Source organism: Oncorhynchus mykiss, chromosome 13 (assembly GCF_013265735.2).
Source record: "Oncorhynchus mykiss isolate Arlee chromosome 13, USDA_OmykA_1.1, whole genome shotgun sequence".
NCBI classification, from domain to species: Eukaryota; Metazoa; Chordata; class Actinopteri; order Salmoniformes; family Salmonidae; genus Oncorhynchus; species Oncorhynchus mykiss.
In genome coordinates this window covers 71,350,681-71,421,796 of record NC_048577.1, presented here as the reverse complement: position 1 = coordinate 71,421,796, position 71,116 = coordinate 71,350,681, and the positions used below count along the sequence as shown (strand labels likewise).

General features: G+C 47.0%; 5 protein-coding genes and 1 pseudogene across 12 annotated transcripts in view; 2 read left to right on the top strand and 4 right to left on the bottom strand.

Moving 5' to 3' along the window:
- LOC110487145 (xylosyltransferase 1) overlaps window positions 1-10,778 on the top strand; it is a 76,228-nt gene extending 65,450 nt beyond the window's left edge. The window contains exons 10-12 of the mRNA XM_036942087.1: window positions 6,824-7,019; window positions 9,441-9,774; window positions 10,251-10,778. Coding sequence (XP_036797982.1) covers window positions 6,824-7,019; window positions 9,441-9,774; window positions 10,251-10,573 — 853 coding nt within the window. The 3' untranslated portion in view covers window positions 10,574-10,778. The remainder of the gene's footprint in view (window positions 1-6,823; window positions 7,020-9,440; window positions 9,775-10,250) is intronic.
- Window positions 10,779-13,033: 2,255 nt separating this feature from the next.
- On the bottom strand, window positions 13,034-16,549 carry LOC110485335 (annotated as a pseudogene).
- Window positions 16,550-28,203: 11,654 nt separating this feature from the next.
- On the bottom strand, window positions 28,204-35,116 carry LOC118938372 (oocyte zinc finger protein XlCOF6-like). 3 transcript variants are annotated; one of them, XM_036942085.1, is made up of 3 exons: window positions 34,803-35,116; window positions 29,477-30,590; window positions 28,204-29,392 (listed from the first exon to the last, which is right to left on the bottom strand). In XM_036942085.1, exons 1-3 carry the CDS (start codon window positions 35,026-35,028, stop codon window positions 28,273-28,275), a joined length of 2,460 nt encoding a protein of 819 aa, XP_036797980.1. In that variant the 5' UTR covers window positions 35,029-35,116; the 3' UTR covers window positions 28,204-28,272. The 3 variants fall into 3 exon arrangements, with proteins under 3 accessions (XP_036797980.1, XP_036797981.1, XP_036797979.1); XM_036942086.1 differs by having other exon boundaries at window positions 29,561-30,590; XM_036942084.1 differs by having other exon boundaries at window positions 28,204-30,590.
- A 3,720-nt stretch (window positions 35,117-38,836) lies between these two features.
- On the top strand, window positions 38,837-41,377 carry LOC118938559. The gene is made up of 4 exons (XM_036942631.1): window positions 38,837-39,170; window positions 39,575-39,736; window positions 40,805-41,006; window positions 41,113-41,377. Exons 1-4 carry the CDS (start codon window positions 38,904-38,906, stop codon window positions 41,223-41,225), a joined length of 744 nt encoding a protein of 247 aa, XP_036798526.1. The 5' UTR covers window positions 38,837-38,903; the 3' UTR covers window positions 41,226-41,377.
- Window positions 41,378-42,668: 1,291 nt separating this feature from the next.
- LOC118936389 (ADP-ribosylation factor-like protein 6-interacting protein 1) lies at window positions 42,669-66,005 on the bottom strand. 3 transcript variants are annotated; one of them, XR_005035674.1, is made up of 7 exons: window positions 65,841-66,005; window positions 59,282-59,415; window positions 50,477-50,596; window positions 49,784-49,901; window positions 49,456-49,540; window positions 43,601-44,672; window positions 42,669-43,538 (listed from the first exon to the last, which is right to left on the bottom strand). XR_005035674.1 is itself a non-coding variant. In XM_036942083.1 (6 exons), the coding sequence occupies exons 1-6, from the start codon at window positions 65,874-65,876 to the stop codon at window positions 44,554-44,556; spliced, it is 612 nt and encodes a 203-aa protein (XP_036797978.1). In that variant the 5' UTR covers window positions 65,877-66,005; the 3' UTR covers window positions 42,673-44,553. The 3 variants fall into 3 exon arrangements, 1 of the variants encoding a protein (XP_036797978.1); XR_005035675.1 differs by having other exon boundaries at window positions 43,973-44,672; XM_036942083.1 differs by having other exon boundaries at window positions 42,673-44,672.
- A 1,521-nt stretch (window positions 66,006-67,526) lies between these two features.
- LOC110487146 (serine/threonine-protein kinase SMG1) overlaps window positions 67,527-71,116 on the bottom strand; it is a 164,399-nt gene continuing 160,809 nt past the window's right edge. For all 4 annotated transcript variants that reach the window (XM_036942081.1, XM_036942078.1, XM_036942080.1 and 1 more), the window contains 2 exons: window positions 69,725-69,831; window positions 67,527-69,492 (listed from right to left, as the gene is read on the bottom strand). In XM_036942081.1, the coding sequence (XP_036797976.1) occupies window positions 69,415-69,492; window positions 69,725-69,831 (185 nt within the window). In that variant the 3' untranslated portion in view covers window positions 67,527-69,414. The remainder of the gene's footprint in view (window positions 69,493-69,724; window positions 69,832-71,116) is intronic.

The following is a 71,116-nucleotide window of genomic DNA, read 5'->3' as shown; positions in this document are numbered from 1 at the left end:
GGGCCTGTGTGTGTGGGCCTGTGTGTGTGGGCCTGTGTGTGTGGGCCTGTGTGTGTACGCCAGTGAATAACTAGCAGAGACCAGATCTCACCATTACCAGGCTAGGAGCTAGGTTTTATCTAGCAGAGACCAGATCTCATCATTACCAGGCTAGGAGCTAGGTTTTATCTAGCGGAGGAGACCAGATCTCACCATTACCAGGCTAGGAGCTAGGTTTTATCTAGCGGAGGAGACCAGATCTCACCATTACCAGGCTAGGAACTAGGTTTTGTCTAGCGGAGGAGACCAGATCTCATCATTACCAGGCTAGGAGCTAGGTTTTAACTAGCAGAGACCAGATCTCATCATTACCAGGCTAGGAGCTAGGTTTTATCTAGCGGAGGAGACCAGATCTCATCATTACCAGGCTAGGAGCTAGTTTTATCTAGCAGAGGAGACCAGATCTCACCTTTACCAGGCTAGGAGCTAGGTTTTATCTAGCAGAGGAGACCAGATCTCACCTTTACCAGGCTAGGAGCTAGGTTTTATCTAGCAGAGACCAGATCTCATCATTACCAGGCTAGGAGCTAGGTTTTATCTAGCGGAGGAGACCAGATCTCACCATTACCAGGCTAGGAGCTAGGTTTTATCTAGCAGAGACCAGATCTCACCATTACCAGGTTAGGAGCTAGGTTTTATCTAGCAGAGACCAGATCTCATCATTAACAGGCTAGGAGCTAGGTTTTATCTAGCGGAGGAGACCAGATCTCATCATTACCAGGCTAGGAGCTAGGTTTTATCTAGCGGAGGAGACCAGATCTCATCATTACCAGGCTAGGAGCTAGGTTTTATCTAGCAGAGACCAGATCTCATCATTACCAGGCTAGGAGCTAGGTTTTATCTAGCAGAGACCAGATCTCACCATTACCAGGCTAGGAGCTAGGTTTTATCTAGCAGAGACCAGATCTCATCATTACCAGGCTAGGAGCTAGGTTTTATCTAGCGGAGGAGACCAGATCTCATCATTACCAGGCTAGGAGCTAGGTTTTATCTAGCGGAGGAGACCAGATCTCATCATTACCAGGCTAGGAGCTAGGTTTTATCTAGCAGAGACCAGATCTCACCATTACCAGGCTAGGAGCTAGGTTTTAACTAGCGGAGGAGACCAGATCTCATCATTACTAGGCTAGGTTTAATCTAGCAGAGACCAGATCTCATCATTACCAGGCTAGGAGCTAGGTTTTAACTAGCAGAGTCTGTCTGCCTTTCTATCTGTCTGTCTGCCTTCCTTTCTGTCTGTCTGCCTTCCTTTCTGACTGTCTGTCTGCCTTTCTATCTGTCTGTCTGCCTTCCTTTCTGTCTGTCTGCCTTCCTTTCTGACTGTCTGTCTGCCTTTCTATCTGTCTGTCTGCCTTCCTTTCTGTCTGTCTGCCTTCCTTTCTGACTGTCTGTCTGCCTTTCAATCTGTGTCTTCCTGTCTGTCTGTCTAGGTGCGTGTGTTTGTGTGGGTATGTTGCAAGAGTTCCAAATCAAATATGGAGAATAACTTGTTACATTTAGACAAACAGGCCTCAGTCTCTCAGACTGGCTTTTTCCAGCCATGTAAGTTAGGGGGGGAGAGGACGGTGTGTGTGTGTGTGTGTGTGTGCAGGTTATGGGTGGAGTGTGTACACAAGCACAAGGAGACACTTGTTGCTGGTTGGGTGTGTATCAGAAGTGGGGGGCCAAGATGTGTGTGTGTGTGGGGGGGTTGAGAGTAGAGTGATCTCTCTGTTCCTCACCAGCTCCTGTGACTGAAGCCCAGTTTGTTCTGATGTGTTTTTGAGTACCATCGAGTGGGTATGACTGTGTCTGTGGACATTTCAAATCAAATCAAACTTTATTTGTCACACGCGCCGAATACAACAAGTGTAGACTTTACTGTGAAATGCTTTACTGACAAGCCCTTAACCAACAGTGTAGACCTCACAGTGAAATGCTTTACTGACAAGCCCTTAACCAACAGTGTAGACCTCACAGTGAAATGCTGACTGACAAGCCCTTAACCAACAGTGTAGACCTTACAGTAAAATGCTTTACTGACAAGCCCTTAACCAACAATGTAGACCTCACAGTGAAATGCTTTACTGACAAGCCCTTAACCAACAGTGTAGACCTTACAGTGAAATGATTACTGACAAGCCCTTAACCAACAGTGTAGACCTTACAGTGAAATGATTACTGACAAGCCCTTAACCAACAGTGTAGACCTCACAGTGAAATGCTGACTGACAAGCCCTTAACCAACAATGTAGACCTCACAGTGAAATGCTTTACTGACAAGCCCTTAACCAACAGTGTAGACCTTACAGTGAAATGATTACTGACAAGCCCTTAGCCAACAGTGTAGACCTTACCGTGAAATGCTTTACTTACAAGCCCTTAACCAACAGTGTAGACCTCACAGTGAAATGCTTTACTGACAAGCCCTTAACCAACAATGTAGACCTCACAGTGAAATGCTTTACTGACAAGCCCTTAACCAACAGTGTAGACCTCACAGTGAAATGCTTTACTGACAAGCCCTTAACCAACAGTGTAGACCTTACAGTGAAATGCTTTACTGACAAGCCCTTAACCAACAGTGTAGACCTTACAGTGAAATGCTTACTTACAAGCCCTTAACCAACAGTGTAGACCTCACAGTGAAATGCTTTACTGACAAGCCCTTAACCAACAGTGTAGACCTTACAGTGAAATGCTTTACTGACAAGCCCTTAACCAACAGTGTAGACCTCACAGTGAAATGCTTTACTGACAAGCCCTTAACCAACAGTGTAGACCTTACAGTGAAATGCTTTACTGACAAGCCCTTAACCAACAGTGTAGACCTTACCGTGAAATGCTGACTGACAAGCCCTTAACCAACAGTGTAGATCAAGAAGAAGGAAATATGCACCAAGTGGACTAAAATAAAAAGTCATAATAAAAAGTAAAACAATGAGAATAACAATAACGAGGCTTCATACAGAGGGCACCGGTACAGAGTCAGTGTGGAGGTTATATACAGGGGGTACCGGTACTGAGTCAGTGTGGAGGTTATATACAGGGGGTACCGGTACTGAGTCAATGTGGAGGTTATATACAGGGGGTACCAGTACTGAGTCAGTGTGGAGGTTATATACAGGGGGTACCAGTACTGAGTCAGTGTGGAGGTTATATACAGGGGGTACCAGTACTGAGTCAGTGTGGAGGTTATATACAGGGGGTACCAGTACTGAGTCAGTGTGGAGGTTATATACAGGGGGTACCAGTACTGAGTCAGTGTGGAGGCTATATACAGGGGGAACCGGTACAGAGTCAGTGTGGAGGTTATATACAGGGGGTACCAGTACTGAGTCAGTGTGGAGGCTATATACAGGGGGAACCGGTACAGAGTCAATGTGGAGGTTATATACAGGGGGTACCAGTACTGAGTCAGTGTGGAGGCTATATACAGGGGGTACCGGTACAGAGTCAATGTGGAGGTTATATACAGGGGGTACCAGTACTGAGTCAGTGTGGAGGCTATATACAGGGGGTACCGGTACAGAGTCAATGTGGAGGCTATATACAGGGGGTACCGGTACAGAGTCAGTGTGGAGGCTATATACAGGGGGTACCGGTACAGAGTCAATGTGGAGGCTATATACAGGGGGTACCGGTACTGAGTCAGTGTGGAGGTTATATACAGGGGGTACCGGTACAGAGTCAGTGTGGAGGCTATATACAGGGGGTACCGGTACAGAGTCAATGTGGAGGCTATATACAGGGGGTACCGGTACTGAGTCAGTGTGGAGGTTATATACAGGGGGTACCGGTACAGAGTCAGTGTGGAGGTTATATACAGGGGGTACCGGTACTGAGTCAGTGTGGAGGTTATATACAGGGGGTACCAGTACTGAGTCAGTGTGGAGGCTATATACAGGGGGTACCGGTACTGAGTCAGTGTGGAGGTTATATACAGGGGGTACCGGTACAGAGTCAGTGTGGAGGCTATATACAGGGGGTACCGGTACAGAGTCAATGTGGAGGCTATATACAGGGGGTACCGGTACTGAGTCAGTGTGGAGGTTATATACAGGGGGTACCGGTACAGAGTCAGTGTGGAGGTTATATACAGGGGTACCGGTACTGAGTCAGTGTGGAGGTTATATACAGGGGGTACCAGTACTGAGTCAGTGTGGAGGCTATATACAGGGGGTACCGGTACTGAGTCAGTGTGGAGGTTATATACAGGGGGTACCGGTACAGAGTCAGTGTGGAGGTTATATACAGGGGGTACCGGTACTGAGTCAGTGTGGAGGTTATATACAGGGGGTACCGGTACAGAGTCAGTGTGGAGGTTATATACAGGGGGTACCGGTACTGAGTCAGTGTGGAGGTTATATACAGGGGGTACCGGTACTGAGTCAGTGTGGAGGTTATATACAGGGGGTACCGGTACAGAGTCAGTGTGGAGGTTATATACAGGGGGTACCGGTACTGAGTCAGTGTGGAGGTTATATACAGGGGGTACCAGTACTGAGTCAGTGTGGAGGTTATATACAGGGGGTACCGGTACAGAGTCAGTGTGGAGGTTATATACAGGGGGTACCGGTACTGAGTCAGTGTGGAGGCTATATACAGGGGGTACCGGTACAGAGTCAATGTGGAGGTTATATACAGGGGGTACCAGTACTGAGTCAGTGTGGAGGCTATATACAGGGGGTACCGGTACAGAGTCAGTGTGGAGGCTATATACAGGGGGTACCGGTACAGAGTCAATGTGGAGGCTATATACAGGGGGTACCGGTACTGAGTCAGTGTGGAGGCTATATACAGGGGGTAGCGGTACTGAGTCAGTGTGGAGGCTATATACAGGGGGTACCGGTACTGAGTCAGTGTGGAGGCTATATACAGGGGGTACTGGTACTGAGTCAGTGTGGAGGCTATATACAGGGGGTACCGGTACTGAGTCAGTGTGGAGGTTATATACAGGGGGTACCGGTACTGAGTCAGTGTGGAGGTTATATACAGGGGGTACCGGTACTGAGTCAGTGTGGAGGTTATATACAGGGGGTACCGGTACTGAGTCAGTGTGGAGGTTATATACAGGGGGTACCGGTACTGAGTCAGTGTGGAGGTTATATACAGGGGGTAGCGGTACTGAGTCAGTGTGGAGGCTATATACAGGGGGTAGCGGTATTGAGTCAGTGTGGAGGTTATATACAGGGGGTACCGGTACTGAGTCAGTGTGGAGGTTATATACAGGGGGTACCGGTACTGAGTCAGTGTGGAGGTTATATACAGGGGGTAGCGGTACTGAGTCAGTGTGGAGGCTATATACAGGGGGTATCGGTACTGAGTCAGTGTGGAGGTTATATACAGGGGGTACCGGTACTGAGTCAGTGTGGAGGTTATATACAGGGGGTACCGGTACTGAGTCAGTGTGGAGGTTATATACAGGGGGTACCGGTACTGAGTCAGTGTGGAGGTTATATACAGGGGGTACCGGTACTGAGTCAGTGTGGAGGTTATATACAGGGGGTAGCGGTACTGAGTCAGTGTGGAGGCTATATACAGGGGGTAGCGGTACTGAGTCAGTGTGGAGGTTACATACAGGGGGTACCGGTACTGAGTCAATGTGGAGGATATATACAGGGGGTACCGGTACTGAGTCAATGTGGAGGCTATATACAGGGTCTACCGGTACTGAGTCAGTGTGGAGGCTATATACAGGGGTTCCGGTACCGAGTCAGTGTGGAGGTTATATACAGGGGGTACCGGTACTGAGTCAGTGTGGAGGTTATATACAGGGGGTACCGGTACTGAGTCAGTGTGGAGGTTATATACAGGGGGTACCGGTACTGAGTCAATGTGGAGGCTATATACAGGGGGTACCAGTACTGAGTCAGTGTGGAGGCTATATACAGGGGGTACCGGTACCGAGTCAGTGTGGAGGTTATATACAGGGGGTACCGGTACTGAGTCAATGTGGAGGCTATATACAGGGCGTACCAGTACTGAGTCAGTGTGGAGGCTATATACAGGGGGTACCAGTACTGAGTCAGTGTGGAGGTTATATACAGGGGGTACCGGTACTGAGTCAGTGTGGAGGCTATATACAGGGGGTACCGGTACTGAGTCAGTGTGGAGGCTATATACAGGGGGTACCAGTACTGAGTCAGTGTGGAGGCTATATACAGGGGGTACCGGTACTGAGTCAGTGTGGAGGCTATATACAGGGGGTACCAGTGCTGAGTCAGTGTGGAGGCTATATACAGGGGGTACCAGTACAGAGTCAGTGTGGAGGCTATATACAGGGGGTACTGGTACTGAGTCAGTGTGGAGGCTATATACAGGGGGCACCAGTACAGAGTCAGTGTGGAGGCTATATACAGGGGGCACCGGTACTGAGTCAGTGTGGAGGCTATATACAGGGGGTACCAGTACTGAGTCAGTGTGGAGGCTATATACAGGGGGTACCGGTACTGAGTCAGTGTGGAGGCTATATACAGGGGGTACCAGTACTGAGTCAGTGTGGAGGCTATATACAGGGGGTACCGGTACTGAGTCAGTGTGGAGGCTATATACAGGGGGTACCAGTACAGAGTCAGTGTGGAGGCTATATACAGGGGGTACTGGTACTGAGTCAGTGTACCCCACAGGTTAGTTGAGGTAATTTGTACATGTAGGTGGGGGTGAAGTGACATTTCCGTGGATGGCTGTACATTTGGGTGGAGATCTGTGTACATTTGGGTGGAGATCTGTGGATATTTGGGTGGATGTCTGTGGATATTTGGGTGTGTAATTGTACTGTTTGTGTATATTTGGGGTTTCCCAGGTATATCCCCAGGGGCCACCCGGTGTCTGTCCATTTGTACTTCCTGTCAGACGTGTTCCAAGGCTACCTGGTTCGTCAACATGCTAGTAACCTAGCAACCAGCCAGCTAGAGACCCTAGAGACTTGGGTCTCCCATAGCAACCACTTCACCCTGGCCCCGGCAACCAACACACTCAACAGACTACAGTTTGCAGAGGTGAGACATGCACGCCCGCACGTACACACACACACACTTTAAATGTAACCTATCCCTGGTACCTGGGAGAGAGAGAGAGATGGTTCTGTCCCTGCTGAAACAGGCTCTGGTACCTGAGAGAGAGAGAGAGAGAGAGAGAGAGAGAGAGAGAGAGAGAGAGAGAGATGGTGGTTCTGTCCCTGCTGAAACAGGCTTTGGTACCTGAGAGAGAGAGAGAGAGAGAGAGAGAGAGAGAGATGGTGGTTCTGTCCCTGCTGAAACAGGCTTTGGTACCTGAGAGAGAGTCAGAGAGATGGTGGTTCTGTCCCTGCTGATACAGGCTTTGGTACCTGAGAGAGAGAGAGAGAGAGAGAGAGAGAGAGATGGTGGTTCTGTCCCTGCTGAAACAGGCTTTGGTACCTGAGAGAGAGTCAGAGAGATGGTGGTTCTGTCCCCACTGAAACAGGCTTTGGTACCTGAGAGAGAGAGAGAGAGAGATGGTGGTTCTGTCCCTGCTGAAACAGGCTTTGGTACCTGGGAGAGAGAGAGAGAGAGAGAGATGGTGGTTCTGTCCTTGCTGAAACAGGCTTTGGTACCTGAGAGAGAGAGAGAGATGGTGGTTCTGTCCTTGCTGAAACAGGCTTTGGTACCTGGGAGAGAGAGAGAGATGGTGGTTCTGTCCCCACTGAAACAGGCTTTGGTACCTGAGAGAGAGAGAGAGAGATGGTGGTTCTGTCCCCAATGAAACAGGCTTTGGTACCTGGGAGAGAGAGAGAGATGGTGGTTCTGTCCCCACTGAAACAGGCTTTGGTACCTGAGAGAGAGAGAGAGAGATGGTGGTTCTGTCCCCAATGAAACAGGCTTTGGTACCTGAGAGAGAGAGAGATGGTGGTTCTGTCCCCAATGAAACAGGCTTTGGTACCTGAGAGAGAGAGAGAGAGATGGTGGTTCTGTCCCTGCTGAAACAGGCTTTGGTACCTGAGAGAGAGAGAGAGAGATGGTGGTTCTGTCCCCACTGAAACAGGCTTTGGTACCTGAGAGAGAGAGAGATGGTGGTTCTGTCCCCACTGAAACAGGCTTTGGTACCTGAGAGAGAGAGAGAGAGAGAGAGATGGTGGTTCTGTCCCCACTGAAACAGGCTTTGGTACGAGAGAGAGAGAGAGAGAGAGAGAGATGGTGGTTCTGTCCCGCTGAAACAGGCTTTGGTACCTGAGAGAGAGAGAGAGAGATGGTGGTTCTGTCCCCGCTGAAACAGGCTTTGGTACCTGAGAGAGAGAGAGAGAGATGGTGGTTCTGTCCCTGCTGAAACAGGCTTTGGTACCTGAGAGAGAGAGAGAGAGAGATGGTGGTTCTGTCCCTGCTGATACAGGCTTTGGTACCTGAGAGAGAGAGAGAGAGATGGTGGTTCTGTCCCTGCTGAAACAGGCTCTGGTACCTGAGAGAGAGAGAGAGAGAGAGAGAGAGATGGTGGTTCTGTCCCCACTGAAACAGGCTTTGGTACCTGAGAGAGAGAGAGAGAGAGAGAGATGGTGGTTCTGTCCCTGCTGAAACAGGCTTTGGTACCTGGGAGAGAGAGAGAGAGAGAGATGGTGGTTCTGTCCTTGCTGAAACAGGCTTTGGTACCTGAGAGAGAGAGAGAGAGAGAGAGATGGTGGTTCTGTCCTTGCTGAAACAGGCTTTGGTACCTGGGAGAGAGAGAGAGATGGTGGTTCTGTCCCCGCTGAAACAGGCTTTGGTACCTAAGAGAGAGGGAGAGAGAGAGAGAGAGAGAGATGGTGGATCTGTCCCTTGCTGAAACAGGCTTTGGTACCTGAGAGAGAGAGAGATGGTGGTTCTGTCCCCGCTGAAACAGGCTTTGGTACCTGAGAGAGAGAGAGATGGTGGTTCTGTCCCGCTGAAACAGGCTTTGGTACCAGAGAGAGAGAGAGAGAGAGAGAGAGAGAGAGAGAGATGGTGGTTCTGTCCCTGCTGAAACAGGCTTTGGTACCTGAGAGAGAGAGAGAGAGAGAGAGAGAGATGGTGGTTCTGTCCCTGCTGAAACAGGCTTTGGTACCTGAGAGAGAGAGAGAGAGATGGTGGTTCTGTCCCCACTGAAACAGGCTCTGAGTCACTATTTGTTAAGTGTCTTTATTGTCAGGTTGCTGCAGGTTGCTGCTGCCCCCTGGGGATGACATGTGGTACTGGATGTGTCCTGTCACACTGTCGCTGGAACACTCATTTAATTACCATTTGTTAATTAACAGGGAAGTCGTTAAAAAAATCAAGTAGTTTACAGGCTGCCATTCAGGGGACTTAGACTCCACCTGGTTATCCTGCTGGAAATCCTTCACACGATTCTCTCTCTCTCTCTACAGTATCTCTGTTTTCATTCAAATCAACCCTCTGTTTCTTGATCTCTCTCAATATCTCTCTCTTTCTCTGTCCTCCCTCTCCTCCCCTCAGGTGGGTACAGACTGGGACGCCAAAGAGAGAATCTTCAGGAACTTCGGAAGCCTCCTGGGCCCCACGGAGGAGCCGGTTGCCATGCAACGCTGGGGCCGGGGACAGAACGTCACGGTAACCGTGGTCTGGGTGGACCCCACCAACGTCATAGCCGCCACGTACGACATCCTGGTGGACGGCGGGACAGAGTACACACACTACCGGCCCCCGTTAACCGTGCCGTTACGACCCGGCGTGTGGACGCTGCGTGTGTTGCATCACTGGAACCTGCTGGCCTCCACCAGCTTTGTGGTTTCACCTCTGGAGCACCACGGCCAGCAGCCTATACGCCAGGGTAAACACACACACACACACACACACACACACACACACTGGACTGAGGACTAGAACCTGGACACCTCGACATCACCTGGAACACACTAATACACACCAAACCACACACATTCACAACCTATACGCCAGGGTAAACACACACACCAAACCACACACACACACACATTCACAGCCTATCCTGTAACACCTATATGGAATTTAAATAATTGGTATCTCCCTTTCGCCCCTCCCTCCCCTCCCCCCCCACCCCTCCTCTCCTTCCTTCCTTCCTTCCTTCCCCCCACCCCTCCTCTCCTCTCCTCTCCTTCCTTTCTCCCCCCCACCCCTCCCCTCCTCTCCTCTCCTCTCCTTCCTTCCTTCCTTCCTTCCTTCCCCCCACCCCTCCTTCCCTCTCCTTCCTTCCTTCCTCCCCCCCACCCCTCCTCTCCTTCCTTCCTCCCCCCCCCCCCCCCCCACCCCTCCTCCCTCTCTCTCTAGAAGACACAGTGAAGCTCCACAGCGGGCCGGTCCGTAACTCCTACATGGATCAGAGTTTCCACGGCCTCAACCCCATCCTCAACCTCCCAGTGCACCTGGGACAGGTGGAAGAGGCGGAGTTTAAAGCATCACTGACAGGGGCGGAGCTCCAGAGCTGGGTGGACCATCTCCTGGCAGGGGTGTGGTCCGCAGCGGACGTGTGTTCTCAGGGTCCTAGCTCCTGTCCCGTTATGCAGCGGTGTCGGGAGACGGGATGGAGCGCGCTCAGTCCCGACCCCAAGTCTGATCTGGGTCCCCCCAGAGGGAACGGACGGATTAGGTAGCACCGTCGCCACGGCTACTGCTACAGCCAACCAATGGCTTGGAGGATGAGCTGACGGGAAACGTTTTAGTGTGTGGTGAGGTGGTCTGGTGCATTCTAAACTGCTCCTCCATTTCCTGTATACTGAGTGGACAAAACATTAGGAACACCTGTTGTATCCATGACACAGACTGACCAGGTGTTATACATGACACAGACTGACCAGGTGTTATCCATGACACAGACTGACCAGGTGTTATCCATGACACAGACTGACCAGGTGTTATACATGACACAGACTGACCAGGTGTTATCCATGACACAGACTGACCAGGTGTTATCCATGACACAGACTGACCAGGTGTTATACATGACACAGACTGACCAGGTGTTATACATGACATAGACTGACCAGGTGTTATACATGACATAGACTGACCAGGTGTTATACATGACATAGACTGACCAGGTGTTATCCATGACACAGACTGACCAGGTGTTATACATGACATAGACTGACCAGGTGTTATACATGACACAGACTGACCAGGTGTTATACATGACATAGACTGACCTGGTGTTATACATGACATAGACTGACCAGGTGAATCCAGGTGAAAGATATGATCCCTTATTGATGTCACCTGTTAAATCCTCTTCAGTCAGTGTAGATGAAGGGGAGGAGACCAGGTTAAAGAAGGATTTTTAAGCCTTGAGACGATAGAGACATGGATTGTGTATGTGTTGCCATTCAGAGGGTGAATGGTAGTAGGTACCAGGCGCACCGGTTTGTGTCAAGAACTGCAACGCTGCTGGGTTTTTCACACTCAACAGTTTCCTGTGGGTATCAAGAATGGTGTTCTTAAATGTTTTGTACTCTCAGTGTATAGTGCACTACCATAGGGCTCTGATCAGAAGTAGTGCACTATATAGAGAACATGGTGTCATTTGGGACACAGGAAAGGGAGGAGATTGAATGCATTGGATTACTGTACGAACGGCGTCAACACCAACCATGGCGTAACTCAGGAGCCAGGTAGGAAAAAAAAGGCTGTGGACTGAAACCAAGAAGAAATGAGATCAGGAGCAGAGTCATCCTCTTCAGCATCAGGTGGCGCCACCTTCTGTCTCGGAGGCTAAACTGACTGATTAGTTGAATTTGATTTATTTATTGATTGTTGTGTGGCACCCTTTTCCCTATATAGTGCACTACTTTAGACCAAAGCCCTAAGGGGAGTAGGGTGCCATTTGGGACAAATACTCATGCCTGGAGAAGAGGATGGAGGAACACGACACCGTTCTCTGAAAGGAGATGGAGGAACACGACACCGTTCTCTGAAAGGAGATGGAGGAACACGACACCGTTCTCTGAAAGGAGATGGAGGAACACGACACTGTTCTCTGAAAGGAGACGGAGGAACACGACACTGTTCTCTGAAAGGAGACGGAGGGACACGACACCGTTCTCTGAAAGGAGATGGAGGAACACGACACCGTTCTCTGAAAGGAGACGGAGGAACACGACACTGTTCTCTGAAAGGAGATGGAGGGACACGACACCGTTCTCTGAAAGGAAGGAGAGGACTAAAAGGAGAGGAAGACCAGGAGAGAGGAGTGAAAATACCTCCATATTCTCATTTATTCTCCTCTGAGCCCCTACTGAACTAATTTGGACTGAGTGTGTGTGTGTGTGAATGTGTGTGTGTGTGCGAGCGAGCGTGTGTGGGTTTTCTTCTGTGCCATGTCTGTATCTCAGCTCTGCTGGATGACAAAGGGGGTGCATCACGATAACATCTCCTTTCTCCTGAAGTGTACACTCGTTCACTACTTTCCACAAATCTAAAAGCATTGGATTGGGAGAGCCGTAGTGGGAATTTCCACCATGTTTCTGATACCAGTCATTTCCTTTTCAATCAGTGACAGGAAGTGAAGACACGGGGAGGAAGGAGAGATAATTGGCATGTACAGTAGCCAGGGATGGTATTCATCTCCCTGTTTACCCTGTAGAACTCTCTACTCTTCATGTGCTTTACATGTGACAGAGGACAATTCTAAGTTAACTATTTATTCAAGTTTATATTATATTAATTAAACAGTTTTTTTGTTGTTGTCAAATGACTGATGTTTACATTCGGCATCCTATTCCCTACATACTGTCTATGGACGCTGGTCAAAAGTAGTGCACTATGTAGGGAATAGGGTGCTGTTTTGGAGGCGATCATGCTGAGGGGGGGGCAGAGAACCTGCTGTCTTGATTTCCAAAGACCCTCAACCCCCTGTTGTCATGGCATCAGACATGTTGTTCTGTTCGGGGCTCCATCTCAATACTCTAAAGAGGCTTGTCTTCCCCTCTCCTCTTGCTTCCTCCGGGAAAGGAGCTTAATAACAGGGATACGTAGGCAATGAGACCTGCTAGCATGCTAGCAGATAGCGCAACGACTGGAAGTCTATGGGTAACGCTAGTTAGCATCGGTTCGCAAAACTACCTGCAGCACACCATGTGTGTCTTGGAGTCCTTCTTGGGTGGGCAGAGCTGACACCTCTTCCTCTTACTTGCCCCGGTGGCGGGGGCAGCGAGTGGGGCAGCGGCGGGCCCCTCGCGCTGTTGATCACGAGCCGCCGTAGCACTCTGTAGGACTTTGACAAGTGCTGACGCCTCTTCAGTGAGGGGGAGATGCTGCCTTCTTTGGATCAGCGGCTTCACAAGTGCCTTTCCCAGCTGCTCCAGGAACACCCTGCGCTTGTTCCGCTTGCGAGGCATCCAGTCAGGCTTGATCTCTCGCCATATGACAAAGGCGTTGTAGGAGGACACGTCAAGGATGTTGTGGAAGACGAGCAGGGGCCAGCGGGCAGTCATCCGTCTGCAGCTGTAGGTGCTGACCACCTTGTCTAGGTTGTCCACGCCGCCCTTGTTGCAGTTGTAGTCTAGGATGAGGGCCGGTTTCCTGTCGCAGCGATCGCTAATGTGGCCCTCTGTGTGCAGCGTGCTCAAAAGTAGCACGTTCTTGTTTCTCTTTGCCAGGTAGGACACCAGAGTGGCGGTGGGCGTGAAACCTGGAGGACAGGACCTGTCTGCCCCTGGACTCGAGCAGCGCGGGCGGGAGCTCGGCCTTGTTCTTTCTCACCGTGCCCACCATGGTGAGGTTCCTCTCGAGGAGCCGCTGGCCCAGGTCGTAGGAGGTGAAGAAGTTGTCGCAGGTGACGTTGCGACCGCTCAGCCCCGTTGTCAGATCGAGGACAACGCGCATCCCCTGGTTCTTCTCGGGGCCTCCGCTGGCCGCCTTGCTGGTGTACACTTGCATCTTCCAAGCGTAGCTGGACTTGGCATCGCAGGCCACCCACGACTTGATGCCTTATTTCGCCGGCTTGCTGGGGATGTACTGACGGAAAGGACAGCGGCCTTTTGGAAAGTTGCTCGTCCACCGTCACGTCGGGCCCCGGGTTGTAGAGGGCCGGCAGCCGCGCCTCCCACAGGTCCCAGACCTCCCGTATGGCTGCGAGTTTGTCCGTGGCGAGTGGGTCTCGACTGGCGGTCGTTGAATCGCAGCAGCCTCGAGTACCTGTGAAAGACCTTGAGCGGCATGGTGGCTCGGAACACGGTCCTGCCGCTCTCGGCGTCCCACAGGCTTGCCGCGGCCTCGCCTCGGGACCTGTAGACGCCCGCTAGGATCAGCAGCCCTACGTAGGCGCGCAGGTCCGTGGCGTCCATGGGTCGCCAGCCGTCGCCGTATTTTCTGGCCCCGTGCAGGTTCGTCATTTCCACAATTATCCTTTCTATCGCCGGTGTGACAAAAAGGTGGAAGGCGGACTCGATGTCGCGGCATAGGCCGTGGGGCCCGGAGTCTGGTCCGGCCCGGCGTGGCAGATTGCGAGGGCCCCGCGGTGGTGGCCGTAGGCCACGGGGGACCACTTGATTTTGCCATTTTTCGACAGCAACGGCGTCTCCCGTTGGTCCGGGGCCGAGGAGATCTCTTCCTCGCGTCGGTCCTCGGGTGCTTCCTCGGGCGCTTCCTCGGGCTCTTCCTCAGAAGAGGGAGAAGAAGCATCGTCGACCTCGCGGCGCTCGGGGTTGTATTCCTCCCCGTCTTCGTCTTCCGAAACCTCTTCCTCCTCCTCCTGGCAATCTGAGTCTTCTTGGTCCACGCTGGACAAGATCTGTTCTAGAACCTGCGCGGCCGTAAAACGCACAGCCATGGCCGCTCGGCTCCACTGATCGGGTCCGCTGAACGGTGGGGAAGAGCGCACTTGGCACGGGTGGGGAGCCGGTCACTTTGTGTGTGTGGGTGGGTGCCGCTGACAATATTAGTATCCTCTCTACGTAGGTCCGGCCGGCCGGCTTATGCGGGAGACCGAGACCCGAAAATGCATGAGGCTCGCTTGCGCGCTTGTGTGTAGCCGTGTGCAGTTGACCCACCCCACCACTCGGCTGCTCTCTAGCACACAGCGAAGCACGTATGGACCTGTGTAGCGGCTGGCTGGGTTGCTCTGACCCACGAGCGCAGAGCGCAGAGCGGGGGGAGCCGGGCACAACCTCGCCACACTCGCAGACACTCTACAGAGCACAGAGCGCGAGCCCTGGAAACACAGGACCTGGGTCGCTCTGACCCACGAGCGCAGAGAGCAGAGCACAACTATAACACTTGGCTGCTCTCTAGCACACAGCGGGGCATGTCCGGACCTGTGTAGTGGCTGGCTGGGTCCCTCTGACCCAAGAGCGCAGAGCGGGGAGCCAGGCACAGCCTCGCCACACTCGCAGACTCTCTACTACACTCAATGGCACACGCCTCGCCAGTGGCTGGCACGGTCGCTCTGACTCCCCAGCGCAGAGCAGGAGCCCTGGAAACACAGGGTCTGGGTCGCTCTGACCCGCAAGCACAGAGCACAGAAAGGGGAGCCCTCCACACACAGGACCTGGGTCACCCTGACCCCAGGACCACGGGAGGGTTAAGGAAAAGAAGTGAGGAGAGGAGCTTGAGGAGAGGAGGTGAGGAAGCCTCTGTAGACTATTGAGATGCAACCCTATGACTGTGGTCTACTGCCACCCACAGGCTACATCCCAAATGGAATCCTATTCTGTATATATAGTGCACTACTGTTGATCTGAAAACTATGGGCCCTTTTCCCTATATTGTACATTACTTGACCAGAGTCCTACCTTGTACAGTCAGTAGCCGGTTAGTCAGTCAGTAACATTATAGACAGGATCACTGGGTCTGGATGCAACATTATAGACAGGATCACTGGGTCTGGATGTAACATTATAGACAGGATCACTGGGTCTGGATGCAACATTATAGACAGGATCACTGGGTCTGGATGTAACACATGTACAGCGATGTCACATGACCTTTAAAAAGCCTTGACCTTCTCACTTTTGACCTCAGTAGTATACATGGCTACGATTGGCAAAACCCCAAAGAACATTGAGCCAGTGAGACGTCTGGTCCTGAGGCACCCTCTCCGCAGGGCGGGGCCAACAAGCAGGCCAGGCTGTCTGGTTTCAACACACCCTAAAAGGCCTTTCACTGCTGGGACCAACCGACATGGCTAACCTTCAATGAAATACGCTCTTGTGTGATGAGCAACCTTGCTTAGGCTTTAGCTCAACAGGCTAACACAGTTTTGCAGCGCACAGTCGACCCAGGTTCAAACCCACACTGACCTCAGAAAAAAACACTGTTGCTTAGTTACCTCTTGTGTCCATGGGAACAATTCAACTTTTAATTTACAGTTTCAGTCGCAGACATTTTTAAAAGGTAGACTGAGCTAAATGACGTGACGCCACGAGCAGCACCCGCAGATATTGAGATGAGCGAGATGCAACACTTCTCTCTCTCTCACACCAGTCACACACAGTATCTGCGCATGTGCACAGGTTTGCTTCACGCTGTTCGCAGCCCGGTAGCCAGGGGACCAAAACAGCGGACAAGTTGAGCATCACGCTTCAACACTCTCAAGTTCGAGCCGCTGTGCCGTTTACTTTCTGCATGTACGTCATATTGCTGAGTCTACCTTTAAATTAAACGTATTTAATAAAATATTCCACAGATGTTTTTTTATGATGTACAATAGCTATTTTAGTATGAATTATTTAAAAAAATAAAAATACAAAAAATTTAAATAAATATGTATTTTGTGACGTTATATGTTTTTTAAAGTACAGTTTATAACATTAAGTTATGGAAAAGTGTCTAACAAAATGGATGGAGAAAAGGGCTTTGTATTAGTTCCAATGGCTCCATATTCCCTATATAGTACACTACTGTTGATCAGGGCCTATTCCCTATATAGTACATTACTGTTGACCAGGGCCTATAGGGCCCTATTCCCTATATAGTACACTACTGTTGACCAGGGCCTATAGGGCCTTATTTCCTATATAGTACACTACTGTTGACCCGGACGTATAGGGCTCTGATTGAAAGTAGTATGCTGTATAGGGAATCATTTGGGATCGCAGACTCAGTACTACAAGTCACGTGACTGTTTTAAAGAGCCCTGTAAGATGTTATGATAACGTTGTGACTATGTTGTCTGGCCGTTACGATAGTGGTGACATGACATCAGCTCAACGTTGGTTAGCCTCTCTTTCTTTCTCTCAGTAATGTTTTTGCTCTACAGTCTCTACATCGCTCTACTCTCCTTTGCTCTTCCTTTCTGCACTCTCCCCTCTCTCTTCCTCCCCCTCTCTTTGCCACCCACACCCTCCCTATTTCTCTGATGGGGTGGTGGGCTGTGCCTTAGCTGTTCTCCTGTCTAAGGGCTCTAATTCAATCTATATCGCTGAAGTTCAGCGTTTACAGTGCGATTGAAATGTAAAGGCTATGTTCGTTAGCTGAGACTGCATTCCCGGTAAATTCTGCACATGTTGGCTCAATCAGGAAATGATCTTCACGTTTCTATGGAGCGATCTGTAAGGCTTCGGCTTCAGACTGACTAGAGCCCTCAGGGTTTGGGATTCAATCAAAGACGCATTCCGTCTGCGGAGAAAGCATTTGTGATAAACGCTACGAATGTTGTGGCTCAAGCGTATTTGACCTGTAAAAGTTAAAGTTACAGTGAGCTTGTGGACAACGCGGCCGGAGTTCATTCTCAACCTTCTGTCTGTGACAAACAAACACCTCTGATGTTGTTGATGCCTTCTGGATTCACTTGTGGTTGGTGTCTACATTTTGAAATAAATTAAGGAAATAAGACCGTTTGTCATCTTGATTTCAGTCAGTCAGTCAGCCAATCAGTGAGCCAGTTATTTAATCAGTCAGTCAGCCAATCATTGAGCCAGTTATTTAATCAGTCAGTAAGTCAGTTATGTAATCAGTCAGCCAGACAGTTATTTAATCAGTCAGTCAGTTATTTAATCAGCCAGTCAGTTATTTAATCAGTCAGTCAGCCAGTCAGTTATTTAATCAGTCAGTCAGACAGTCAGTTATTTAATCAGTCAGTCAGCCAGTCAGTTATTTAATCAGCCAGTCAGCCAGTCAGTTATTTAATCAACCAGTCAGTCAGTTATTTAATCAGTCAGTCAGACAGTCAGTTATTTAATCAGTCAGTCAGACAGTCAGTTATTTAATCAGTCAGCCAGTAAATTATTTAATCAGTCAGACAGTCAGTTATTTAATCAGTCAGTCAGCCAGTCAGTTATTTAATCAGCCAGTCAGCCAGTCAGTTATTTAATCAACCAGTCAGTCAGTTATTTAATCAGTCAGTCAGACAGTCAGTTATTTAATCAGTCAGTCAGACAGTCAGTTATTTAATCAGTCAGCCAGTAAATTATTTAATCAGTCAGACAGTCAGTTATTTAATCAGTCAGTCAGCCAGTCAGTTATATAATCAGCTAGTCAGTTATGTAATCAGTCAGCCAGTCAGTTATTTAATCAGCCAGCCAGTCAGTTATTTAATCAGCCAGCCAGTCAGTTATTTAATCAGTCAGTCAAACAGCCAGTTATTTAATCAGTCAGTCAGATAGCCAGTTATTTAATCAGTCAGTCAGTAATTTAATCAGTCAGTCAGTCATTTAATCAGCCAGTCAGTTATTTAATCAGTCAGTCAGTTATTTAATCAGTCAGTCAGTAATTTAATCAGTCAGTCAGTCATTTAATCAGCCAGTCAGTTATTTAATCAGTCAGTCAGTCAGTTATTTAATCAGCCAGCCAGACAGTCAGTTATTTAATCAGTCAGTCAGTTAGTCCTTTTCTTATGTCGTGTTGAGTCTCTACATCTCGTTCACCCAACCGGACAATGTTTCAAGATAACAGGTTTGTTCTGACATCAAGTTGACATGTTCACACGAGCACCAAGGCACACACACACACACACACAGGCACACACACACAGACACACACACACACACACACTGAATGGGTGACTCCACTGTGTAGACGGACATGTAGGTCCTTTGAAGAGCTCTCACCAGTGTCTCCTATACACCTGTCAGTTAAGACTATGATCACAGGACAGATGAAAGGATTTTAACTTCAAAGAGGGCGAGCCACAACCGGTCACTGGTCTTAGGGAGAGAGAACACATGCAGAAATACTCCTTCCCTCCTGAAGTGTACACTCCTTCCCACACATCTAAATGGCAAATGGGCTAGTGGGAGTTTCCACTATGTTTCTGATACCAGTCATCTCCTTTCAAACCAGGGAAGTGAACAAGTGCACACTTCAGGAGATGTTATTGGGACGGACGACAGGAGGGACGGACGCTGCCTCACTAACTCATTCACTAGGGGAACAAGACGTCTGAGCGCACGCACGCACGCACACACACACACAAACACACACACACACACACACACACACACACAGTGACTAGTGTAAACTCTGATGTGGTAGTCTGTGGTAGACAAGGCTCACATCACTGTCTGTCATTATCATCTTTTCAGGAGCAAGCTAATGGTACACTACTTCTAGTGGGACCACACCCTTTACTAGACTCATAGTGGAGGACACACCCTTTACTAGACTCCTAGTGGGGGGACACACCCTTTACTAGACTACTAGTGGGGGGGACACACCCTTTACTAGACTCCTAGTGGGACCACACCCTTTACTAGACTCCTAGTGGGACCACACCCTTTACTAGACTCCTAGTGGGACCACATCCTTTACTAGACTCCTAGTGGGACCACACCCTTTACTAGACTCCTAGTGGGACCACACCCTTTACTAGACTCCTAGTGGGACCACACCCTTTACTAGACTCCTAGTGGGGACACACCCTTTACTAGACTCCTAGTGGGACCACACCCTTTACTAGACTCCTAGTGGGGGGGGGCACACCCTTTACTAGACTCCTAGTGGGGGGGAGGCACACCCTTTACTAGAATCCCAGTGGGGGGACACACCCTTTACTAGACTCCTAGTGGGACCACACCCTTTACTAGAATCCTAGTGGGACCACACCCTTTACTAGACTCCTAGTGGGACCACACCCTTTACTAGACTCCTATTGGGGGGGGGGGGGGGGGGGACACACCCTTTACTAGACTCCTAGTGGGGGGACACACCCTTTACTAGACTCCTAGTGGGACCACACCCTTTACTAGACTCCTAGTGGGACCACACCCTTTACTAGAATCCTAGTGGGGGGACACACCCTTTACTAGACTCCTAGTGGGGGAGGCACACCCTTTACTAGACTCCTAGTGGGACCACACCCTTTACTAGACTCCTAGTGGGGGGACACACCCTTTACTAGACTCCTAGTGGGACCACACCCTTTACTAGACTCCTATTGGGCGGGGGCACACCCTTTACTAGACTCCTAGTGGGACCACACCCTTTACTAGACTCCTAGTGGGACCACACCCTTTACTAGACTCCTAGTGGGACCACACCCTTTACTAGACTCCTAGTGGGACCACACCCTTTACTAGACTCCTAGTGGGACCACACCCTTTACTAGACTCCTATTGGGGGGGGGGGACACACACACACACACCCTTTACTAGACTCCTAGTGGGGGGACACACCCTTTACTAGACTCCTAGTGGGACCACACCCTTTACTAGACTCCTAGTGGGACCACACCCTTTACTAGACTCCTAGTGGGGGGACACACCCTTTACTAGACTCCTAGTGGGGGAGGCACACCCTTTACTAGACTCCTAGTGGGACCACACCCTTTACTAGACTCCTAGTGGGGCCACACCCTTTACTAGACTCCTAGTGGGGGGACACACCCTTTACTAGACTCCTAGTGGGGGAGGCACACCCTTTACTAGACTCCTAGTGGGACCACACCCTTTACTAGACTCCTAGTGGGACCACACCCTTTACTAGACTCCTAGTGGGACCACACCCTTTACTAGACTCCTAGTGGGACCACACCCTTTACTAGACTCCTAGTGGGACCACACCCTTTACTAGACTCCTATTGGGACCACACCCTTTACTAGACTCCTAGTGGGGACACACCCTTTACTAGACTCCTAGTGGGGCCACACCCTTTACTAGACTCCTAGTGGGGGGGCAACATACTAGACTCCTAGTGGTGGGACCACACCCTTTACTAGACTCCTAGTGGTGGGACCACACCCTTTACTAGACTCCTAGTGGGGGGACCACACCCTTTACTAGACTCCTAGTGGGGGGACACACCCTTTACTAGACTCCTAGTGGGGGGACACACCCTTTACTGGACTCCTATTGGGACCACACCCTTTACTAGACTCCTAGTGGGACCACACCCTTTACTAGACTCCTAGTGGGGGGACACACCCTTTACTAGACTCATAGTGGGGCCACACCCTTTACTAGACTCCTAGTGGGGGGGACACACCCTTTACTAGACTCCTAGTGGGACCACACCCTTTACTAGACTCATAGTGGGGCCACACCCTTTACTAGACTCATAGTGGGGCCACACCCTTTACTAGACTCCTAGTGGGGGGACACACCCTTTACTAGACTCCTAGTGGGACCAGACCCTTTACTAGACTCCTAGTGGGGACACACACCCTTTACTAGACTCCTAGTGGGGGGACACACCATTTACTAGACTCATAGTGGGGCCACACCCTTTACTAGACTCATAGTGGGGGGACACACCCTTTACTAGACTCATAGTGGGGCCACACCCTTTACTAGACTCCTAGTGGGGGGACACACCCTCTACTAGACTCCTATTGGGACCACACCCTTTACTAGACTCCTAGTGGGACCACACCCTTTACTAGACTCCTAGTGGGACCACACCCTTTACTAGACTCCTAGTGGGACCACACCCTTTACTAGACTCCTAGTGGGGCCACACCCTTTACTAGACTCCTAGTGGGACCACACCCTCTACTAGACTCCTAGTGGGGGGACCACACCCTTTACTAGACTCCTAGTGGGACCACACCCTTTACTAGACTCCTAGTGGGACCACACCCTTTACTAGACTCCTAGTGGGACCACACCTTTACCCTTTACTAGACTCCTAGTGGGGGGACCACACCCTTTACTAGACTCCTAGTGGGGGGACCACACCCTTTACTAGACTCCTAGTGGGACCACACCCTTTACTAGACTCCTAGTGGGACCACACCCTTTACTAGACTCCTAGTGGGACCACACCCTTTACTAGACTCCTATTGGGGGGGGGGGACACACACACACACCCTTTACTAGACTCCTAGTGGGGGGACACACCCTTTACTAGACTCCTAGTGGGACCACACCCTTTACTAGACTCCTAGTGGGACCACACCCTTTACTAGAATCCTAGTGGGGGGACACACCCTTTACTAGACTCCTAGTGGGGGAGGCACACCCTTTAATAGACTCCTAGTGGGGCCACACCCTTTACTAGACTCCTAGTGGGACCACACCCTTTACTAGACTCCTTTTGGGACCACACCCTTTACTAGACTCCTAGTGGGGACACACCCTTTACTAAACTCCTAGTGGGGCCACACCCTCTACTAGACTCCTAGTGGGGGACACACCCTTTACTAGACTCCTAGTGGGACCACACCCTTTACTAGACTCCTAGTGGGGCCACACCCTTTACTAGACTCCTAGTGGGACCACACCCTTTACTAGACTCCTAGTGGGGACACACCCTTTACTAGACTCCTAGTGGGGGGGCAACATCCTTTACTAGACTCCTAGTGGTGGGACCACACCCTTTACTAGACTCCTAGTGGGGGGACCACACCTTTACTAGACTCATAGTGGGGCCACACCCTTTACTAGACTCCTAGTGGGGGGACACACCCTTTACTAGACTCCTAGTGGGACCAGACCCTTTACTAGACTCCTAGTGGGGACACACACCCTTTACTAGACTCATAGTGGGGCCACACCCTTTACTAGACTCCTAGTGGGGGGACACACCCTTTACTAGACTCCTAGTGGGACCACACCCTTTACTAGACTCCTAGTGGGACCACACCCTTTACTAGAATCCTAGTGGGGGGACACACCCTTTACTAGACTCCTAGTGGGGGAGGCACACCCTTTACTAGACTCCTAGTGGGACCACACCCTTTACTAGACTCCTAGTGGGGCCACACCCTTTACTAGACTCCTAGTGGGGGGACACACCCTTTACTAGACTCCTAGTGGGGGGACACACCCTTTACTAGACTCCTAGTGGGGGGACACACCCTTTACTAGACTCCTAGTGGGGACACACCCTTTACTAGACTGCTAGTGGGACCACACCCTTTACTAGACTCCTAGTGGGGACACACCCTTTACTAGACTCCTAGTGGGGGGACACACCCTTTACTAGACTCCTAGTGGGGGGACACACCCTTTACTAGACTCCTAGTGGGGGGGACACACCCTTTACTAGACTCCTAGTGGGGGGACACACCCTTTACTAGACTCCTAGTGGGGGGACACACCCTTTACTAGACTCCTATTGGGACCACACCCTTTACTGGACTCCTAGTGGGGGGGGACACACCCTTTACTAGACTCCTAGTGGGACCACACCCTTTACTAGACTCATAGTGGGGCCACACGCTTTACTAGACTCATAGTGGGGCCACACCCTTTTCTAGACTCCTAGTGGGGGGACACACCCTTTACTAGACTCATAGTGGGGCCACACCCTTTACTAGACTCCTAGTGGGGGGACACACCCTCTACTAGACTCCTAGTGGGGGGACACACCCTTTACTAGACTCATAGTGGGACCACACCCTTTACTAGAATCCTAGTGGGGGGACACACCCTTTACTAGACTCCTAGTGGGGGGACCACACCCTTTACTAGACTCCTAGTGGGGGGGACACACCCTTTACTAGACTCCTAGTGGGACCACACCCTTTATTAGACTCCTAGTGGGGACACACACCCTTTACTAGACTCCTAGTGGGGGGACACACCCTTTACTAGACTCATAGTTGGACCACACCCTTTACTAGACTCATAGTTGGACCACACCCTTTACTAGACTCCTAGTGGGACCACACCCTTTACTAGACTCCTAGTGGGACCACACCCTTTACTAGACTCCTAGTGGGGGGACACACCCTTTACTAGACTCATATTGGGGGGAGGCACACCCTTTACAAGACTCCTAGCGGGGGGGACACACCCTTTACTGATCGGCTTGACTCTTGGCCGACGTTAAAACTATCATTCTGATCTCATGGACGGTCCTAGCATTGAAAGCTCCGTTTGTGAATTTGAACAAGTCTAATGTCAGAGTGGTTCCATTCCTCCAGCCCCATCACTCAGCTGTTTACCAAAACAGTGGGGGGGGGTTTCCTCTTTGTTGTTGTTTGAACTGCAGATTGTAAATCACCTTTAGCCGACATCCACAACATTTAACTTGAATCCGATCTCCATAAACAATCACAAAAAAATTGCCTTTAAAAGTCAAGTGCAGTCTGCTTGTTGACAATGTGCCTTTAAAAGTCAAGTGCAGTCTGCTTGTTGACAACGTGCCTTTAAAAGTCAAGTGCAGTCTGCTTGTTGACAATGTGCCTTTAAAAGTCAAGTGCAGTCTGCTTGTTGACAATGTGCCTTTAAAAGTCAAGGGCAGTCTGCTTGTTGACAATGTGCCTTTAAAAGTCAAGTGCAGTCTGCTTGTTGACAATGTGCCTTTAAAAAGTCAAGTGCAGTCTGCTTGTCGACAACGTGCCTTTAAAAAGTCAAGGGCAGTCTGCTTGTTGACAATGTGCCTTTAAAAGTCAAGTGCAGTCTGCTTGTTGACAATGTGCCTTTAAAAAGTCAAGTGCAGTCTGCTTGTCGACAACGTGCCTTTAAAAAGTCAAGTGCAGTCTGCTTGTTGACAATGTGCCTTTAAAAAGTCAAGTGCAGTCTGCTTGTTGACAATGTGCCTTTAAAAAGTCAAGTGCAGTCTGCTTGTCGACAATGTGCCTTTAAAAGTCAAGTGCAGTCTGCTTGTCGACAATGTGCCTTTAAAAAGTCAAGTGCAGTCTGCTTGTTGACAACGTGCCTTTAAAAAGTCAAGTGCAGTCTGCTTGTTGTTGGTTGGTATATAATACCACTGTCTTCTGTCATAGATGAACAGGGTTGATATATAATACCACTGTCTTCTATCATAGATGAACAGGGTTGATATATAATACCACTGTCTTCTATCATAGATGAACGGGGTTGGTATATAATACCACTGTCTTCTGTCATAGATGAACAGGGTTGGTATATAATACCACTGTCTTCTGTCATAGATGAACAGGGTTGGTATATAATACCACTGTCTTCTGTCATAGATGAACAGGGTTGGTATATAATACCACTGTCTTCTGTCATAGATGAACAGGGTTGGTATATAATACCACTGTCTTCTGTCATAGATGAACAGGGTTGGTATATAATACCACTGTCTTCTGTCATAGATGAACAGGGTTGGTATATAATACCACTGTCTTCTATCATAGATGAACAGGGTTGGTATATAATACCACTGTCTTCTGTCATAGATGAACAGGGTTGATATATAATACCACTGTCTTCTATCATAGATGAACAGGGTTGGTATATAATACCACTGTCTTCTGTCATAGATGAACAGGGTTGATATATAATACCACTGTCTTCTATCATAGATGAACAGGGTTGGTATATAATACCACTGTCTTCTATCATAGATGAACAGGGTTGGTATATAATACCACTGTCTTCTATCATAGATGAACAGGGTTGGTATATAATACCACTGTCTTCTGTCATAGATGAACAGGGTTGGTATATAATACCACTGTCTTCTGTCATAGATGAACAGGGTTGAGATATAATACAGTCTTCTATCATAGATGAACAGGGACTCCTGGTGCCAAGACACCGACTGACTGCTCTCTATGAAAACAACTGACTTTCTACAAGTTCTGTCCATTTTTAAAGCAGCTGCAGCAGAACGGTTTCTTTCCAAAGTGAACTCCCTGGTGGAGTTTTAGATAACCTGACAACGTTTCTCTCCAGAGTGAACTCCCTGGTGGAGTTTTAGATAACCTGACTACGTTTCTCTCCAGAGTGAACTCCCTGGAGGAGTTTTAGATAACATGACTACGTTTCTCTCCAGAGTGAACTCCCTGGTGGAGTTTTAGATAACCTGACAACGTTTCTCTCCAGAGTGAACTCCCTGGTGGAGTTTTAGATAACCTGACAACGTTTCTCTCCAGAGTGAACTCCCTGGTGGAGTTTTAGATAACCTGACAACGTTTCTCTCCAGAGTGAACTCCCTGGTGGAGTTTTAGATAACCTGACAACGTTTCTCTCCAGAGTGAACTCCCTGGAGGAGTTTTAGATAACATGACTACGTTTCTCTCCAGAGTGAACTCCCTGGTGGAGTTTTAGATAACCTGACAACGTTTCTCTCCAGAGTGAACTCCCTGGTGGAGTTTTAGATAACCTGACAACGTTTCTCTCCAGAGTGAACTCCCTGGTGGAGTTTTAGATAACCTGACAACGTTTCTCTCCAGAGTGAACTCCCTGGTGGAGTTTTAGATAACCTGACAACGTTTCTCTCCAGAGTGAACTCCCTGGTGGAGTTTTAGATAAAAATCCACATCACTACTGTTGTCAGGTTGCACATTTTTTATTTTATTTGTGAACGACTCATTTTACGGACTCGTTTTTCTGAGTGACTCGTTCATTTTAGTTGTTCGTTTGACCTGCTGGCCGCATTGAGTCCTACTATAGGATTGACACACGCAACCCTCCTCCTCTTCCGGCTCCAGAGAAGTGCTCTGACCAACAGCTGTCTGTCATATACCCAGGCAGGAAAAAGGTACACCTGCAGAGATCGCAGTGAACAAAAAGACATGTTTAGATCTGATAATTCTTGCACCATGCGTTCAGTTAATACAGTTATTTATTTAACATTTATTTAACTCGGTAAATCAGTTAAGAACAAATTCTTATTTTCAATAACGGCCTACCGGGGAACAGTGGGTTAACTGGTCTAGGAACAGTGGGTTAACTGCCTTGTTCAGGGGCAGAACGACAGATTTGTACCTTGTCGGCTCGGGGATTCGCTCTTGCAACCTTCCGGTTACTGGCCCAACGCTTTAACCACTAGGCTACCTGCCGCCCCTACACTCTAACCACTAGGCTACCTGCCGCCCCTACACTCTAACCACTAGGCTACCTGCCACCTCTACACTCTAACCACTAGGCTACCTGCCGCCCCTACACTCCAACCACTAGGCTACCTGCCACCCCTACACTCTAACCACTAGGCTACCTGCCGCCCCTACACTCTAACCACTAGGCTACCTGCCGCCCCTACACTCTAACCACTAGACTACCTGCCGCCTCTACACTCTAACCACTAGGCTACCTGCCGCCCCTACACTCTAACCACTAGGCTACCTGCCGCCCCTACACTCTAACCACTAGGCTACCTGCCGCCCCTACACTCTAACCACTAGGCTACCTGCCGCCCCTACACTCTAACCACTAGGCTACCTGCCGCCCCTACACTCTAACCACTAGGCTACCTGCCACCCCTACACTCTAACCACTAGGCTACCTGCCACCCCAACACTCTAACCACTAGGCTACCTGCCACCTCTACACTCTAACCACTAGGCTACCTGCGGCCCGACACTCTAACCACTAGGCTACCTGCCGCCCCTACACTCTAACCACTAGGCTACCTGCCGCCCCTACACTCTAACCACTAGGCTACCCTGCCACCTCTACACTCTAACCACTAGGCTACCTGCCGCCCCTACACTCTAACCACTAGGCTACCCTGCCACCTCTACACTCTAACCACTAGACTACCCTGCCACCTCTACACTCTAACCACTAGACTTCCTGCCACTCCAGACTCATTAATAATTGAATGTTATGATGATACACAGCTTGTAGAACCAAAACATACCACCGCCTCTGCTCAACAAACTGGAACACAAATCGATTTGGGGGTGCTGCAGTTTGTGAATTATATTGTGCATATTAACCCTCACAGCCGTCAAGCCTCTGTAACGACTCGACGGAATGCCTTGGCAATCTAGTCAGGCCGTACCTAGACCTCCTTCCACAAGGTATCAATAAATAATATCTTCTGTATGTATGGCAACCACAAATGTACATTGCTTAAAGCCACTTTTACAAATGACGACGCCAATAAGCCCCTTATTGTGAACGAGAGGCTTATAGAATCATTTCATCATTCACCGGTAGGGGGGGTCCTGCGTGCTCTGGGCATTACTGACTCGCAAGAAATTAGTCGAAAGAGGAGTTTATTTATTTATTTAAATGAGTCAAAGATCAGAGTCTGTAAAAAGAGCCAAACTTCCCATCACTACAATGCAAAATATTTCCCACAAACAGAACACTGGTGGGGTTTCTCTCCAGTGTGTATTTTCTGGTGAACTTTAAGAGAACCCAACGACATAAAGAAATCTCCACAAACAGAGCACGGATGCCTTCTTTCTTCATGTGTGGTCCTCATGTGGTCTCTCAGGGTTTTCGTCGTTGGGAAGCGTTTGCCACAATCGCTGCAGAGGCACGATGGATTCTCTGATTGGTCGGTCTCTGGTTTCTCTCCCAAGTAAAGATGTTTTAGTTCATTTGACGGCATAAGGGAACTGACACAAAGAGGACACTTATATGGATTCTCTCCTTTGTGAGTTCTCATATGCCTCGTCAGAACCGTCTTGTTTTGGAAACATTTGCCACACGCTTTGCAGGTATATGATTTCTCCCCTGTGTGCATTCTCATGTGCAGTCTCAGGCTAATGTTATGACTGAAACATTTGCTACATTCTTTGCAGCTATTAGATTTCTCCCCTGTGTGCGTCATCATGTGTTTAACCAGGAGAGATTTGATGGGGAAACGTTTGTTGCATTGAGTACATCCGTGAAGATTCTCTCCACCACTGTGAGTCATCATATGCAGTCTCAGGCTAATTTTATGACGGAAACATTTACCGCATTCCTGGCAACAAAACGATTTCTCTCCTGTGTGAATTTTCATGTGCATTCTCAGGTTACTGTTAACAGAAAAACATTTGCCACATTCTTCGCAGCTGTACGGTTTCACCCCTGTGTGAGTTCTCATGTGCAGTCTCAGGCTAATGTTATGACTGAAACATCTGTCACATTCGCTACAGCTAAAAGGTTTCTCCCCTGTGTGCGTTCTCATGTGTTTAACCAGTTCTGACTTGACAGGGAAGCGTTTGTTGCATTGTGTGCAGCCGTGCGGTTTCTCTCCACTGTGAGTTCTCTCGTGGCGTTTTAGAATGGTTGTTGAAGTAAAGCACTTTTCACACACGGAACACTTAAAAGGTTTCTCCCCTGTGTGAGTCCTCACGTGCTCTTCTAAGCCCGTCTTTGTCCTGTAGCACTTGACACAATCATTGCAGCGATACGATTTCTCGTCGGTGTGAATTTTCTTGTGTTGTTTAAGGTTGTACTTTGATTTAAAGTGTTTTCCACATGTTGGACACTGGTATCGTTGATCTTCAGTGTGAATTCTCTGATGTTTCTTTAGGTCTTTCCCTGATTTAAAGTGTTTTTCACATGTCGGACACTGGTATCGTTGATCTTCAGTGTGAATTCTCTGATGTTTCTTTAGGTCTTTCCCTGATTTAAAGTGTTTTTCACATGTCGGACACTGGTATCGTTGATCTTCAGTGTGAATTCTCTGATGTTTCTTTAGGCCTTTCCCTGATTTAAAGTGTTTTTCACATGTCGGACACTGAAACGGTTTCTCTCCCGTGTGAATTCTCTGGTGAATCTCTAGCTCTTTCGCTGATTTAAAGTGTTTTCCACATGTCGGACACTGACTGGATTTCTCTACGCTGTGGCATCTCATATGAGTTTTCAGATGGTTTGGCAGTTTAAAAGGTTTACTGCACACGTGGCACGTAGGCGATTCCTCCTCTGTGTGATTCTTCATATGTTTCTTCCATTGTCGCAACAAGTTAAACGATTGGCCACATTTCTTGCAGTGATGATTACTTTCAGTTGAGTGAATTCTCTGATGCGTTTTTAAACCGCCTCGTGTCTTATAGCGTTTACCGCACACAGGACATTTGAACGGCTTCCTGTTTGTGTGAGACTTCAACGGTTCTTTCAGCTCACTGGTTTTCTTGGCCTCAGTGCGGACTTGAGAGCTTTGTCCTGTCTCTGCCTGTGCCCTCCTTGATTTGAGGGTCTTTGACACAGGCTCCTCGCTCTCATCCTCATCCACACTTACAATGATTTCACTGTGAGCTGCCGAACAGTCTGGATTTACTGCAGAGAGGAGCAGAGAGTCACTGGTTGGTTCTGATACTCTGTAGTCCTCTCCATTAGGTTCTGTTTGGATCTGTTCAGTTGTGTTGGTGGGTAGAGAGTCCCTCTCTCTCTCTCTGTCCTGATCAGAGTACTTTTCCACACAGGGAGGAGCAGTAAATATGAACTCTACAACATCTGTGGAATCAGACTCAAGTCTGTGAAGCTGCTCTTCCTCCCGACTCGTCCCGAGTTCCTCCTGACTCGTCCCGAGTTCCTCCTGTTCCTCTTTAATCTGTGAGGGCTCTGTGTCCTGCTGCCCCAGACTGGGGCTCCACTCCTGCTCACAGTGCTGCTGCTCAGGGGGAACCTCCTCTTCAGGGACAGTTAGCTGCTGGGGGTCTGGAGAGAAGGAGACGGAATAATTAGCCAGTTAGACAAAAACAAAGACATTTCATATTTATCCAAATACACTCGTGTGTCTACGCTCTGCTGAGGCTAGAGGGATATCATACAGCATTTAGTAGTGAATCTAGCTGGGAGGTTGGCTGCTCTTTGCTTTGGCCACAATGACAAATGCCAATGGATGAAAGGCCTTAGCTAGATATCTACTTACATTAGGCTACATCACATCCCAGAGGGCTTAGCTAGATATCTACTTACATTAGGCTACATTACATCCCAGAGGGCTTAGCTAGATATCTACTTACATTAGGCTACATCACATTCCAGAGAGCTTAGCTACTTACATTAGGCTACATTACATCCCAGAGGGCTTAGCTAGATATCTACTTACATTAGGCTACATCACATCCCAGAGGGCTTAGCTAGATATCTACTTACATTAGGCTACATTACATCCCAGAGGGCTTAGCTAGATATCTACTTACATTAGGCTACATTACATCCCAGAGGGCTTAGCTAGATATCTACTTACATTAGGCTACATCACATCCCAGAGGGCTTAGCTAGATATCTACTTACATTAGGCAACATTACATCCCAGAGGCCTTAGCTACTTACATTAGGCTACATTACATCCCAGAGGGCTTAGCTACTTACATTAGGCTACATTACATCCCAGAGGGCTTAGCTACTTACATTAGGCTACATCACATCCCAGAGGGCTTAGCTACTTACATTAGGCAACATTACATCCCAGAGGCCTTAGCTACTTACATTAGGCTACATTACATCCCAGAGGCCTTAGCTACTTACATTAGGCTACATTACATCCCAGAGGGCTTAGCTACTTACATTAGGCTACATTACATCCCAGAGGGCTTAGCTACTTACATTAGGCTACATTACATCCCAGAGGCCTTAGCTACTTACATTAGGCTACATTACATCCCAGAGGGCTTAGCTACTTACATTAGGCTACATTACATCCCAGAGGGCTTAGCTACTTACATTAGGCTACATCACATCCCAGAGGGCTTAGCTAGATATCTACTTACATTAGGCTACATCACATCCCAGAGGGCTTAGCTAGATATCTACTTACATTAGGCTACATTACATCCCAGAGGGCTTAGCTAGATATCTACTTACATTAGGCTACATCACATCCCAGAGGGCTTAGCTAGATATCTACTTACATTAGGCTACATTACATCCCAGAGGGCTTAGCTAGACATCTACTTACGTTAGGCTACATCACATCCCAGAGGGCTTAGCTAGATATCTACTTACATTAGGCTACATCACATCCCAGAGGGCTTAGCTACTTGCATTAGGCTACATCACATCCCAGAGGGCTTAGCTAGATATCTACTTACATTAGGCTACATCACATCCCAGAGGGCTTAGCTACTTACATTAGGCTACATCACATCCCAGAGGGCTTAGCTAGATATCTACTTACGTTAGGCTACATCACATCCCAGAGGACTTAGCTAGATATCTACTTACATTAGGCTACATCACATCCCAGAGGGTTTAGCTAGATATCTACTTACGTTAGGCTACATTACATCCCAGAGGGCTTAGCTACTTACATTAGGCTACATCACATCCCAGAGGGCTTAGCTACTTACATTAGGCTACATCACATCCCAGAGGGTTTAGCTAGATATCTACTTAAATTAGGCTACATCACATCCCAGAGGCCTTAGCTAGATATCTACTTACATTAGGCTACATCACATCCCAGAGGGCTTAGCTAGATATCTACTTACATTAGGCTACATCACATTCCAGAGGGTTTAGCTACTTACATTAGGCTACATTACATCCCAGAGGGCTTAGCTAGATATCTACTTACATTAGGCTACATCACATTCCAGAGGGTTTAGCTAGATATCTACTTACATTAGGCTACATCACATCCCAGAGGGCTTAGCTAGATATCTACTTACATTAGGCTACATCACATCCCAGAGGGCTTAGCTAGATAGCTACTTACATTAGGCTACATTACATCCCAGAGGGCTTAGCTACTTACATTAGGCTACATCACATCCCAGAGGGCTTAGCTAGATATCTACTTACATTAAGCTACATTACATCCCAGAGGGCTTAGCTACTTACATTAGGCTACATCACATCCCAGAGGGCTTAGCTAGATATCTACTTACATTAGTCTACATCACATCCCAGAGGGCTTAGCTACTTACATTAGGCTACATCACATCCCAGAGGCCTTAGCTAGATATCTACTTACATTAGGCAACATCACATCCCAGAGGGCTTAGCTAGATATCTACTTACATTAGGCTACATCACATCCCAGAGGCCTTAGCTACTTACATTAGGCAACATCACATCCCAGAGGGCTTAGCTAGATATCTACTTACATTAGGCTACATTACATCCTTGAGGGCTTAGCTACTTGCATTAGGCTACATCACATCCCAGAGGGCTTAGCTAGATATCTACTTACATTAGGCTACATCACATTACTCTTATATGTGGTTGGCCAGCAACACACCACCCTGCATCTACTTACATTAGGCTACATCACAATACTCTTATATGTGGTTGGCCAGCAACACACCACCATGCATCTACTTACATTAGGCCACATCACAATACTCTTATATGTGGTTGGCCAGCATCTACCACCCTGCATCTACTTACATTAGGCCACATCACAATACTCTTATATGTGGTTGGCCAGCATCTACCACCCTGCATCTACTTACATTAGGCCACATCACAATACTCTTATATGTGGTTGGCCAGCATCTACCACCCTGCATCTACTTACATTAGGCCACATCACAATACTCTTATATGTGGTTGGCCAGCATCTACCACCCTGCATCTACTTACATTAGGCCACATCACAATACTCTTACATGTGGTTGGCCAGCAACACACCACCATGCATCCCACTGCTGGTTTACCACTCAAGCTAAGCAGGGTCGGTCCCTGGATGGGAGACCAGCTGGAAGTGGTGTTGGAGGAACAGGAGGAGGCACTGTTTCCTCTAGTCTAAAAAAAAAAAAATCCTGATGCCCCAAGGCAGTGATTGGGGACATTGCCCTGTGTAGGGTGCTGTCTTTCAGATGGGACGTTAAACAGGTATTCTAGCTTAACAGCTAACGGAAAGTCTGCTGAATAACACATTCCTTTAGATATTTTCATTTCAGATTCGCCATTATAATGTCCAACAGTCCAAGCCCACCGCCACAGGAAATGGAATTGTATTTAATTAACGTCTGGCTTCCCGCGGACTGTTCAGGTTTTTTTGCAAGGGAATTCAAAAGCAACACTAACGTAAATACGCCAATGCCAATTTGAATAGACAAAGCCATCGATCACGTGACACCGTTCATTCCTATGTGAAGACTCAATAGCGCATTTGAAGCCGGTTATGATGGCTTCTCATGTGGGAAACGGGGAACTCGGAAATATCCGACTTCAGTGCGTTCAAAACAACTGGGAACTCGATTTTTTTTTATGGTCATCTATTTCTAGAGCTCCGACTTTCCGATCACTGACGTCATGATTTGAACTCGTATTTTCCGAGTTTCCATTTGTTTTGAACGCGGCATTAAGATGCGACGTTTTCAGCTACTCCAGAGAGTGACGTTGCAGGCTAGCTCAGTGGTGCGCCCTCTCATTGAATTTGTCAAGCTGAGGTTCAACTGGGGTACTGCAGGCTGCCATTACCTACTAAATTGTCCTTAACTTGTGTACATCTGGAGTAATGCGTTTTCGAAATGTGTTTATTTATACGAGGATTTGGCATGTGGATAAGAGCGAGGAACCTGTGTAAAGACCCTCAAATCAAGGAGGGCACAGGCAGAGAAACGACAAAGCTCTCAAGTCTGCACTGAGGCCTAGAAAACCAGTGAGCTGAAAGAACCATTGAACTCTCACATTTCGAAATGTGTTTATTTACACGAAGATCGGTATTTTCCTATTCACTATAATGGGTTGTCTTGTTTTCAGCGAACAATGCCGGCAGTACCGCGGGCGGACTTGAAGTCCGTGCGGTAGCTTCCCTGGGAGGGGCATTCGTTCTCCCCTGAAATACACCAGCGTTGCTTAAAAACAGCTCATTCTAGTCATGCTGTGGGCTAAACTAGCTGCCCCTCTTTGGTGGTTATTTGTTACCCGTGTAAACCACCCCCTCTCGCTCTCTTTCAAGACCTATCTACGAACCTGCTCCCAACTCCAGAAGAAGCCTCCGTAGACGTTCAATCTCCTGCTTTGAACTGGAGAGCTCTTGTTCTATCGTCGTTTCCACCGCCGCCATTATCTCAACAGTCACTGCTGCTAGTGGCTCCTGGTACTGAGCTATCCTCCTTTCCTCGATCCCAAATATGTTCACGGCTGCCGATATTAATCGCTTGGCTATAAACACAGTCAACAACTGTGGTTTCGACATTTTGAAGAAACATTTATCTTGAGACTGTCGTCTATGGGTTTCTTCTTCTTTAAGGTTTACAGACTACATCCTAAAATGTCCATTGCCGCCACCTACTGGGTGGCGTAAAAACTGATACTTTAACCAAAAAATAAAATAATTATATATACAGTACCGGTCAAAAGTTTGGACACACCTACTCATTCAAGGGTTTTTCTTTATTTATTTTTTTACAATTTTCTACATTGTAGAAAAATAGTGAAGACATCAGAACTATGAAATAACACATATGGTATCATGTAGTAACCAAAAAAGTGTTAAACAAATCATATATTTTAGATCCTTCAAAGTAGCGAACCTTTGCCTTGATGACAGCTTTGCACACTCTTGACATTATCTCAACCAGCTTCATGAGGTAATCACCTGGAATGCATTTAAATGAACAGTTGTGCTTTGTTAAAAGTTAATTTCTGGAATTTCTTTCCTTCTTAATGTGTTTGAGCCAGTCTGTTGTGTTGTAACAAGGTATGGGTGGTATACAGAAGATAGCCCTATTTGGTAAAAGACCAAGTCCATATTATGGCAAGAACAGCTCAAATAAGCAAAGAGAAATGACAGCCCATCATTACTTTGAGACATGGTGAGTCAATATGGGAACATTTCAAGAACTTTAAAAGTTTCTTCAAGTGCAGACGTAAAAACCACCAAGCGCTATGATGAAACTGGCTCTCATGAGGACCTATTAAATAATAAGACAACTAGACTTAGCTTTTAAGTATTACTTACTAAAGAATTTCTAAATAAAACAAATTAAATGGATTTTAACACACTTGTGTGAAATCCTATGCCACTGTGATTATTATTATTTGACCATGCTGGTCATCTAGGAACGTTTCAACATCTTGACCATGTTCTGTTATAATCTCCATCCGGCACAGGCAGAAGAAGACTGGCCACCCCACATAGCCTGGTTCCTCTCTACCCAGTACAGCCAGAAGAGGACTGGCCACCCCTCATAGCCTGGTTTCTCTAGGTTTCTGCTTTTCTAGGGAGTTTTTCCCTAGCCACCGTGCTTCTACACCTGCATTGCTTGCTGTTTGGGGTTTTAGGCTGGGTTTCTGTACAGCACTTTGTGACATCAGCTGATGTACGAAGGCCTTTATAAATACATTTCATTGATCATCTTCTACCGAGGTAACTGTTGCCCCTTTTCTAAAAACAAAGTTTTGTGAAATAACAAAGAAAGTGTAAACTGTAGATATTGATTTCCCTTTATAGTTTATTGACCTACGCATAACCTTCATCCACATACCATTTATTTTCCAAACATTGCTTTCTTGTGTCAGCAATTAGACATTGATCTTAGGGGAGGGCTAGTTACCCCCCAGTACCCTAGGTAATAAACTGCGCTGCCTGTTGGATGCATAGACTAGAGCAGAAACCAGACATTATAATAGCCTATCTAGTAGACCCACTGAAATGAGAGATGCGCGTGGTTATTTGTTGCATAGCTACTTTGGGAACGTGAACTCATCCAGAAAAGGTGAGAAATGTATCATGCAGCGGTTATGATATATAGTGCCTTGGGAAAGTATTCAGACCCCTTGACTTTTTACACATTTTGTTACGTTACAGCCTTGTTCTACAGCCAATCTACACACAATACCCCGTAAGGACAAATCAACAACAGAAATGTCACATTTATACATAAGTGTTCAGACCCTTTACTCAGTACTTTGTTGAAGCACCTTTGGTAGCGATTACAGTCTAGTCTTCTTTGGTATGACACTACAAGCTTAGCACACCTGTATTTCTCCCATTCTTCTCTGCAGATCCTCTCAAGCTCTGTCAGGTTGGATGGGGAGCATCGCTGCACAGCTATTTTCAGGTCTCTCCAGAGATGTTTGATTGGGTTCAAGTCCGGGCTCTGACTGGGCCACTCAAGGACATTCAGAGACTTGTCCCGAAGCCACTCCTGCGTTGACTTGGCTGTGTGCTTAGGGTCGTCGTCCTATTGGAAGGTGAACCTTCGCCCCAGTCTGAGGTCCTGAGCGCTCTGGAGCAGGTTTTCATCAAAGCTCAATTTCGAGTCAAAAAGCAAAGGGGCTGAATACTTATGTAAATAAGGTATTTCTTTTCTGTTTTCATGTTGTCATTATGGGGTATTGTGACGTCATTGCGGGGTATTGTGATGTCATTATGGGGTATTGTGTGTATATTGATGTGTTTTTATTTTTTATTTAACCCATTTTAGAATAGGGCTGTAACGTAACAAAATGTGGAAAATGTCAAGCGGTCTGAGTACTTTCAGAATGCACTGTATGCATTATGTTTATAAATTACATTTAGTCTACTTGAGGCTTAAGTATTGAGACGCATAGTCGCAGGAAGTAGGGTTGCTGAAGCACCCTGAGAAATCGGAATAATAACAATAAACATATATATATATATAGATATATATATTCTATATAAAAATCTTCCTCACAAAAGTAGCACACTGGACCTTTACTAGTCCTGTATGAACGGACCGATATAGCCATCTGTAGCGAGGGCAAATCACTGCATCTTGTTATTATATTTACCTGTTTTTTGTTATGAATACGAGTTTAATCATATATTCTCAATTTACGCAAGGTTACTACTAATAGGCTATTTTTGCCTTTCTGCAAAGCAATAGATCTACTTCAACCACTGGAAACTGCACACGCAGGATCCGTCTAAAGTTCACGGGAGGATGAGCACGTCAAGTTCAGTTTTCATAAATGACTCGTGTGTGAAAACTGGCGCACTGATGTTTTGGGAGATATTTTGTGGGTATGCAACGTTTCTAAATGAGTCACCTGCGTCTCAATATGACTGACTCCAAGCTACAAATAATAATAATAATAATACAAACAAAAACAACCCAGAGACACTCAGGCACGAAAATGCCGTGATGCTAAAAATGGGTCTCGCCTGTCTTGTAATTCTATATCTATGTTGTTGCTAGAATTGTTTACTTGTATCCATAACAACAGAAGTTCAACAATGATTTAGAACGTCCGATATTGTGCTTCTTGGCTGGAGTTTGGGTAAGTACAAAACATTACCGAGAAGAAGAAGGTCTTTATTAGTTATTGTATGAAGCTATGCCATTACGTCATGCCATTATTCTTCACATGATAACATTTGGTTTAATAAATAATGTCCTTATAACGGCGTGTCTTATAATAAAATGAAGGATTTTATGTTTGTCAACAATGGTGGGGACTGTGTTTAGGCTTCAAATAGAAAATACAATTAATAATCACATTATTCTTTATTGCATTGCGATTTATTTCATGAAAATGTCGGGCTGTTACTGTACAGACAACCAGGTAGCCTGGGCCCTGGTCAAAAGTAGTGCACTATATAGGGAATAGGTTATCACTGGGCCCTGGTCAATAGTAGTGCACTATACAGGGAATAGGTTATCATTGGGCTCTGGTCAATAGTAGTGCACTATATAGGGTATCATTGGACCCTGGTCAAAAGTAGTGCACTATACAGGGAATAGGGTATCATTGGGCTCTGGTCAATAGTAGTGCACTATACACAGGGAATAGGTTATCATTGGGCTCTGGTCAATAGTAGTGCACTATATAGGGTATCATTGGACCCTGGTCAAAAGTAGTGCACTATACAGGGAATAGGATATCATTGGGCCCTGGTCAATAGTAGTGCACTATACAGGGAATAGGTTATCATTGGGCTCTGGTCAATAGTAGTGCACTATACAGGGAATAGGTTATCATTGGGCTCTGGTCAATAGTAGTGCACTATACAGGGAATAGGTTATCATTGGGCTCTGGTCAATAGTAGTGCACTATATAGGGAATAGGGTACGATTTGGGACTGAACCTTGATAGATAAATGATATGTTGTTTTCCAGGGGACTGGCCAGCAGTATGTCTAAGAACCGGGACACAGCTGTGGTGACAGTAGGCTTCGGCCAGGGTAGCAAGGTGGATAGTGTGCCCATGGGCAGCCGGATGACCCACATCCCAGAGAGCTTGACTGGGCAGCGGGGTCCAGGCAAACCCCAGTCTTCAGGCCCGAGGCATGGGCGTCTGATGCACCAGAGCACCCTGTCACTAGGGGACCCACAGGGATCTGGGACCAGCTACACGACCACACACACTCAGGTCAGGACTGTACCACAACCACACACACTCAGGTCAGGACTGTACCACTAGATGGTATTATAGAACTGTACCACAACCACACACACTCAGGACTGTACCACTAGATGGTATTATAGAACTGTACCTGTACCACACACACTCAGGACTGTACCACTAGATGGTATTATAGAACTGTACCTGTACCACACACACTCAGGACTGTACCACTAGATGGTATTATAGAACAGTACCACTACCACACACACTCAGGACTGTACCACTAGATGGTATTATAGAACTGTACCACTACAACACACACTCAGGACTGTACCACTAGATGGTATTATAGAACTGTACCTGTACCACACACACGTGTGTGTCTTTGGCATGACCTGTCCTGAGATCCTCTTCCTGGTTCTCTCCAGAGTTACTGTGGGCGGGAGGCCGACGGCCAACCTCTGGTCTTCTTTCCCCGAGATCCCGCCTACCCTTCCCAGCACACCAGTCAGCTGGACCTGAGTCACACATCCATCAGCCAATCACAGACACACAGCAGAGACATCCATAACCCCAAAGACATCATCCCGGTACGACCAAGTGTCATTCTGAATGGATGGATGAAGGACTGTCAGTTGAGCTTTATTTCATTCTGTGTTGTCTCAGTGCAACACGTCTGTTCATGTCCTCACTATAATTGTCAGAGGCAGCTGTCGTCAGTACTCAATGTCACCAGTAGAGGGTGCTGTAGCCTCAGAGGAAGGAACCCCCTGAACAACTGAATAGAATGGAACAGCTCTATTCATCTCCCTCTTTCCCACACCTCTCCATTCTCCCAACGACGTCTTCCTCTACTCATATCCCCTGTATCTCCCTCTACTCATATCCCCTGTATCTCCCTCTACTCATATCCCCTGTATCTCCCTCTACTCATATCCCCTGTATCTCCCTCTACTCATATCCCCTGTATCTCCCTCTACTCATATCCCCTGTATCTCCCTCTACTCATATCCCCTGTATCTCCCTCTACTCATATCCCCTGTATCTCCCTCTACTCATATCCCCTGTACCTCCCTCTACTCATATCCCCTGTACCTCCCTCTACTCATATCCCCTGTATCTCCCTCTACTCATATCCCCTGTATCTCCCTCTACTCATATCCCCTGTATCTCCCTCTACTCATATCCCCTGTATCTCCCTCTACTCATATCCCCTGTACCTCCCTCTACTCATATCCCCTGTACCTCCCTCTACTCATATCCCCTGTACCTCCCTCTACTCATATCCCCTGTACCTCCCTCTACTCATATCCCCTGTATCTCCCTCTACTCATATCCCCTGTATCTTTCTATTTCGCCCCCTGTTCTCCCTCACTGTCCCCCTAAACCCCTATTTTTATTTTCTCTCTCTGGCCACTTCTCCTCTATACTTCTACCCCCCCTTCTATCCTTCTACTCTCTGGCCCCTCTTCTATCCTTCTACCCCTCTCTCTCTGGCCCCTCTTCTATCCTTCTACCCCCTCTCTCTCTGGCCCCTCTTCTATCCTTCTACCCCCTCTCTCTCTGGCCCCTCTTCTATCCTTCTACCCCCTCTCTCTGGCCCTCTTCTATCCTTCTACCCCCTCTCTCCCCCCCCCCATATATCTTTCTCTCTCCAGTTCAATGTTCTTCATAGGCTGGGTCAGAGTAATTGGTCTCGTAATCGCGAGGGCGAGGCCATGAGAGAGGTGACCAATCCCAAGGAGCCCACCCCCTACTGGACGACCTATCGCAGTGAGCACAGGAGTCCTAGCCCCTCTCCCTCACCACACGACCCCACTGGTAGACCCACACTGTGGCATCAACATGATATACTGACAGGTAATACACACTGTTTTCTTCTTTCTTACATTTTCTCATGTAAACCCACAGTTTCCTGTACGAACCACAGCTGTTTGTGTGTGTACATGCGTTGTGTGTGTTTCAGGTGAGACCAGGACTCCAGCAGGTCCAGGTAACCCTAGGAGACAGTCTGGAGAGAGAGTCCTGTGGGCAACACGACGCTGGGAGACGGACTGCTGCTCCCTCCGACTCTACTAAACACACAATTCAACTGTACGTACACACACACACACACACACACACACAACCAACCAACTCTGACCCAACTGAGTGCAGTTCAGTCCAACAACAGTGAAATACAACCAAAACCAGTCCACTAACACTCCATCTAGTCAGAACAACTCCCTGCAATAAACACTTACTAATAAACCTGCTCCCTGAAGAGCACTGAACTGGCAGGTCTGGGCTGAGTGGTACAGCACTGAACTGGCAGATCTGGGCTGAGTGGTACAGCACTGAACTGGCAGGTCTGGGCTGAGTGGTACAGCACTGAACTGGCAGATCTGGGCTGAGTGGTACAGCACTGAACTGGCAGATCTGGGCTGAGTGGTACAGCACTGAACTGGCAGGTCTGGGCTGAGTGGTACAGCACTGAACTGGGCTGAGTGGTACAGCACTGAACTGGCAGATCTGGGCTGAGTGGTACAGCACTGAACTGGCAGATCTGGGCTGAGTGGTACAGCACTGAACTGGCTCATCTGGGCTGAGTGGTACAGCACTGAACTGGCAGGTCTGGGCTGAGTGGTACAGCACTGAACTGGGCTGAGTGGTACAGCACTGAACTGGCAGATCTGGGCTGAGTGGTACAGCACTGAACTGGCAGATCTGGGCTGAGTGGTACAGCACTGAACTGGCTCATCTGGGCTGAGTGTTACAGCACTGAACTGGCAGATCTGGGCTGAGTGGTACAGCACTGAACTGGCAGGTCTGGGCTGAGTGTTACAGCACTGAACTAGCAGATCTGGGCTGAGTGGTACAGCACTGAACTGGGCTGAGTGGTACAGCACTGAACTGGCTCATCTGGGCTGAGTGGTACAGCACTGAACTGGCAGATCTGGGCTGAGTGGTACAGCACTGAACTGGCTCATCTGGGCTGAGTGGTACTCTGGGCTGAGTGTTACAGCACTGAACTGGCTCATCTGGGCTGAGTGGTACAGCACTGAACTAGCAGATCTGGGCTGAGTGGTACAGCACTGAACTGGGCTGAGTGTTACAGCACTGAACTGGCTCATCTGGGCTGAGTGGTACAGCACTGAACTGGCAGATCTGGGCTGAGGGGTACAGCACTGAACTGGCAGATCTGGGCTGAGTGGTACAGCACTAAACTGGAGGGGCTTTTCACTGAATAAAATAACTAATTAATGGGAACTGTGTGAGAGAGAATGTGTACATAGGAGACTGAAGGGGTGTGTGTGTGTGTGTGTGTGTGTATGCAAATGAAAAGTATGTCCAGTGCCTTGAGTAGAACAGTACATCTACTATCTAACCACGTCTGTCTGACAGGACATTTAACATGGAGGGTTGGCCCTGGGGGGGGACAGTCAGTACAGTCTCAACACCCCTCCCTCTCCTTCCCTAACGTCAACAACATTCAACACCCGAGGGGTAAACTACGAAGCAGGATCAATGAGCGAGCCGCCATCCATGTTCATTTAAATCAGACTTTATTCATTGTTTTGTAGAGAACTCAAAACAGATGAAATGGAGGAGAGGAACAGCGAGATAGTAGGTAAATAATATAAACACAGACAAGACAGAGAGATAAAAGATAGGAAGAGGATTGGCGTATTTACAATCATCGGCCCCCCGACCAGAGAGAGAGAGAGAGACAGAAAGGACTCTAGCAGGTCCAGCCAACAGCGTTATTAGTAGATTTCATCAAGCGTTGGATTGTTCACCCACTAACAGGGAACGTGAGCTGGGTTTAGACTGTCGTTAGACAGGGATAGAGGAGGGACAGATAAAGGTCTAGCAGGTCCAGCTAGCAGCGTAACAGCAGTGGGACTAGTAAGGTAAAGATCCCCTGGACTAGACAGTAAGGTCAGGGTAGGGGGCAGGTTACGCTGATCCTAGGTCTGTGTCTCTGAACCAGTGTCAGCTCACACCAGGGCGGTGTCTTAAATAGCACCCTATTCCCTAGATAGTGCACTACTGTTGACCAGGGCCTATAGGGGTAGTGCACTACATAGGGAATAGGGTGCCATTTCAGACACAGATTTATATATTCCAAATGTCACCAGACTAGGCTTGAGTCCCAAATAACACCCTATTCCCTAGATAGTGCACTACTCTTGACCAGGGCCTATAGGGGTAGGGCACTACATAGGGAATAGGGTGCCACGTGGGAGATGTCACCTAGGTCTGCTTCTCTACTCTAAACTCCAGTTTCTGCTACGGTTTCAGTGCAATCTTAAAAAACAGACAGAAGCAGGAATCTGAAAGGTAAAAGAACGATGGCAGCAACAACAACAACAGCAGTGTCCCAGCCTCCTGAAACAATACTGACACTACCTACCATCAGTATGTCCATTAAACTACCCATCCTCTCTGGGAGATTTAATTACTGACACTACCTACCATCAGTATGTCCATTAAACTACCCATCCTCTCTGGGAGATTTAATTACTGACACTACCTACCATCAGTATGTCCATTAAACTAACCATCCTCTCTGGGAGATTTAATTACTGACACTACCTACCATCAGTATGTCCATTAAACTACCCATCCTCTCTGGGAGATTTAATTACTGACACTACCTACCATCAGTATGTCCATTAAACTAACCATCCTCTCTGGGAGATTTAATTACTGACACTACCTACCATCAGTATGTCCATTAAACTAACCATCCTCTCTGGGAGATTTAATTACTGACACTACCTACCATCAGTATGTCCATTAAACTACCCATCCTCTCTGGGAGATTTAATTACTGACACTACCTACCATCAGTATGTCCATTAAACTAACCATCCTCTCTGGGAGATGGAGTTTGATTATATGTTGTATTGTGATGGTATTATATGTGTGGGGGGAGGGGATAATAATATTGCTAGAGGTTTCTGTTCAGTAGTCTTTCCTCGGACTTCAAAAGTAATAATAAGTGACTAGTATCTTAAACACCTCCCTATAGGATCTAGAGACAGACACAGCTGGGGGCCACCTCCATGTGGGGGGGGGGGGGGGGGGGGGGGGGTTCATATGTGTGTGTTGTAATGTTTCAGTGTGGTCTACTCGTGAGCTAAAGCCTTGACCGACGTGGCGACTGACTGCATGCGTGGGAGGATAGGTGGAAAAACACTTCCTGTTGAAAAACAAATCCCGCCAGGTGATTGGTTGGTTAGGTGACAGGTCAGAGGTCAAGGGGGGAGAGGGCGTGTGTAGAGTTGGTCTGAGCAGACTGAGGAAGTACTTCGTTGAAGCTCCTTTTCTTTTACGTTTGATCTACGGGTTTCTCATTTTCTTCTTCTCTCTCGTTCGTCTCATCTCACAGATCCCCTCTTCTCCTCCTCCTCCTTTCTTCCTACTCGTTCTTCTTCTCCTTCTGTTTCAGCAGTTTGTTGATCTCTCTCTTGGCCATGCCAGCGTACTTGCTTATGACGCCATGCTGGTTCAGACCAGGAAGCAGGAGCAGGAAACTCACTGGGAACAAAGGAAACAAGAGTCACTACAGTTGAAATCGGACGTTTACATACACCGTAGCCAAAAACACTTGAACTCAGTTTCACAATTCCTGACATTTAATCCTAGTAAGCATTTATTGTCTTAGTTAGGATCGCCACTTTATTTTAAGAATGTGAAATGTCAGAATAATTAGTAGAGAGAATTATTTATTTCAGCTTTAATTTCTTTCATTACATTCTCAGTGGGACAGAAGTTTACATTCACTCAATTAGTATTTGGTAGCATTGCCTTTAAAATGGTTTAACTTGTGTCAAATGTTTCGGGTAGCCTTCCACAAGCTTCCCACAATAAGTTGGGTGAATTTTGTCCCATTCCTCCTGACAGAGCTGGTGTAACTGAGTCAGGTTTGTAGGCCTCCTTGCTCGCACACACTTTTTCAGTTCTGCCCACACATTTCCTATAGGATTGAGGTCAGGGCTTTGTGATGACCACTCCAATACCTTGACTTTGTTGTCCTTAAGCCGTTTTGCCACAACTTTGGAAGTATGCTTGAGGTCAATGTCCATTCTGAAGACCCATTTGCAACCAAGCTTTAACTTCCTGACTGATGTCTTGAGATGTTGCTTCAATATATCCACATAATTTCCCCTCGTGATGCCATCTATTTATTTTTGAGGTCTTGGCTGATTTCTTTTGATTTTCCCATGTCAAGCAAAGAGGCACTGAGTTTGAAGGTAGGCCTTGAAATACATCCACAGGTACACCTCCAATTGACTCAAATGATGTCAATTAGCCTATCAGAAGCTTCTAAAGCCATGACATAATTTTCTGGAATTTTCCAAGCTGTTTAAAGGCAGTCAACTTAGTGTATGTAAACTTCTGACCCACTGGAATTGTGACACAGTGAATGATAAGTGAAATAATCTGTCTGTAAACAATTGTTGGAAAAATTACTTGTGTCATGCACAAATTTGATGTCCTAACCGACTGGCCAAAACTATAATTTGTTAACAAGAAATTTGTGGACTAACTAAACAGCATACTGCTTAAAGGGCTGTTTTCATTAGTGCATTCTGTAGCAAAACGAGCCTCTCTTATTGGACAAGCTCAGGTCAGTCCCTCCACCACTGTGCAGCTCGGTTCCTAACGGGTCGATTAAAACAATCTACTCCACGTTTAGTGGAACAATGTCTCACCATATATATATAAACAAGTCGGGATTCTGTAGGACAGTTTGTCTGGTGAACTGGGTGAAGAGACTAGGTCTGCCTCCCAAAGGGCACCCTATTCCCTATGTAGTGCACTACTTTTGACCAGAACCCTATGGGGTTCCCCTAATAGGGACTGATCCTATGATATATAACCCTTTCTCTTAGTGGTATTTTACAGTTGCAGGATGACAATGCACTGACTACTGAACAGCTGTCAGCTGGCTATGAGGCCTTGTGCTTGTCTGTTACAGCTACGTAGTCAGCCAAGGTCTCCGGTGATGTTCGGAATATATAGCTAATGCTGGGTCTCGGTCTGAAATGGCACCCTATTCCCTATGTAGTGCACTACTTTTGACCAGAGCCCTATAGAGAATAGGGTGCCATTTGGAACATGTCCAAGGACTTCCGTCACTGTCAACCTTCGTACATCCTTCCTATGTGGTCACTTCTCTAGTGGTGTCGGGTGGTTTTAACTGTCACTGTAATCATTACTATAGCAACAGGAGAAAGCAGGAGAGAGAGCAGCTACAATGTCACACACCAGAATACAACCGATTGTATTTTATTTTATTTATTTAAACTCGACAAGTCAGTTAAGAACAAATTCTTATTTACAATGACGGCCTACCGGGGAACAGCGGGTTAACTGCCTTGTTCAAGGGCAGAACGACATTTTTAGCTCGGGGATTCGATCCAGCAACCTTTCAGTTACTGGCTCAACGCTCTAACCACTAGGCTACCTGATTGGACCTAAATACTCCTGATTGTTTGAACTCAGAACACCAGGACTGTGTGAAATAATGCAGCAATGAGTAAGCTACAGTTGTGGGACCTTTTGGCTGAGTTAGCCATCAGCCCAGGTGGGTTTAGTACAGGTTGGCTGAGTTAGCCATTAGCCCAGGTAGGTTTAGTACAGGTTGGCTGAGTTAGCCATCAGCCCAGGTGGGTTTAGTACAGGTAGGCTGAGTTAGCCATTAGCCCAGGTAGGTTTAGTACAGGTTGGCTGAGTTAGCCATCAGCCCAGGTGGGTTTAGTACAGGTAGGCTGAGTTAGCCATTAGCCCAGGTAGGTTTAGTACAGGTTGGCTGAGTTAGCCATCAGCCCAGGTGGGTTTAGTACAGGTAGGCTGAGTTAGCCATTAGCCCAGGTAGGTTTAGTACAGGTTGGCTGAGTTAGCCATCAGCCCAGGTGGGTTTAGTACAGGTTGGCTGAGTTAGCCATCAGCCCAGGTGGGCTTAGTACAGGTTGGCTGAGTTAGCCATCAGCCCAGGTGGGCTTAGTACAGGTTGGCTGAGTTAGCCATCAGCCCAGGTGGGTTTAGTACAGGTTGGCTGAGTTAGCCATCAGCCCAGGTGGGCTTAGTACAGGTTGGCTGAGTTAGCCATCAGCCCAGGTGGGCTTAGTACAGGTTGGCTGAGTTAGCCATCAGCCCAGGTGGGTTTAGTACAGGTTGGCTGAGTTAGCCATCAGCCCAGGTGGGCTTAGTACAGGTTGGCTGAGTTAGCCATCAGCCCAGGTGGGTTTAGTACAGGTTGGCTGAGTTAGCCATTAGCCCAGGTAGGTTTAGTACAGGTTGGCTGAGTTAGCCATCAGCCCAGGTGGGTTTAGTACAGGTTGGCTGAGTTAGCCATCAGCCCAGGTGGGTTTAGTACAGGTTGGCTGAGTTAGCCATTAGCCCAGGTGGGTTTAGTACAGGTTGGTTGAGTTAGCCATTAGCCCAGGTGGGTTTAGTACAGGTAGGCTGAGTTAGCCATCAGCCCAGGTGGGTTTAGTACAGGTGGGTTTAGTACAGGTAGGCTGAGTTAGAAATTAGCCCAGGTGGGTTTAGTACAGGTTGGTTAGTTACAGGTTGGTACAATGTCTTCAGAAAATATTCATACCCCTGGACTTACTCCACATGTTGTGTTGCATCTACACAAAATATCCCATCATGACAAAGTGAAAACATGTTTTTAGAAATGATAACAAATGTATAAAATGCATCGAATTTGCATAAGTATTCACAACCCTGAGTCAATAGATGTTAGAAGCACCTTTGGTAGTGATTACATCTGTGAGTCTTTCTGGGTGAGTCTCTAAGAGCTGTGAGTCCTTCTGGGTGAGTCTAAGAGCTGTGAGTCTTTCTGGGTGAGTCTCTAAGAGCTGTGAGTCCTTCTGGGTGAGTCTCTAAGAGCTTTTACACACCTGGATTGTACAATATTTGCATATTATTATTTTAAAAATTCTTCAAGCTCTGTCAACTTGGTTGTTAATCATTACTAGGCAAACCATTCAAGTATTGCCATAGATTGTCAAGTAGATTTAAGTCGAAACTGCCACTCGGGAACATTCAACGTCTTCTTATACAGTGTATATTTGGCCTTGTGTTTTAGGTTATTGTCCTGCTGAAAGGTGAATTCATCTCACAGTGTCTGGTGGAACGCAGACTGAACCAGGTTTTCCTCTAGGATTATGCCTGTACTTCGCTCCATTCAGTTCGCCCGAAACAAACATTAAAACTTCATATTCAGGACAAAAAGTGAATTGATTTGCCACATTTTTTTGCACTATCACTTTAGTGGATTGCTGTGAACAGGATGCATGTTATGGAATATTTTTCACTCTGTTGTTTAGGTCAGTTTTCTCCTTTCACAGCCATTAAACTAACGGTTTTAAAGATCACCATGGTAAAAATCCCTGAGTGGTTTCCTTCCTCTCCGGCAACTGAGTTGCCTGAAAGATGCCTGTATCTTTGTAGTGGCTAGGTGTATTGATACGCCATCCGAAGTGTAATTAATAACTTGACCATGCTCAAAAAGGGACATTCAATTACTGCTATTTTGTCTTGTTGTTTTTAGCCATCTACCAATAGGTGCCTTCTTTGCGAGGCATTGCAAAACCTCCTTGTGGTTGAACCAGTGTTTGACTGAGGGACCTGACAAATAACTTTATGTAATATATGAGGTAGTCATTCTAAAATATGTTAAACCCTATTATTGCACACAGAGTGAGTCCATGCAACTTATTATGTGACTCGTTAAGGACATTTTTACTCCTGAACTTATTTAGGCTTGCAATAACAAAGGGGTTGAATAGTTATTCATTAGTAAAAAATAAAATAAAAAAATCAACTTAATTCCACTTTGACATCATGGGGTATAATGTGTTGATCAGAGACACAAAATCTCAATTTAGTCCATTTTAATCCAGTCAAAGGATGTGAATACAGGTACGTTGGTAGGATACAGATGGGTCGGTAGGGTACGGGCACTGTAGGTAGGTCGGTAGGGTACGGGCACTGTAGGTAGGTCGGTAGGGTACGGGCACTGTAGGTAGGTCGGTAGGGTACGGGCACTGTAGGTAGGTCGGTAGGGTACGGGCACTGTAGGTAGGTCGGTAGGGTACAAGTAGGTAGGTAGGGTACAAGTAGGTAGGTAGGTAGGGTACAGGTAGGTAGGGTGTCGGTAGTGTACAGGTAAGTAGGTAAGGTACAAGTAGGGAGGCAGGGTACAAGTAGGTCAGTAGTGTACATGTAGATAAGGTAGATAGGGTGCATGTAGGTAAGTAGGTAGGGTACAGGTACAGGCAGGTAGACAGGTGCTGGTACGTACCGATCAGGTAGGTGAGGAAAAGGTTGTGGACTTGCTGTCCCATCCAGGCCACCGTCACCAGACTGCTGATCACCGACGCAAAGTACTGTGGGAAGACAACCGGAAGTGACATCACTACCCCTTTTCCAAAACAAGACGACAGACCCCTTTTCCAAAACCGACAGACCCCTTTTCCAAAACCGACAGACCCCTTTTCCAAAACCGACAGACCCCTTTACCAAAACCGACAGACCCCTTTACCAAAACAGACAGACCCCTTTTCCAAAACAGACAGACCCCTTTTCCAAAACAGACGACAGAGCTAAAGTGGGTCTCAGTGTGTGTGTACCATCTTGGGTTTCTCCTCCTTGAGCGAGAAGAGTCTTTTCCACCAGCCCAGGATGCGACGCTGAGTCTTCACCAGGTTACCACAGATCTCATGGAAACGCTGCTGCTGCTCTGAAGACCTGGAGAGAGGGAGAAAGAGAGGAGGAGAAAGAGAGAGGAGGAGAGGAAGGAAAAGAGAGGAAGGAGGAGGAGAGTGATATTATTACCATTATATCCAAGACCAGTGGTTTTATTCAGTCAACAGCTATCCCTACATCTCTCCATCCATCTGAACAGGAACACTTGATCAGAACCGGCTCAGCAGAATGAGATGAGTCTATCAATGGGGCCATATGATATCTGATAAGGCAGTTGGGGAAATGCCCTTCATTTCTGCTGAGCCACAACTACCCATTTCAGGCTCAGGTCAGAACATGGGCTGTATATACCCACCCTGTACCCTGTATATACCCACCCTGTACCCTGTATATACCCACCCAGATATACCCACCCCGTACCCCAGATATACCCACCCCGTACCCCAGATATACCCACCCCGTACCCCAGATATACCCACCCCGTACCCCAGATATACCCACCCTGTACCCTGTATATACCCACCCAGATATACCCACCCCGTACCCCAGATATACCCACCCCGTACTCCAGATATACCCACCCACCCTGTACACCAGATAAACCCCCAGGCTCTCACCACTTGTTGGATCCGAAGATGCGGGGTGCTAGGGTAGGCACCAGGTAGTCAGACAGACACAGCAGCATGACAGTGCAGGACAGGCCGGTCAGCACCGAGGGGTCCAGGTAGTAGATCATCCTGGAGAAAAGGAGAGTGGGGGTCAGATGTCTCAATTCCACTGCAAGTCAAAACAAGCGGACACCAGAGAAATGAGGTATTCTATCAAGGGTTCTGAAAAGCTACATTTACTACACCGAACAAAAACAGAAAACGCAATATGCTACAATTAAATATTTTACCGAGTTACAGCTCAAATAAGGAAATCAGTCACTTGAAATACAATGCATTAGGCCCTGTGAAATGGCACGACAATGGGCCTCAATCTCATCACTGCCTCTCGGAGCATTCAAATTGCCCGTCCGATAAAAGGCACTTGTGTTCGTCGTCCGTAGCTTTATGCCTGCCCATTACCCCACCGAGGGGCACTCAGTTCACAATGTTGACATCAGCAAACCGCTCAACCACACGACGCCATACACACGGTCTGCAGTTGTGAAGCCGGTTGGACGTACATCCAAATTCTCTAAAATCACTTTGGAAGCGGCTTATGGTAGAGAAATTAACATTAAATTCTCTAGTAACAGCTCTAGTGGACGTTCCTGCAGTCAGCATGGCAATTGCACGCTCCCTCAAAACAAAATGCCACAGATCTCTAGTTGTGACAAAACTACACTTTTGAGTGGCCTTTTACGTAAAAAAAAAGTGCATGTATGACCCTTATTCACAAATCACAGATGCAAGTTTTTTTCTGGGCAGAAGTGAAGACAGTAAGTAGCCTTGCGTTACAGATTAGAAGTGTAGAAGTGAAAACAGCAGATGGGTGGTGCTGTTGAGACAACTGTGCTCCATTGCGAACTCATTAAGAATGCTTATGCTGCCGGGAACTTGATTGATGAGGAATACCGGGATCTTGCTGCCCACAGCAACTCTGTTGTCATGGAAACATTTGTCCTGATCCAAAAAAAGAACTTGCTGACAACTCCATTTGAGCTGGACCAAATGGGACAGTGATCCATTTGAGCTGGACCAAATGGGACAGTGATCCATTTCAGCTGGACCAAATGGGACAGTTATCCGACAAGTAAGTAGCTAAACTTTACATTTATTGAATGATCTCTGATCATTAACCCCTATGAGCGGGATGGTTGTGGGTTGTTGTTTTTATACCAGCCCAAACACAGTGGATATATGTTTTCACATCAAACCACAATATTTTGTTGGCATATTTTATCAGAATAGAATATATTAGGCCTACACATTGAACTGGAAATATCAAAATATACACTGGTTTTCAGGAAGCAGAAGACTCACAGGACTTGTGAAAGTTCCAGGTATGTCCTGCACCCAAGCCTGTGATGTGTGTGTCAGGTTAGGTACTGTGAAAGTCCCAGGTATGTCCTGCACCCAAGCCTGTGATGTGTGTGTCAGGTTAGGTACTGTGAAGTGAAAGTCCCAGGTATGTCCTGCGACCAAGCCTGTGATGTGTGTGTCAGGTTAGGTACTGTGAAGTGAAAGTCCCAGGTATGTCCTGCGACCAAGTATGTGATGTGTGTGTGTCAGGTTAGGTACTGTGACTGCAAAAATAAAGGATATCAATGCAAAAGGACCAATAAAGTATTGTTACTTTTATAATATATATATTTTTGTGTTGAAAAAAAATAACATTCAACCTCCACCCACCCAGAGAGAAAAGTGAAGACACTTGGTTGCATATTAAAAAATAAAACACTTAGTATACAACACAACGTCAGTAACTGTTGTATGTGCTTCCCAAAAGTCCGTGTGGCTACGTTCATCCTGGAGTGGTCTTCTAACCAGGCCCTCGTTCTCAGGTCTCTCCTCTGTAACAGTGTTTAAGTGGGACATTAGGTTTGGGCAGGTGGGATGAAGGATCCCTGTAAACCACTGGTGGATCCTGTCACCAGTCCAGCACCTGGTCAACCAGGTTCTACCGGGACTGTTTTAGTTAATAGATGTATTGTTGTCATCCACTGTTTTAGTTAATAGATGTGTTGTTGTCATCCACTGCTTGGGCTGTTTTAGTTAATAGATGTGTTGTTGTCATCCACTGCTTGGGCTGTTTTAGTTAATAGATGTGTTGTTGTCATCCACTGCTTGGGCTGTTTTAGTTAATAGATGTGTTGTCATCCACTGCTTGGGCTGTTTTAGTTAATAGATGTGTTGTCATCCACTGCTTGGGCTGTTTTAGTTAATAGATGTGTTGTTGTCATCCACTGCTTGGGCTGTTTTAGTTAATAGATGTGTTGTTGTCATCCACTGCTTGGGCTGTTTTAGTTAATAGATGTGTTGTTGTCATCCACTGCTTGGGCTGTTTTAGTTAATAGATGTGTTGTTGTCATCCACTGCTTGGGCTGTTTTAGTTAATAGATGTGTTGTCATCCACTGCTTGGGCTGTTTTAGTTAATAGATGTGTTGTCATCCACTGTTTTAGTTAATAGATGTGTTGTCATCCACTGCTTTAGTTAATAGATGTGTTGTCATCCACTGTTTTAGTTAATAGATGTGTTGTCATCCACTGCTTGGGCTGTTTTAGTTAATAGATGTGTTGTCATCCACTGTTTTAGTTAATAGATGTGTTGTCATCCACTGCTTTAGTTAATAGATGTGTTGTCATCCACTGTTTTAGTTAATAGATGTGTTGTCATCCACTGTTTTAGTTAATAGATGTGTTGTCATCCACTGCTTTAGTTAATAGATGTGTTGTCATCCACTGTTTTAGTTAATAGATGTGTTGTCATCCACTGTTTTAGTTAATAGATGTGTTGTCATCCACTGCTTTAGTTAATAGATGTGTTGTCATCCACTGTTTTAGTTAATAGATGTGTTGTCATCCACTGCTTTAGTTAATAGATGTGTTGTCATCCACTGTTTTAGTTAATAGATGTGTTGTCATCCACTGTTTTAGTTAATAGATGTGTTGTCATCCACTGCTTTAGTTAATAGATGTGTTGTCATCCACTGTTTTAGTTAATAGATGTGTTGTCATCCACTGCTTGGGCTGTTTTAGTTAATAGATGTGTTGTCATCCACTGCTTGGGCTGTTTTAGTTAATAGATGTGTTGTCATCCACTGTTTTAGTTAATAGATGTGTTGTCATCCACTGCTTGGGCTGTTTTGGGAAGACAGCCTTTAGTAAGTGTTTCTCACCTACACAATGAATCCAGAGTGCAGTTAGACATGTTTATATGGTAAACGCACACACTAAATGATTGAAGTTTGGGTTTCACCAAATACAGGTAGAGTAGCTGACGCAACAGGAAAGGTGGTAGTTTATATGACACTAGACCATGTCTTCAAAGTGATGTAATGCCTGGTCCATTTTATAATAGGAGGCATCAAGTCAAATCAGGTTGATCCATTCCTTCAACTCCTTTACGTACCAGTCCCTGGCAACTTCTTTACGTACCAGTCCCTGGCAACTTCTTTACGTACCAGTCCCTGGCAACTTCTTTACGTACCAGTCCCTGGCAACTTCTTTACGTACCAGTCCCTGGCAACTTCTTTACGTACCAGTCCCTGGCAACTTCTTTACGTACCAGTCCCTGGCAACTTCTTTACGTACCAGTCCCTGGCAACTTCTTTACGTACCAGTCCCTGGCAACTTCTTTACGTACCAGTCCCTGGCAACTTCTTTACGTACCAGTCCCTGGCAACTTCTTTACGTACCAGTCCCTGGCAACTTCTTTACGTACCAGTCCCTGGCAACTTCTTTACGTACCAGTCCCTGGCAACTTCTTTACATACCAGTGCCTGGCAACTTCTTTACGTACCAGTCACTGGCACTTCCTTGCCCACATTTTCAAAACGCCAAATACTGACAAAGATTATTTCAGTATACATTTTTTGAAAGCTGTTTTACTTTAATTAAAATAATGAAGTCGTACCTTGCTTCTTAAGGAGCCGAGCCAAAAATCCATCCATAGAACCGTGGAGGCAATTATTTTATATAAAAAGACTTAGTCATTCATTACCCAGTACTTGTCTCCTAGTCATATTAGCAACACATCCTAGTTGTTGAAAATAGATTCCCCCTCTAGGTTTCTAATGGAAATGTTCATCTCCGTCACATATAGAACCGCTCGTATTGGGTGAGCTGTTCAGAACGGTGTTGTCCTGAGATTTACATGTTGGTGAATGTCGTCCTGAGATGTACATGTTGGTGAATGTCGTCCTGAGATGTACATGTTGGTGAATGTTTGAAAATGGGTTTCATTACAGTGTTCAATACCAGGCTACAGCCTTTTGACTGGAAGGTGATTGGCTTGATATTGTTGCATGTTTCCATTAAGCACTTAATGAAACATGTCCTTTCCTTGTATGCACACATAGTGTTTTTGTGGTTCCTGGAGCCAGGTATTATGGGTAATATGCCCCAGGTGGTTCCTGGAGCCAGGTATTATGGGTAATATGCCCCAGGTGGTTCCTGGAGCCAGGTATTATGGGCAATAATGTTAAGCCAATGGGGCTAAAAGTAATTATGTTGTTAGGATAATCATAGCCATAATGGACAGGTGAGGCGGGGGTTATGAATACACAACAGACCAGACTGACTACTTGCAACCTAATTAGGCCTACGCCAGGGGGTGCCTGGGACCATGCATTCCACGCTAATAGGCCTATGCCAGGGGGTGCCTGGGACCATGCATTCCACGCTAATAGGCCTACGCCAGGGGGTGCCTGGGACCATGCATTCCACGCTAATAGGCCTACACCAGGGGGTTCCTGGGACCATGCATTCCACGCTAATAGGCTTACACCAGGGGGTTCCTGGGACCATGCATTCCACGCTAATAGGCCTACACCAGGGGGTTCCTGGGACCATGCATTCCACGGTAATAGGCCTACACCAGGGGGTCCCTGGGACCATGCATTCCAACCTAATAGGCCTACACCAGGGGGTCCCTGGGACCATGCATTCCAACCTAATAGGCCTACACCAGGGGGTTCCTGGGACCATGCATTCCACCCTAATAGGCCTACACCAGGGGGTTCCTGGGACCATGCATTCCACGGTAATAGGCCTACACCAGGGAGTTCCTGGGACCATGCATTCCATGCAAGGCTATAGAGTTGTTAAAAGCATGAAATGTTGCCATGCAAATAAACGACGGCTAGCCAACACAGACATTATAGATTGATAAGTAGACAAGATCCTAAATAATTTAAATGCAAAACCTTTTATTTTAATTCTGTATATTCTGCAATGTAAGATGACACAATTACTATCTGTTATCTCCTTCAACCCCGTGTCATAAAGACAGGACACATCTGCTAACTGGCTGTCTACAATGATATGGTGCAACGGTTACAACACAATAAGATCCACTCAAACTGCAATGAAGAAACGACATACCTCAGCAGCACCCTCCATTTTGGAGCAACGCCATATCCAGCCCACGAGAATACAGAAGCTAGAGCTGTCAGAGTTCTACGTGTTCCCCCACATGATAATACAGAAGCTAGAGCTGTCAGAGTTCTACGTGTTCCCCCACATGATAATACAGAAGCTAGAGTTGTCAGAGTTCTACGTGTTCCCCCACATGATAATACAGAAGCTAGAGCTGTCAGAGTTCTACGTGTTCCCCCACATGATAATACAGAAGCTAGAGCTGTCAGAGTTCTACGTGTTCCCCCACATGATAATACAGAAGCTAGAGTTGTCAGAGTTCTACGTGTTCCCCCACATGAGAATACAGAAGCAAGAGTTGTCAGAGTTCTACGTGTTCCCCCACATGAGAATACAGAAGCAAGAGTTGTCAGAGTTCCACGTGTTCCTCCACATGAGAATACAGAAGCAAGAGTTGTCAGAGTTCTACGTGTTCCCCCACATGAGAATACAGAAGCTAGAGCTGTCAGAGTTCTACGTGTTCCCCCACATGATAATACAGAAGCTAGAGTTGTCAGAGTTCTACGTGTTCCCCCACATGAGAATACAGAAGCAAGAGTTGTCAGAGTTCTACGTGTTCCCCCACATGAGAATACAGAAGCTAGAGCTGTCAGAGTTCTACGTGTTCCCCCACATGAGAATACAGAAGCAAGAGTTGTCAGAGTTCTACGTGTTCCCCCACATGAGAATACAGAAGCAAGAGTTGTCAGAGTTCTACGTGTTCCCCCACACGAGAATACAGAAGCTAGAGCTGTCAGAGTTCTACGTGTTCCCCCCCAGCATTTCTGAATTGTAGTCATCGTCGTTGATGAAGTTCTTAGGCTACTACACACGTCTGTATCGGTCTCTTCCAAGAAGGAAAACAGTGACATTTTGTTCCTTCTTAAAGCCACGGACTGAAAACACACATGCACAGCTGTTACCCATCTCCACTGTTATTGCAGTCGGCCACATAAAATAATACCGATCACTTTAGGAGGAAAAGAACACACTTCCTGTCTCAAAACCTATAATACTTTTAATTATAAATAAATAAATATATATATATATATATATATATATATATATATATATATAATTTTTTTTCAAAGAGCTCATTTGGCCATATGCTTTCAATAAAACAAAAGAATTTGTCCACAATTCCCAGGTTTCTCAATCGCCCTGACTAACGGAGCAGAGCTAGTGCACAACGGAACGCCACGAGTCACATGACCCTTTTATTTTGGCCTCTTTCCAGTCCTAGACCCCAGGGAGAGAAGGCAAAGTCCACCTAACTAGTTCATGTATGGAATCACTTGGGAAATGTAGAATTTTAGGTTAACTTACCCTTTAAAAAGTGATAAATATGTCAAGACAAAATGTGTATGTAGAATAGCACGCCCCATAGCAAAATGTGAAGTAGGAAGTTAGCAAAATGTGATGTAGGAAGTTAGCTGGCTTCCTTGCATCAACACATTTAGCTATGGGGCAGAGAAATACGCACTTAGGGAGCCTTTCACTTATACTGTGTTTTCAAAATACCCCATCAAGAGAGGCATAATATGTCAAACTGTGGAACTGCAGGAAATGCATTTTAAAATGCGAAGAAGATTCTGGAGGACCTGGAGCTGCTTGCTTGTCAAGAAATCTAACATCCCTTATTGATTAAATAGAGCTCAATATTTATTACATGTTTGATTTAACTAGGCAAGTCGGTTAAAAACAAATTCTTATTTTCAATGACGGCCTAGGAACAGTGGGTTAACTGCCTTGTTCAGGGGCAGAACGACAGATTTGTACCTTGTCAGCTCGGGGAATTCAATCCAGCAACCTTTCAGTTTCTGGCCCAATGCTCTAACCACTAGGCTACCCTGCCTCTAACCACTAGGCTACCCTGCCTCTAACCACTAGGCTACCCTGCCTCTAACCACTAGGCTACCCTGCCTCTAACCACTAGGCTACCCTGCCTCTAACCACTAGGCTACCCTGCCTCTAACCACTAGGCTACCCTGCCGCCCCTACACTCTAACCACTAGGCGACCCTGCCACCTCAAAATATCAACTGTATGGTGGCAAGAGCACACAACTGCTTCCACAGCCGAGTGCCGTGTGGAAAGAGACGCGTTCCAATGAGCCCAGTCACTGGACAACATGTCAAAATGCAATCTGGGAAAAGACAACCGTTTTGATGGTAATGACTGAAAAGAGGATCCAAGCTATCCACTGCTGTATGATCTATTCCTCAACTCCAATTGGCAGTGTTTCACAACAGGAGTGTCCGGCATGACAAAGACAAGGAACAGCATCAGCCATTCAAATGCATAAAGGGTTGGCCTACATCCTCTTTAACAATGTACACAGTTAAAATATTTATACAACTTTTAAAAAATCGGATAATTTGGTAAAAAAGCTGCCTCATGCTACAGAAACAGGGGATTGGGTTCCTGTCTTGTGCTGTTCTGGCTCGTACTAGGCTACTTAACTAAACTCGGTCTCTGTGTGGGCGTGCCTGTCCACCGTGTGTCTGTCTTCTCTCTGTGTGGTGTTCTGTGATAACGCTGACTGTAACCCCCTGCTGGAGCCACCATGCTGATTGTGATTACCCATGATTAAAATTCTGCCTAAATAACTTTCTCCTGTGATCTCGCCCACGAGCCTGTAGTTGTCACTTGGTACTGGCCCGGTGTGCTACTGGCAAATTTACCTGAATGTCAAGCCCTGGTGTGTGTGTGAGCGAGGCCAGGTGTGCTAGAGACAGAACAGCTGTGTGTGAGAGCGTGACAGGACAGCTGTGTGTATGAGAGCGTGACAGGACAGCTGTATGTATCGTGTGTGTGAGAGTGTGTGACAGGACAGCTGTGTGTATCGTGTGTGTGTGTGAGATAGTGTGACAGGACAGCTGTGTGTATCGTGTGTGTGTGAGAGCGTGACAAGACAGCTGTATGCATCGTGTGTGTGTGTGTGAGAGCGTGACAGTAGAGCTGTATGCATTGTGTGTGTGAGTACTACTCACATGAAGACCAGTGTGGTGGCTGCCATCAGGGCTGTATGTGTGTGTGTGTACTACTCACATGAAGACCAGTGTGGTGGCTGCCATCAGGGCTGTGTGTGTGTGTGTGTGAGTACTACTCACATGAAGACCAGTGTGGTGGCTGCCATCAGGGCTGTGTGTGTGTGTGTGTGAGTACTACTCACATGAAGACCAGTGTGGTGGCTGCCATCAGGGCTGTGTGTGTGTGTGAGTACTACTCACATGAAGACCAGTGTGGTGGCTGCCATCAGGGCTGTGTGTGTGTGTGTGTGAGTACTACTCACATGAAGACCAGTGTGGTGGCTGCCATCAGGGCTGTGTGTGTGTGTGTGTGAGTACTACTCACATGAAGACCAGTGTGGTGGCTGCCATCAGGGCTCCAGGGAACCATGGTTTCTTCCAACGCAGGACCTGGTCCCCAGCCAGGATCACCTCTCCCCAGCCCTGCAGCTGCTCCTCCAGCTGGGCCGTCTCCTGGGCCTGGAACACAGACACCGACCGAGACACACGCCAGAGACAGAGGTTAGGAAGTAGCCGTGGACGAGCCAGAATGGTCCACGAGACAGGAGCCCATCTCCTGTTTCTGAAGAGTGAGGCAGCTTGATCTACCAGTACACCTCCTGGACAGGACACTAGTCTATTGCAGAGCCAGGTGTTAACCTCCTGGACAGGACGCTAGTCTATTGCAGAGCCAGGTGTTAACCTCCTGGACAGGACACTAGTCTATTGCAGAGCCAGGTGTTAACCTCCTGGACAGGACACTAGTCTATTGCAGAGCCAGGTGTTAACCTCCTGGACAGGACACTAGTCTATTGCAGAGCCAGGTGTTAACCTCCTGGACAGGACACTAGTCTATTGCAGAGCCAGGTGTTAACCTCCTGGACAGGACACTAGTCTATTGCAGAGCCAGGTGTTAACCTCCTGGACAGGACACTAGTCTATTGCAGAGCCAGGTGTTAACCTCCTGGACAGGACACTAGTCTATTGTAGAGCCAGGTGTTAACCTCCTGGACAGGACACTAGTCTATTGCAGAGCCAGGTGTTAACCTCCTGGACAGGACACTAGTCTATTGCAGAGCCAGGTGTTAACCTCCTGGACAGGACACTAGTCTATTGCAGAGCCAGGTGTTAACCTCCTGGACAGGACACTAGTCTATTGCAGAGCCAGGTGTTAACCTCCTGGACAGGACACTAGTCTATTGCAGAGCCAGGTGTTAACCTCCTGGACAGGACACTAGTCTATTACAGAGCCAGGTGTTAACCTCCTGGACAGGACACTAGTCTATTACAGAGCCAGGTGTTAACCTCCTGGACAGGACACTAGTATATTACAGAGTCACCTGGACAGGACACTAGTCTATTGTAGAGCCAGGTGTTAACCTCCTGGACAGGACACTAGTATATTACAGAGTCACCTGGACAGGACACTAGTCTATTGTAGAGTCAGGTGTTAACCTCCTGGACAGGACACTAGTCTATTACAGAGCCAGGTGTTAACCTCCTGGACAGGACACTAGTCTATTGCAGAGCCAGGTGTTAACCTCCTGGACAGGACACTAGTCTATTACAGAGCCAGGTGTTGAGCGTTGTTTCAATACATACACAAATCCCCGGCTCCCAACATGGCAAAGTAGCAATTTGACCAGCCTGATTCATTTTTAATTCACCTTTATTTAACCAGGTAGGCCCAGTTACAACTGCGACCTGGCCAAGATAAAGCAAAGCAGTGCGACACAGACAACAGTTACACATGGGATAAACAAACGTACAGTCAATAACACAATAGAAAATCTATATACAGTGTGTGCAAATGGAGTAAGGAGGTAAGGCAATAAATAGGCCATGGCAGTAGTCCCCCCCCCCCCCCCCCAAGGTGTGTGAAAACGCAGCCTGATAACGGGTCAGGTTGACAAGGACTCAAGATGCACTGGTGCACTCAGAAGAAAAGCCATCTAACTCTCAGTCCAGACAACGCTGAACTCCAATTCACATATAGTTAACAGTTTAGCCTGTTCATCTAAGGAGCTAGGCTGAGTCCCAAATGGCACTCTATTCCCTATAGGACTCTGGTTAATGAAGTGCACTATATAGGGACTAGGGTGCCATTTAGACGTATCGGACTGCACCACAGAAATACCACTGTTTAATGGCTTGCTAATACCTTAAGCCCTGCTGACTTCCAAACATCCCTCTACTACTATCAGTTGGCGGCTGTGCAGAGCCACAGGGCCGAAGGGTTGAGGAAAACAGAGGTGTCATTGTGAATGGTCTGGGGAAGTGAAATAATCCCACGTTGTGCCGGCACCACAAAGACCCATCTTCATACAGACATCTCTATTCCACTGAACACCATGTCGTCTCATGACCCACAGCCAGCCAGGAAAAGGCATAGCTATTAACGTTACAGACTTGTTTTGCCACACAGATCATCATCATCGTGATCCATCCTAGTTGTCAGTTGATCCTCTGTGGTAGGTTTTGTTCGGTGGATGAATGTAATCAACGATAGACGAGGCCTGACTGCAGCATCTGAGAGCTGTCGTTAAGCTGACACAGCACGATTTAACTGAAGACAGTTTCAACCTGATTCTAGTGTTCCATCGCGGTTCCCAAACCTTCTCCCACTCAGGCTCCCCTTCCAGCATTGGGGAGCACCCCCCTGCACATCTATTTCTATGGCCACAAACTGTTTACGCCCCTCTTGTTGCTAGACAATTTATTTTTGCAGTTTTAAAAAGCTTATTTCCTGCAGTTCTACAAAAACAAAAAATCGTGGTGTAGTGAGAAAATTCAGTTTTGAAGCCAATTTTCTTTCAATTCCATACATTTTGCCATGGCTAATGTGTATTCATGTGATATTTGAGTGACTAACATTAACACAATCTATAAGCAAAAAAAGGACATTAGTTATAAGTGGCAGGTAACCCAGTAGTTAGTGCGTAGGGCCAGTAACTGAAAGGTTGCTGGATCGAATCCCCGAGCTGACAAGGTAAAAATCTGTCATTCTGCCCCTGAACAAGGCAGTTAACACACGGTTCCCAGTAGGCCGTCATTGTAAACAAGAATGTGTTCTTTAACTGACATGCCTAGTTAAATAAAAGGTTAAAAAATAAATATCTCTAAGAAATGCAATGACTGACAATAGAAAAACTGATGCACTACCCAATTTCAAAACAATCCAGATTAACCTGGACTGAGTTTCAGTTTGGGAACCACTGCTCGAGAATGTAGTGAAATACAGATCAATTCAAGCGGGCAATAGATCACGCTCTCCGTAGCCGATGTGAGCAAGACCAATAAAACAGGTCAACCTTCACAAGGCCACGGGGGGCCAGACGGATTACCAGGACGTGGGTACTCTAAGGATGCAAGGACCAACTGACAAGTGTCTCCACTGACATTTTTCAACCTCTCCCTGAACGAGTCTGTAATAGCTACACGTTTCAAGCAGACCACCATAGTACCTGTGCCCAAGAAAGCGAAGGTTACCTGCCTAAATGATTACCACCCCGTAGCGCTCATGTAGGTAGCGATGAAGTGCTTTGAAAGGGCTGGTCAAGGCTCACAACACCATCATCCCAGAAACCCTAGACCCACAATTCACAAAACACCCCAACAGATCCACAGATGATTGCTCTCCACACTGCCTTTTCACACCTGGACAAAAGGAACACCTATGTGAGAATGATGCACACTGCCCTAACCCATCTGGACAAGAGGAATACCGACGTGAGAATGCTGTTTATCTACTACAGCTCAGCATTTAACACCATAGTACCCTCCAAACTTGTCATCAAGCTCGAGACCCTGGGTATCCCCGCTATCATCCAGAAGGCGAGGCCAGTACAGGTGCATCAAAGCAGGGACCGAGAGACTGAAAAACAGCTTCTATCTCAAGGCCATCAGACTGTTAAACAGCCATCGCTAACATTGAGTGGCTGCTGCCAACATACTGACTCAACTCCAGCCACTTTAATAATGGAAAAATGTATGTAATAAATGTATCACTAGCCACTTTAAACAATGCCACTTTTATATAATGTTTACATACCCTACATTACTCATCTCATATGTATATACTGTACTCTACCATCTACTGCATCTTGCCGTTCTATACCATCAGTCAATATACACACACACATACATACATACATACATACATACATACATACATACATACATACATATATACACATATACACATATACACATATACATACATATTCTTATTCATTCCTTTACACGTGTGTATTAGGTAATTGTTATGTTGGACATTACTGCATTGGACATTACTGCATTGGACATTACTGCATTGGACATTACTGCATTGGACATTACTGCATTGGACATTACTGCATTGGACATTACTGCATTGTCAGAACTAGAAGCACAAAAGTTTCACAACACTCGCATTAACATCTGCTATGTGACAAATAACATTTGATTTGTTCATTGACTACAGCTCAACACCATAGTGCCCACGAAGCGCATCACTAAGCTAATGACCCTGGGACTAAACACCTCCCTCTGCAACTGGATCCTGGACTTCCTGACAGGCCGCCCCCAGGTTGTAAGGCTGGGCAACAATACATCTGCCACGTTGATCCTCAACACGGGGGCCCCTCAGAGATACGTGTTTAGTCCCCTCCCAGTTTCCATGTTCACCCACGACTGCGTGGCCAAGCACGATTCCAGCACCATCATTAAGTTTTCTAACGACACAACAGTGGCAGGCCTGATCACCGACAACAATGAAAGCCTATAGGGAGGTCAGAGACCTGGCAGTGTGGTGCCAGGACAACAACCACTCCCTCAATGTGAGCATGACAAAGGAGCTGATCGTGGACTACAGGAAAAGTAGGACCGAGCACGCCCCCATTCACATCAACGGGGCTGTAGTGGAGCAGATTGAGAGCTTCAAGTGTCCACATCACCAACAAATGATCATAGTCCAAACACACCAAGACAGTCCTGAAGAGGGCACAACAATGCATTTCCCCCCTCAGGAGACTGAAAAGATATGGCATGGGTCCCCAGATCCTCAAGATCTGCTGCACCATCGTGAGCATGGTGACTGGTTGCATCACTGCCTGGTACGGCAACTGCTCGGCATCCAACCGTAAGGCGCTACAGAGGGTAGCGCGCACGGCCCAGTACGTCACTGGGGCCAAGCTTCCTGGCATCCAGGACCTATATACTAGGCTGTGTCAGAGGAAGGCCCTCCAAAAATTGTCAAAGACTACAGTCATCCAAGTAATAGACTGCATTGTTGGTTTAGGGCTTGTAGTAAGTAGTTCTCTTTAGCCCATGTTATTATGAATCATTAGATTGTTCTCTACAAGATTACAAATGTAATATGCTTGTACTTAACAGTGTTGATTAAATGAGAACGTTAGTTTGTTGTGACCTTCGCCCAGCTCTAGGATGCATCTCGTCCATATTTCAGCATTTGTAGATGGTAACATTATGATGCGTTTCTGCGCTTTGGATGACTGATACCCTCATCATTTTCATCTTCCAGATCAGTGGCTTTCTATTCCTCTAACCCCAAGCAATCAATGTTGCAAGGGGCCGTTTCTATGGCAATTTATACAACGGGCGGATCAGATCCTGAATGCTGATTGGTTAAAACAGCATTCCAGCCTGTGTCTACCTCACAAATTACCACCTGCTAAATCTTCGACGTTAAAATGCCTATTTGTATCGGGACTATACATTGTGGAAGGATGAAATTGTATAACTAAATTAATCAAGATAACGTTAATGAAAATATGTCAAGCATTATTTGAATATTTCCTAACCCGTTTATAAATGCCCTCGAAGGCGGTGTTTGGAGGAAAGTATTTGACTGACGGGGAGATTTGCGGCACACCACCTGCCCTCGACTACAAGCATTTCGCTATCCTCGCAATAACATCTGCTAACCATGTGTATGTGACCAATAAAATGTGATTTTATCTCGGGCCTAACACCACCAGTGCCAATATATCCTTCAAACAGTCTTCTCGGGCATTATCATTTAATTTAAAAAAGGTTAGACTCAGAACTGCACAATGAAAACTGGTAGACTTTTTTATATATATACTGAAATTCAGGCTTAACGTTCATTAATATATAGGCTCAACTTTGTTTTGTATTCCCCGGATTTCGTTTAGAACAGGTCAGTGTTATTACACCTTCTAAGTTACCAGTCGACGTTCAAATGTATCGCCGTTCAGCCCTCGGTCCGAGCAGCGACCACTTCTGACCATGGTCTTAATTACACTAGTCACTCTAACCATGCTTCATTATTGAGTAAATCGTCTAACTTTTACACCAAATATATAAATTAGTCATCTTTCGGTGACTAATCAAATAGTTAAGGTAACAAATTTTGTAATTTCAAAGGGGATGTTAAATAAATGTCACAAGATCCAAATTAGCCAGACATGGGCTCTCTCGGCTTGTCAGCTGAACGTGTCACATGTAAAATAACCTTACGGACAGCCGCTGTGTTGGCTAGCCAGCCAAATAAACACCTTTCCCCAATTAGCCGTATCATGCGAGAACAGCTAGTTAGCCGAGCAATAATGTTAGCTATAAGGCCAATATTAGACTGCATAACGTTAATTGTTAAGTGTAGATAATGTTAACGGCCTATGTAAAATGATACATAGGCCGTCTAACAAACCATGTATTGTATGGCTTGGGTAATTTGCTCAGATGGTCAGATTAATGATTTAATTTGTTGGGCACGGTTCTCATTTTCACTAATCCTCCTTCGCTAGCATAGCTGGTTAATTGTTAGCATTTCGAAGGCCGTTGTTGACAAGCGAACGACAGCAGTCAAGCAACACCACGACGTTAACGTTACCTAATTCAGGAACAAAAGCTTGTCAAGTCGAAAGTGGGATAACGTTACTTACGAGTACGTTGGCGCTTTTGTTGTCTCCCTCTGCCATAGCTAGCGGTTGTTTAAGTTTTCGGTGATGTTTTAAAGGCAAATTTAAAACGACCCAGGGGCGCAGCAGACGCTTCCCTCTCTTCTTTGTGGATTTTGCAGTTCACAAACCAACCGTTGGATGCCCGGAAGGATGGACTTACGAACAACGTCATGGCTAAAGGCTTTATGGGTAATGTAGTTCACGCCCCCTTTCCTCGGCATTGCCCAAAATAAAATGACTTGGCTGACATTTACGACCCAAATTCATTTTAAATCAATAAACCGTTTGTTTAGCAGGAGGAAACTCCTACCACAAGGAAATTAGAAGAATGAGCAATAATTGAATTGGTGAACCTCTGACCAATTTCACAAATCACTTGATTGATTAGATTTAGCTTCAATGGAATTGGATGATTAATTTAATATCAGTCAGGCGTTTGGACCACTGCTGAAGTCTTCAGGGCTCTCTGTGTTACATTTCCCCCTCACGGACTGGATATAGATTGGCTGATAAACTGGTGAATGAGCTCACTGGGCTATAACCATTACTGGATAGTCTGAAGTGAATTCCTTTCCTTGGCCAAGTCCCAAACTGTACCCTATTCCCCTGGTCAAAAGTCTGGCACACAACAGTTGTCTCTTTTAGACCACTGAAAACCATTAGCCAGCTTTCTCCAGCATTCCGTTTTCCACATCAGTGTAAATTCCAGATTGTTAAAAAACAGTGTGGCTTCTCATCCAAAGCAGCGAAGTACATGCACATTTCAGTCTTTGTAGTTATGAGAGTATGGGACGTAGAGAGTATGGGACGTAGAGAGTATGGGACGTAGAGTATGGGACGTAGAGTATGGGACGTAGAGAGTATGGGACGTAGAGTATGGGACGTAGAGTATGGGACGTAGAGAGTATGGGACGTAGAGTATGGGACGTAGAGAGTATGGGACGGAGAAAAACAATGGAAAAGTGTACAGAGGGGAGAGTCCTAAAAATCTGTATGTTCTTCCATTATCTATGTACATATGTACATGTTCAGTTTACAGTATCAATCTTTCCACCTGGAGAAAGAATTCTAGAATAAAACTTACTGTATTTTCATTGGCATCACCGTACAAGAATGAAAAATATCAGCCAGCAAATCAACATTAAAAAATATATAGTTTCACAAAAATACATGGGACACCCGAGTGGCACAGCGGTCTAAGACCCTGCATCTCAGTGCTAGAGGCGTCACTACAGACCCTGGTTCGAATCCAGGCTGTATCACAGCGGTCTAAGACCCTGCATCTCAGTGCTAGAGGCGTCACTACAGACCCTGGTTCGAATCCAGGCTGTATCACAGCGATCTAAGGCCCTGCATCTCAGTGCTAGAGGCGTCACTACAGACCCTGGTTCGAATCCAGGCTGTATCACAGCGGTCTAAGACCCTGCATCTCAGTGCTAGAGGCGTCACTACAGACACCCTGGTTCGAATCCAGGCTGTATCACAACCGGCCGTGATTCGGAGTCTCATAGGGCGGCACACAATTGCCGTCCCGGGTTTGGCCAGTGTAGAACATCATTGTAAATAAGAATTTGTTCTTAACTGACTTGCCTATTTATTAAAATAAAAATACACATTTATGAACTGTGTTTTGTATTTGCAGAACATATGCAAGAGACGGAAACAGACGACCATTTTAAATGCAATTTTATTTCAAACTGAATCCAATAAAACCTTTAAGAAATAGCAGTTTTACACTGTCATCAAAAAACACCCACTACTCCTTTACTTATCTACTCCTTTACTTATCTATTCTACTTATTTCTCCCACTAAAAAGGTAAAACTAGAGGGTCAGTCAGTAAGGATCAGTAAAACACAAGCTGGGAGAGTATACATCCCATATCAGGAAGGAAGGCTACTGCTACTACTACTACTACTACTACTACTACTACTACTACTACAGGTACTACTCACTCACAGGCAAGGCAGCAAGTCAAAAAAAAAGGAATCAATCTAGTCTAAAGCTTTTCTATTTTATAAACAAGGGATAGGGAGGAGAGAAGCCTACCAAATACAACAGATATGAATAAAGATTCACATTGAAGAAAAATGATTATTACATGGATTTCTCTCAGGTCAAGCCCTGCATTCCAAATGGCATCCTATTCCCTATTTAGGGCACGACCTTTGACCCATATATGTCTCTGGTCAAAAGTAATGCACTGTATAGGGGGATATGGTGCTGTTTGGGACGTAGACCCAAAGGGTTCAGATAGTAACTAGCTAGAACTTTGCCCACGTTGTCATCCTTTCTCAGTCAATCCCGAAACTCCACTCAACAACAACAAAAAATAAATGGTAACTTCAGACAATAGGATTAGTTAACTAGAGGCACATCGTTACGCAGTGCCAAAACATATTAATAAAAAGAGAACGCCACACGACTGTGAATCTTCTCCCCCCCCCCCAAAAAAAACCCATCTCCATTTTGATAATCCATTTATAAATGTCAAACTTGTGTGATACACAATTTCTAAAGAGCTTTGTAGAATAAGTCTGTTTTTCTTCAGTTTTACACTAAATGTTTTAGAGAAGAAAAAAGAAAGAAAAAAGACAGTCTGATTACACTATTTTATTTCCTGAAATCATTTCCCCTCTCAGGCTTTGGATGGAGTCCCACTGAGCCAACAGATTCTTCCCCCCCCACCCCCACTCCACACCTGCCCAGTCACAACTCACGCAGCTCAGTCGCTGGCCAATCAGAATCACTGTACCATCAGGGAGATTGGTTTCAAAACAGGTGCAGCCAATCAGCTCTTCAGACCACACCTGGTAAAGCCTCCCCTTTCTCCGCCCCTTTGAATGAGGTCCAAACCCAACGGCATTGCTGGGTAAAACCAGCTCAGCTGTTAAAGGGGGGGGGTTGTCATCGGTGGTAACAGTGAGTGGAGGGTGGTGGTTTTCATTAGGGGAGGGTAAAGGTTATTCAAAACATAGTGTAGAGGGGGAGGGCCTTATCACCATACCTTCCCTACCAATACCTCTGCTCCCCTTCCTGTCTCAGACAGACCCCCCCACCCGTACAGACAAGCAGAGTGGTCAGATCTGGCTGCAGACAGACTGCAGAGTGACCCTTTAGCTGGTAGTGTTAGCTTGGTCTATAGCCAGGTGGCAGGTTGGGTGGGACTGGGTTTAGCCAGCCAATCAGAGCCAGGCAGACAGACAGCTCTAGTGCTGCTGCGGTACGGGAGTAGGGGTTCCATGGTGGACCCCTAGGAGGTTATATCGGGGTGGGGGGGAGTATCTTGAACCCCCCCCCCCTTCTCCCCCTCCTTCCCCATCAGCGTGTGGCACGGTTGGGTGCTGCTGCTCCAGTGGCTCCTCCTCTCCTTCCTTCACCCCCCAGGCCCAGACAGACACACCTAACCCTAACCCTGCCAGAACAGGGCAGGTGGGTAACAGGGTATGTACGTATCCGGGTGTCTGGTCTGGAGGTTGGGTTGGATGGCTAACCCTCCCTCTGCGAGGCTCTGTTGTGTGCTGGAACCAAAGAGATGCACCACAGGGAGACCCCATTCACACCCAGGCTGTCCAGCCCTCGTACAGCTGGGACAGGTTGTCCACATTGGTGGCCTCCTTTATCACACAGTCCACCTGGAGAGGAGAGAGGGGAGGTGGGGAGACAGGTAGGGGAGAGAGGGATGGAGGAGGAGGAGAGGGAGAGCAGGAGGAGAGGAGAGAGAGAGAGACCGGGATAAGGCAAAGGAGGAGGAAAGTGTAGTCAACAAAGTGTGTAGCTGCCTGCTCAGTGTGTAAAGCAGTGTGTAGCTGCCTGCTCAGTGTGTAAAGCAGTGTGTAGCTGCCTGCTCAGTGTGTAGTTAGTTACCTGCTCAGTGACACTCATCCTCCTGCTGGGGTCCACGTCTCTCCCCTCCAGCTTGGCTTTCACCCTCTTCCACACGCTCACCGCGTACGAGTTCCTCTCCTGGACAGCTGCAGCACACACCACCACGTCAGAGTCACCACACCACCACGTCAGAGTCACCACACCACCACGTCAGAGTCACCACACACCATCACCACGTCAGAGTCAACCACGGGTCCCCAGATTCTCAAAAAGTTAGACAGCTGCACCATTGAGAGCATCCTGACCGTTTGCATCACCGCCTGGTATGGAAACTGCTCAGCATCTGACCATAAGGCGCTACAGAGGGTAGTGCGTACGGCCCAGTACATCACTGGGGCCAAGCTTTCTGCCACCCAGAACCTCTATAATAGGCAGTGTCAACCAACCTGTTCCCCCGCACACTGACTCGGTACCGGTGCCCCCTGTATATAACCTCCACACTGACTCAGTACCGGTACCCCCTGTATATAGCCTCCACACTGACTCGGTACCGGTGCCCCCTGTATATAGCCTCCACACTGACTCAGTACCGGTGCCCCCTGTATATAGCCTCCACACTGACTCGGTACCGGTGCCCCCTGTATATAACCTCCACACTGACTCAGTACCGGTGCCCCCTGTATATAGCCTCCATACTGACTCAGTACCGGTACCCCCTGTATATAACCTCCACACTGACTCGGTACCGGTACCCCCTGTATATAACCTCCACACTGACTCGGTACCGGTACCCCCTGTATATAACCTCCACACTGACTCGGTACCGGTGCCCCCTGTATATAAGCTCCGCACTGACTCGGTACCGGTGCCCCCTGTATATAACCTCCACACTGACTCAGTACCGGTGCCCCCTGTATATAGCCTCCACACTGACTCAGTACCGGTACCCTCTGTATATAACCTCCACACTGACTCGGTACCGGTGCCCCCTGTATATAACCTCCACACTGACTCGGTACCGGTGCCCCCTGTATATAAGCTCCACACTGACTCGGTACCGGTGGCCCCTGTATATAAGCTCCACACTGACTCGGTACCGGTGCCCCCTGTATATAACCTCCACACTGACTCAGTACCGGTGCCCCCTGTATATAGCCTCCACACTGACTCAGTACCGGTACCCTCTGTATATAACCTCCACACTGACTCGGTACCGGTGCCCCCTGTATATAACCTCCACACTGACTCGGTACCGGTGCCCCCTGTATATAACCTCCATACTGACTCGGTACCGGTACCCCCTGTATATAGCCTCCACACTGACTCAGTACCGGTACCCTCTGTATATAACCTCCACACTGACTCGGTACCGGTGCCCCCTGTATATAACCTCCACACTGACTCGGTACCGGTACCCCCTGTATATAACCT

What these genes read in the sequence shown, in the direction of transcription:
- LOC118938372 (XM_036942084.1), bottom strand. Translation starts at nt 35,028, where the DNA reads ATGTCGAAACCACAGTTGTTGACTGTGTTTATAGCCAAGCGATTAATA. An exon ending in TCTTCTGGAGTTGGGAGCAG is followed by an intron (nt 30,591 to 34,802) that starts GTTCGTAGATAG and finishes CCTTCTCTCCAG; the next exon opens with ACCCCCAGCAGCTAACTGTC.
- LOC118938559 (XM_036942631.1), top strand. Translation starts at nt 38,904, where the DNA reads ATGTTGTTTTCCAGGGGACTGGCCAGCAGTATGTCTAAGAACCGGGAC. An exon ending in ACACGACCACACACACTCAG is followed by an intron (nt 39,171 to 39,574) that starts GTCAGGACTGTA and finishes GGTTCTCTCCAG; the next exon opens with AGTTACTGTGGGCGGGAGGC. An exon ending in ACCCCAAAGACATCATCCCG is followed by an intron (nt 39,737 to 40,804) that starts GTACGACCAAGT and finishes TTCTCTCTCCAG; the next exon opens with TTCAATGTTCTTCATAGGCT.
- LOC118936389 (XM_036942083.1), bottom strand. Translation starts at nt 65,876, where the DNA reads ATGGCAGAGGGAGACAACAAAAGCGCCAACGTACTC. An exon ending in GCCACCACACTGGTCTTCAT is followed by an intron (nt 50,597 to 59,281) that starts GTGAGTAGTACT and finishes CCTTTTCTCCAG; the next exon opens with GATGATCTACTACCTGGACC. An exon ending in AGGAGGAGAAACCCAAGATG is followed by an intron (nt 49,541 to 49,783) that starts GTACACACACAC and finishes GTCTTCCCACAG; the next exon opens with TACTTTGCGTCGGTGATCAG.